General features: G+C 37.7%; 4 protein-coding genes across 4 annotated transcripts; all 4 read right to left on the bottom strand.

The window, feature by feature from the left end:
• Positions 1-21,670: 21,670 nt before the first annotated feature.
• LOC149206905 (KH domain-containing protein At4g18375-like) lies at positions 21,671-23,257 on the bottom strand. The gene has a single exon (XM_089397832.1). The coding sequence runs from the start codon at positions 23,255-23,257 to the stop codon at positions 21,671-21,673; it is 1,587 nt and encodes a 528-aa protein (XP_089253958.1).
• Positions 23,258-29,578: 6,321 nt separating this feature from the next.
• LOC149206904 (KH domain-containing protein At4g18375-like) lies at positions 29,579-31,165 on the bottom strand. Its single transcript, XM_089397831.1, has one exon. The coding sequence runs from the start codon at positions 31,163-31,165 to the stop codon at positions 29,579-29,581; it is 1,587 nt and encodes a 528-aa protein (XP_089253957.1).
• Positions 31,166-37,486: 6,321 nt separating this feature from the next.
• LOC149206903 (KH domain-containing protein At4g18375-like) lies at positions 37,487-39,073 on the bottom strand. The gene has a single exon (XM_089397830.1). The coding sequence runs from the start codon at positions 39,071-39,073 to the stop codon at positions 37,487-37,489; it is 1,587 nt and encodes a 528-aa protein (XP_089253956.1).
• Positions 39,074-45,394: 6,321 nt separating this feature from the next.
• On the bottom strand, positions 45,395-46,981 carry LOC149206902 (KH domain-containing protein At4g18375-like). The gene has a single exon (XM_089397829.1). It carries the CDS (start codon positions 46,979-46,981, stop codon positions 45,395-45,397), a length of 1,587 nt encoding a protein of 528 aa, XP_089253955.1.
• Between the last annotated feature and the right edge of the window lie 25,108 nt (positions 46,982-72,089).

Below are 72,089 nucleotides of genomic sequence, written 5' to 3'. Positions count from 1 at the left end.
CGATATCCTATGTTTGGAGGCTGGCAAGCCACTTGTACAATAGGCTAAGGCTTATCCCTACAGGATTTTCTCTTCCAAGCAGCTGATGGCAGGGGTTATCTTAATATTGCTTTTGCATCTTCATTCAGTGTTGTGGTCATTGATAAACTTATTGTGAAGGTTGCACTGCCAGAAGGATCTAAAGATCTTTATGCTTCTGTTCCCTTTTCTGCAGATTGACATTATAATATCTATGCACCTCGTTGTCTAGAGAACTCGAGTGCAGGAGCAAGACCTAAAGAATAACATTATTGGTTTTCTTACCAACTTATCGGTCTCTGGAGCAGCAGTGGCTGTTTGAACCAATAGAATGACATATGAATAAAGTTGCATCACCAAAGGTTAAACGGATCACTGTATAGGTCCTTCTATTGGTTCTGTTTGTTGCTTGTCGTTAGAATTCATGTTGGGTTTTCATTAGTGGCTGTTTGGAGGGCACTGACATGATTACAGTCATCAATGACAACTACAGGATACCAATCATATTCATAAGCAGAGCTATGATTTTATGATGTTCGATCTTCTTTAAAATGATGATGATGATGGATCAATGACTATGCGGCAGTACATGACATCATTACAACACCCATACTACAACTGCAATGAAATTAAGTGAAAGTTATGTTTTGCAGGAACCTGTACCAGCCCCAGTGTTATGCAGAATATAGTAATATTGTAAAGAGGAGGTTCAGTAATGAAGACTGTGAAGTGGAGCGAGCCCTGGTTTTGTAGGCCTGGGGAAGTAGATCAAGATAAGAAAATCAGAGTGTTACCTTCCTCAAGCCACATTCTAAGATGTATTTCAAGGTCCACGTTTTTCATAGTAGCATTGATATTGAACAAGTAACAAGAGAAACTACAGGTCAATTTGTTTTCTTTCTATTGAAAGTTGCAGCTTTAGAGGTGGTATGAAGGACTTCTGAAGCAAAATTTCCAGTAGTATGGAGGGGTATACAAGGACTTGGGTTGCTTAAATGCCCACCTTTTAGCTGGTTGCAGAACTGGACTCCATTTAGACTTCTTGCTAAGAGCACACAGGAATTCTCAAGATTTATTTGCTACGGAACAAATAGAGGTTATCTACAGCAGTTTCGTAGCGCGCTACGAAACTGCTGTAGAATGCTGTTTTGTGGAAAAACAATGAATTTTGATGATGAGGTCAGCGAATGTTAAAAAGAAGGTCTCAAACACAGGAGGGAGATCATACATGGATTTCATAGCAGCTCAAATAGTGACAGGTGTAAGTTTTGAAGGGAAAGTGAAATAGTTTGTTCTTCGATAAAGTTTTCTAAAAGGCACTTTATGACCGAGTTACTAGGGTTCTGGTAGGGTTACCGGGATTTCTAGTTGGTACACCTGTTTAATCCACGAGGCATCCAGATCATATGGCATATGGTGATTATGCATTGTTAATTGAAGGTTTAAAGAACTTGGAGTGTGGGTTTTAAATGATGAAGAGGAATGGAAGACAGGGGACCGTGGATATAGGGTGATCATTTTTATCAATTAATAAGCTGTCTATACAGCTAGCATCCGAGACCAGCTTGCTCGGTGAATGTTCCCTTAACATAACTTAGCCATAACAGAAATCATACAGCTGTCCAGCATCCAAGAAGAATCATATTACGAGGAGAAAGGAATTAGTGTTTTAGTTTGATTAGGACTTTATGTAATCATAGCTCAGCACTTTTGTAATTAATGAGTTGGTTTAGAAATAGATAAGGGTAATTAATGGTAGATCATCGAGTTCTCCCTTCATGCTTGTTGAGGAGACTCAAGATAGGGATAGTTTTGGGGTTTTCCTATATATGGTGAAAATTAGGATGTAATAGGGGTTGGACATTTTATACAAAAACAGAGTTATTTGGGCCAATGTAAGACTTGTTACAGTAATAGTAAAACAGTGGTTATTTCTTCTCAAGATTCTCAATGGATTGTTTTGTTCAAATATAATGATGGTGTTTTATCTTATTTGTTCTTTTACAGCCTTGTTATAGCACAATCACTCAGAATTCATATCTTATGCTCTGACTTCCTGTGTGTTTGGCAAGCTGTGGTTTTTGTGAAATATGTTTGGACATCTAATGCAAAGAGCCTTGACTTCCATGAAATGACTGTGCCTTTGTCTATTAAATGTGTAAGACTCCATAGCCCAATGAAGACCAATTTGATATGTGTTCAACCAGCTGTTGTTTTCATGAATGAGTGAAGAGTTAGCCATCTTTTGTTCTAATTGATTTCTATTATAAATCTGTGAGAGAGCCCTCTCTGATTAGGAAGGCTAATTCCTAGTCTAAAGTCTGGTTGAAAGAGTTACATAAAATCTCACTTGGTTGCAGCCCTCAGTAGTGATTTTGTGATAACACACTCTATATGGGTTTTACTTTGACATTTGCTTGATATTTCCTAAGGTTCTCCCTAAGGGATGGTAAGGTTTTCTGGCCCTTAGAACCCCCCACTTTGTTATTATAGTCTAGGCCTCTTCCTCCCTTGACTCTATACTTAGCCTAGTTTTGGCTGCCCCAGAGGTCGACTTCCACTCTCTCCTCCATCAGCTTAGTCTCACCCCTTTAGTCCTCATCTCACCTCCGGTGATGAAGGATTTCTAGTTCAATTTGTGTTCTTCCTTTTCCATCTATTCAATGTGGCACAAGGCTTCCCCAGGGTGACTGCCTGAATCGTTGATCATGTCTACTTAAACTGAGAGGAAAATGTTTTGCAACATGTAATGACTTTTTCCCGCTAAAGAATAACCAAGACATTCAACCGGAAATTAACTAGCATAGACCAATTTTAAATATGGATCTAAGATGAGCTAAGAGGGATTTAATTTCTTCACTTGGAATTGTTTTTATTTTTTATTTTTGGAGACATGCAAAATTTCAACTTTGATCACAGATAGAAATCCTTACATATCACAAAACATTGGGAGCTTATGGGAAGGAAATTGGACTAATTCTACATACATTTTTGGCTCATGGGATAGAAATTCCTTAGCTAAGATGTGAAAACTAACAACTGAAGCATGTCATGGACATTTTCAAATTTCACACCCTTCCTTCGAGGATGCATTCTCTGACCTTTAATGCATCTGTACAAGATTCTATTTTGTATCCTCAGCTAATGCAAGCAAAGGAAACCAACACCTAGGGATCAGAGACCTAGATTTGAAATTGTAATCACTTATTCTGATATTGTTTCTGAGATCAGTGAATTCAAGGTTTTTTAACTGTATAGTTCTACATCTACAATTTTGGTATGCTTTTGACAAAGGATAACCTAGACATTTGAGAACTGTACTTTTTATTTTGAAGAATACATGTAAGATATGGCTATACAATTCATCTTAGGCCCTTTAATAGTTAAAAAATAGCCCCTTTATGATAAACAAACAGATAAAAAGCAATTGTTTCAGTTAAAATATTTCAGAAGCAAAATCTTTCATGTCAGACACTTTGACAATCAAGATCATATTGTAAGAATAATATTTCATTTCTCAAATCCATAGCAGCCTTTTAATAGAAAGGAAAAAATCTTCAAAGAACATTTATAAACATGTTTCGAGTGTGAATTCAACAAAAGCCAAGAAACCAGCTAATCAAGAACTATTGCACAAAATATTACATTTGTTGAACCCCGAGCTTTACCAACTCACACCCAAACAATAAATGGATATGGTAAAAAGACCGAAATAACTAATTTGAGGATGTTCTAGTTTCAATTTTTCCTTCAAACAATTTCCCTGAAACTGTTGGAAAAACAACATATGTACACCGATCAAATTGTCCATATCCAAAAGACTGAAAGAATATGAAGATGAAGTATGGGTTTACTGAGAAAACTACCCTTTCCCACAAAACCACTCTTAACGACTGTAAAAAATCATTCTCAAGTAGCCCATGGACAAGCAAAAATTCAATGAATCCACATATGCACCAGTAAACCAAAAAAATAATACATAGAGAAAGGAATGGGAAAAAGGTTCTAAAAAAATATAAGAAAAAAACCAATTTAAAAAGAAATAAATCAACTAAAATAACCCCAAAAAGAAGTTTTCAAAGTGCATCAAAACTTACCCTCTCAAGCTCATCTTGGATTTGCTGTAGTTTTTCAATGGAGAGAACAAGATCATTGTTTATATGCTCGTCCTCTTCCCCTTTTGATCTCTTCGACTCATCCATCCTGCCCTGTCCTTATGCTCCAAAAGTCCTAAAAATCCAACAGAGTCGAAGGCACAGACGGAGTGGCAGAGAGGGAATTGTCCTAGCATTCATTATTACCTCCATAAATGTTACACGCTCCAACATGCCATCGCCAATGAAGAAAACTTCCAAATCTTAGAATTTAGATCGTAGCATTCATTATTACCCCCAGAAATTGTTGCACGCTCGATCCTGCCATCCTAAGTGAACAAAACATCAAATGGAGTATTATCATTAAAATACCAAACAAGTTGTTGATTGTTTCTTACTTCCACCTACAAAAGAGTGTTTTCCATTCCAGGAGATATGTTTTGAAACAATACCATTGGCAGCAGTCTGTGTACTAAGCTCCCAAGCTGTAATGGTGGCACCTAATTTACCAGGAATGAAACTTAGAAAAAGGACTCAAAATATATGTGCATCTACATCCTATTAAACTAGCAATATTTACAGTAAATAGAACTAATATCTCAACTATTTTCACATCTTATGAATTGCACCTAGAGAGGTCCAGCAGCTACAAGGCCAAAAGATTTATTCTTAAACTTCAAGCTGTAAAAAATTTGACCATCACGCCATATAAGTTTCCCAGTGATTCGAACGACGTCACGTACTGATGATGCATTTAAAACATGCAATTGAGGCCTACACAAAGCATTAACCAAATATCACAAGTTGCTTTAGCCAGGTTGACAGTTATCATGGTAAATACAATTCACATCTAACAACAATAAAGCCAATTTTTTCCATTTGTTCTTTACAAAATGAAATGGAATTGACTATCTAATACCCACCCAGAGCCTACTGCTCACTAATCTCTAGGGACAAGTGCATTTCCTAAACCTACCAAATAACCAAGAATATCTAGGATAGGACCTGGAGGTGGAGTTGCTGCTATGGGTACTGCTTTTGATTGAACATTGGGACCTTTGGCAGGTGAAACATTGGGTTTTGTCAAAGTGGCTGATAATTATTCATATGGAAGGTAACAGTTTACTTGCAAGTTTGGAGGTAACAAGGTACATTGCGAGGTAACAAGGTACAAGGTACATATGGAAAGACATATGGGAGGTAATGTGTACAAGCATAAAAAGTGCTTAGAAGAATATATGTGTGCTCTAACTTCTCAACAACATCAAGGAAAGACTTAATTTCAAAAATAAATTCTTTAAGCTCTATACATATTACTTACCACTTTAGAAGTGTTGAGTGTGACAACTACAAAAAAAACATATTATTATTAGACATATTGGAAGAAAACTCCTTGAACTAAGCATAAAATATAATACTTATACTAGAAAAACCTATAAAAATGCAAACATCTCAAACTATGACAGATGAACTGAAACCTTTTCATTAAAATAACTTACCACTTCTCTGTTATCCATTTTAGAACCCTGTAAAACATCAAATTCCAAGGAATATCATTTCCGGTCAATCCACCAAGGAATGGTGAGAAGAAATAGGCATAGCACCCAAACAGATCATCTAACTTCACCTTTGTTTAAAATGACTCATTAAAATTTATTATAGACAACTTAAATACTTATACCTGAAAAGAAATAAGCATTGCACCCCAACAGATCATCTAACTTCACCTCTATTTGGAGCACTTGTTGAATTTTTTAATAACAACTTAAATACTTATACCTCAAATCTATAGTTTCAAAAGTTTTTCACCTGTCACTTCTGACATTCAAAACTTTTTGTTTAAAAAGGGAAAACATTTTGTACAACATCAAATTCGAAGCTTTCCTTTAATCAGATGAACAAAATTTACTGAATCATCATACCACTGATACAATTATACAACTCCTTTTAATGTTGTAGTTTATCTGTTTTAGATTTTTGGAGATTATTCAATCATATTTTTTAATTTATTATACATTTAAAAATCGAACAACAAAACCAAAAAAATATTACTCCTAAAAAATTATTTGACCCAAATTCCAACCAAGCACTCCAAAGCACAATAGATAATTCCCTCAACCATTATTGAAGGTGGGATTTCAAATGGTTAAGTTGTACACTCTATATGGTTTTACTCCGATATTTCCTTGATATTTCCTAAGGTTCTCCCTAAGGGATGGTCAATTTTTTGGCACTTAGTGCCCCCCTCTTTGTTAGTGTAGTCTAGGCCTCTTCCTTCCTCGACTCTATACTTAGCCTAGTTTCGACTACCCTGTCTCAAATCCTTTCCTAGCCCCGGGGGTCGGCTTCCACTCTCTCCTCCATTAGCTCAGTCTCGCCCCTTTAGTCCTCATCTCACCTCCGGTGATGAAGGAATTATAGTTCAATTTGTGTTCTTCCTTTTCCATCGATTTAATGTGGCACGAGGCTTCCCCAGGGTGACTGCCTGAATCATTGATCATGTCCACTTGCACTGAGAGGAAAAAGTTTTTCTGCATGGAATGACTTTTTCCTACTAAAGAATAACCAAGACATTCCTTTGGAACCTAACTAGCCTAGATCAATTTTAAATATGGATCTAAGATGAGCTGAGAGGGATTTAGTTTCTTCACTTGCAATTGTTTTTAATTTTTATTTTTGGAGACATGCAAAATTTCAACTTTGATCATAGATAGAAATCCTTACACATCACACTAGGCTGTAGAATGGGCCTCTCAGCTTAATGATCAGGAAATTAGGTTAATTCTTAAAACACTGAAGCTTATGGAAGGAAATTGGACTAATTCTACGTACATTTTTGGCTCATGGGATAGAAATTCCTCAGCTAAGATGTGAAAAATAACAACTGAAGCACGTCATGGACATTTTCAAATTTCACACCCTTCCTTCGAGGATGCATTCTCTGGCCTTTAATGCATATATACAGGATTCTATTTTGTATCCTCAGCTAAGGCAAGCAAAGGAAACCAACACCCAAGGAACATAGACCTGGATTTTAAATTGTAATCAGTTATTCTGATATTGTTTTTTCGAGTTCAGTGAATTCAAGGTTTTTTAACTGTATAGTTCTACATCTACAATTTTTGTACACTTTTGACAAAGGATATCCTAGACATTTCACAACTGTACTTTTTATTCTGAAGAATACATGTAAGGTCTAGCTATCCAATTCATCTTAGGCCCTTTAATAATTAAAAGATAGCCCCTATATGATAAACAAACAAACAAAAAGCTATTGTTTCTGTTAAAAAATTTCAGAAGAAAAATCTTTCGTGTCAGACATTTTGTCAATCAAATCATCTTGTAAGAATAATATTTCATTTATCAAAGCCATAGCAGCCTTTTAATAGAAAGGAAAAAATCTTCAAAGAACATTTATAAACATGTTTCAAGTGTGAATTCAACAAAAGCCAAGAAACCAGCTGATCAAGAACTATTGCACAAAATATTACATTTGTTGAACCCTGAGCTTTACCAACTCACACCCAAACAATAAATGAATATGGAAAAAAGACCGAAATAACTAATTTGAGGACGTTCTAGTTTCAATTTTTCCTTCAAACAATTTCCGTGACACTGTTGGAAAAACAACATATGTAAATCAATAAAAATGTGCATATCCAAAAGATTGAAAGAATATGAAGATGAAGTGTGGGTTTACTAAAAAAACTACTCTTTCCCTCAAACCCACTCTTGGCGGTCGTAAAAAATCATTCTCAAGCAGCCCACGGACAACTAAAAATTCAATTTATCCACAGATACACCAATAAATAAAAAAAATAATACATAGGGAAAGGAATGGGAAAAAGGTTATCAAAAAATATGAGAAAAAACCAATTTAAAAATAAATAAATCAAATAAAATAATCCCAAAAAGCAGTTTTCAAAGTGCATCAGAACTTACCCTCTCAAGCTCATCCTAGATTTCCTGCAGTTTTTCAATGGAGAGAACAAGATCATCGTCTATGTGCTCTTCCTCTTCCCCTTTTCATCTCTTGGACCTGTCCATCCTGCCCAGCTATTATGCTCCAAAAGTCCTAAAAATCCAACAGAAACGAAGGCACAAACAGAGTGGTGGAGAGGGAATTGTCCTAGCATCCATTATTACCTCCATAAATGTTACACACTCCATCATGCCATCACCAATGAAGAAAACTTACAAAGCTTAAAATTTAGATCCTAGCATTCATTATTACCTCCAGAAATGTTGCACGCTCAATCCTGCCATCCTCAGTGAACAAAACTTCAAATGGAGTATTATCATTAAAATACCAAACAAATTGTTGATTATTTCTTACTTCCACCTGCAAAAGAGTGTTTTCCATTCTAGGAGATATGTTTTGAAACAATACCATTGGTAGCAGTGCATGTGCTGAGCTCCCAGGCTGTAATGGTGGCACCTAATTTACCAGGAATGAAACTTAGAGAAAGGACTCAAAATAGATGTGCATCTACATCCTATTAAACTAGCAATATTTAGAGTAAATAGAACTAATATCTCAACTATTTTCACATCTTATGAATTGCACATGTAGAGGTCTAGCAACTACAAGACCAAAAGATTTATTCTTAAACTTCAAGGTGTAAAAAAATTGGCCATCACCCCATATAAGTTTCCGATTGATCCAAAGGCCTTCACGTACTGATGATGCAAGTAAAACATGCAATTGAGGCCTACACAAAGCATTAACCAAATATCACAAGTTGCTTTAACCAGGTTGACGCTTATCATAGTAAATACAATTCACATCTAACAACAATAAAACCAATTTTTTCCATTTTTTCCTTACAAAATGAAATGGAATTGACTATCTAATACCCACCCAGAGCCTACTGCTCACTAATCTCTAGGGACAAGTGCATTTCGTAAACCTATCAAATAACCAAGAAGATCTAGGACTAGAGCTGGGGGTGGAGTTGCTCCTATGGGTACTGCTTTTGATTGAACATTGGGACCTTTGGGAGGTGAAACATTGATTTTTTTCTCAATGGATGATAATTATTCATATGGAAGGTAACAGTTTACTTGCAAGTTTGGAGGTAACAAGGTACAAGGTACATATGGAAAGACATGTGGGAGGTAACATGTACAAGCATAAAAAGTGCTTAGAAGAATATATGTGTGCTCTGACTTCTAAACAACATCAAGGAAAGACTTAATTTGAAAAATAAATCCTTTAAGCTCTATACATATTACTTACCACTTAAGAAGTGTCGAGTGTGACAACTACCAAAAAAACATATTATTATTAGACATATTGGAAGAAAACTCCTTGAACTAAGCATAAAATATAATACTTATACTAGAACAAAACCTATACAAAGCAAAAATCTCAAACAATGATAGATGAACTGAAGCCTTTTCATTAAAACAACCTATCACTCCTCTGTTATCCATTTTAGAATCCTGTAAAACATCAAATTCCAAGGAATCTCATTTCTAGTCAATCCACCAAGGAATGGCGACAAGAAATAGGCATTGCACCCAAACGGATCATCTAACTTCACCTTCGTTTAAAGGGACTCATTAAAATTTATTATAGACAACTTAAATACTTGTACCTGACAAGAAATAAGCATTGCGCCCTAACAGATCATCTAACTTCACCTATATTTGGAGCACTCGTTGAAATTTTTTAATAACAACTTAAATACTTATACCTCAAATCTATAGTTTCAAAAGTTTTTCACCGTCACTTATGACATTCAAAACTAGTCACTTTTAACATTTCAGAACTTTATGTGTAAAAAGGGAAAGCATTTTGTACAACATCAAATTCCAAGCTTTCCTTTAATCAGAGGACCAAAATTTACTGAATCATCATACCACCGATGCACTTATACAACTCATTTTAATGTTGTAGTTTATCTGTTTTAGATTTTTGGAGATTATTCAATCATATTTTTTAATTTATTATACATTTAAAAAAAATCGAACAACAAAACCAAAAAAATATTATCTCCTAAAAAATTACTTGACCCAAATTCCAACCAAGCACTCCGAAGCACAATAGATAATGTCCTCGACCATTATTAAAGGTGGGAATTCAAATGGTTAAGTTGTACACTATATATGGGTTTTACTGTGATATTTCCTAAGGTTCTCCCTAAGGGATGGTCAGGTTTTTTGGCCCTTAGGACGCCCCTCTTTGTTAGTCTAGTCTAGGCCTCTTCCTTCCTCGACTCTATATTTAGCCTAGTTTCGACTACCCCATCTCAATTCCTTTCCTAGCCCCAGAGGTCGACTTCCACTCTCTCCTCCATCAGCTCAATCTCGCCCCTTTCATCCTCATCTCACCTTTGGTGATGAAGGATTTATAGTTCAATTTTTGTTCTTGCTTTTCCATCTATTCAGTGTGGCACACGGCTTCCCCAAGGTGACTTCCCAAATCGCTGATCATGTCTACTTGCACTAAGAGGAAAAGGTTTTACAGCATGGAATGACTTTTTCCTGCTAAAGAATAACCAAGACATTCAACTGGAACTTAACTAGCATAGATCAATTTTAAATATTGATCTAAGATGAGCTGAGAGGGATTTAATTTCTTCACTTGCAATTGTTTTTAATTTTTATTTTTGGAGACATGCAAAATTTCAACTTTGATCACAGATAGAAATCCTCACGCCTGACACTAGGCTATAGAATGGGCCTCCCACCTTAGTTATGGGAAGGAAATTGGACTAATTATACATGCATTTTTGGCTCACGAGATAGAAATTCCTCAGCTAAGATGTGAAAACTAACAATTGTAGCATGTCATGGACATTTTCAAATTTCACACCCTTCCTTTGAGGATGCATTCTCTGGCCTTTAATGCATATGTATAGGGTTCTATTTTGTATCCTTAGCTAAAGCAAGCAAAGGAAACCAACACCCAGGGATCATAGACCTGGATTTGAAATTGTAATCACTTATTCTGATATTGTTTTTCCAAGTTCAGTGACTTCAAGGTTTTTTAACTGTATAGTTCTACATCTACAATTTTTGTATGCTTTTGACAAAGGATAACCTAGACATTTCAGAACTCTACTTTTTATTTCGAAGAATACATGTAAGATATCACTATCCAATTCATCTTAGGCCCTTTAATAATTAAAAAATAGCCTCTTTATGATAAAAAAACAAACAAAAAGCAATTGTTTCTGTTAAAATATTTCAGAAGAAAAATCTTTCATGTCAGACATTTTGTCAATCAAGATCATATTGTAAGAATAATATTTCATTTCTCAAAACCATAGCAGCCTTTTAATAGAAAGGAAAAAATCTTCAAAGAACATTTATAAACATGTTTCAAGTGTGAATTCAACAAAAGCAAAGAAACCAGCTGATCAAGAACTATTTCACAAAATATTACATTTGTTGAACCCCGAGCTTTACCAACTCACACCCAAACAATAAATGGATATGGCAAAAATACCGAAATAACTAATTTGAGGACGTTCTAGTTTCAATTTTTCCTTCAAACAATTTCCTCAACACTGTTGGAAAAACAACATATGTAAACCAGTCAAAATGTCCATATCCAAAAGACTGAAATAATATGAAGATGAAGTGTGGGTTTGCTGAAAAAACTACTCTTTCCGTCAAACCCACTCTTAAGGGTTGTAAAAAATCATTCTCAAGTAGCCCACGAGCAAGAAAAAATGCAATCAATCCTTAGATGCACCAATAAATCAAAAAAATAATACATAGAGAAAGGAATGGGAAAAAGGTTCTCAAAAAATATGAGAAGAAAACAAATTTAAAAATAAATAAATCAAATAAAATAACCCCAAAAAGCAGTTTTCAAAGTGCATTATAACTTACCTTCTCAAGCTCATCCTGGATTTCCTGCAGTTTTTCAATGGAGAAAACATGATCATCATCTATGTTCTCTTGCTCTTCCCCTTTTGATCTCTTGGACTTATCCATCCTGCCCAATCCTTATGCTCCAAAAGTCCTAAAAATCCAATAGAGTTGAAGGCACAGACAGAGTGGCGGAGAGGGAATTGTCCTAGCATTCATTATTATCTCCAGAAATGTTGCACGATCGATCCTGCCATCCTCAGTGAACAAAACTTCAAATGGAGTATTATCATTAAAATACCAAACAAGTTGGTGATTATTTCTTACTTCCACATACAAAAGAGTGTTCTCCATTCTAGGAGATATGTTTTGAAAAAATACCATTGGCAGTGGTGCGTGTGCTGAGCTCCCAGGCTGTAATGGTGGTACCTAATTTACTAGGAATGAAACTTAGAAAGGGACTCAAAATAGATGTGCATCTATATCGTATTAAACTAGCAATATTTACAGTAAATATAACTAATATCTCAACTATTTTCACATCTTATGCACTGCACCTATAGAGGTCCAGCAACTACAAGACCAAAAGATTTAGTCTTAAACTTCAAGCTCTAAAAAATTTTACCATCACACCATATATGTTTCCCATTGATCCGAAGGCCTTCACGTACTATTGATGCAAGTAAAACATGCAATTGAGGCCTACACAAAGCATTGACCAAATATCACAAGTTTCTTTAACTAGGTTGACGCTTATCATAGTAAATACAATTCACATCTAACAACAATAAAGAAATTGTTTTCCATTTTTTCTTTACAAAATGAAATGGAATTGACTACTAATACCCACCCAGAGCCTATTGCTCACTAATCTCCAAGGACAAGTGCATTTCCTAAACCTATCAAATAACCAAGAAGATCTAGGACTGGAGCTGGAGGTGGAGTTGCTGCTATGGGTATTGCTTTTTATTGAACATTGGGACCTTTGGCAGGTGAAACATTGATAGTTGTCTCAGTGGCTAATAATTATTCATCTGTAAGGTAACAATTAACTTGCAAGTTTGGAGGTAACAAGGTACATTGGCAGGTAACAAGGTACAAGGTACATATGGAAAGACATATGGGAGGTAACATGTACAAGCATAAAAAGTGCTTAGAAGAATATATGTGTGCTCTGACTTCTCAACAACATCAAGGAAAGACTTAATTTCAAAAATAAATTCTTTAAGCTCTATACATATTACATACCTCTTCAGTCTATTTTAGATTTTTGGAGATTATTAAATCATACTTTTTAATTTATTATACATTTAAAAAAAACAAACAACAAAACCAAAAAAATATTATCTCCTCAAAATCTATTTGACCCAAATTCCAACCAAGCACTCCGAAGCAAAATAGATAATTCCCTCGACCATTATTGAAGGTGGGATTTCAAATGGTTAAGTTGTACACTCTATATGGGTTTTACTTTGATATTTCCTTGATATTTCCTAAGTCTCTCCCTAAGGAATGCTCATGTTTTCTGGTCCTTAGGACCCCCCTCTTTGTTAGTCTAGTCTAGGCCTCTTCCTTCCTTCACGGTCTTTTGCACAAAACTTTCCCTCAAGGTAAAAGTGTGTATACATTGTTGTATGTAATTTTGATCTTCCATATTACCAATACAAGAAGACACAAATCCACCAGTTCAATATGCAATAACTGCGAAATAAGACAGCTCAAACAGTTCACATTTTGTGTTTTCATCGAAGATGGCTAATGTTTCATGTTCTTCATTAGAATTTTTCCAAATTTGTCAATATTGTTGTATTTTCTTTTTGTATAGTACAACCTTCCTCCACATCCCCTGAATGAGATTTCTCCTCATTCATTTCTTCAACCTTATCCTCATTATACATCATACTGGACAATCATCATTATAGTACATAACAACATGTGGATATTATTGGTGAATAATTATAGTTAATGGGTTCTCATGTAATGATTCCCAATACCAATGGAAAAACATATAATTTGAATCACTCAAGTAATGAATCTCAATTTAACAACATTATAATATAAATACATTCTACCATAAATACACATCAAGAATTCTCTTCCTTGTAGATTTCAGCACTCATGTGTTCGATAGATTTATGGGAATGAAGGGAAATTGGAAATTCAATGATCTCATTGTTGGGTCCCTATAATAATAGTGATTACCCCATTACTATGGTAGTTATACCCCTTATTTATAATGTTGTGCCCCCATTTCCCTCATATTGTTATTAATATGCCCATAGAATCCCTCTATTGTTATTTTTGTGGCTTTATATTATTATTGTTAGGTCGGCTGGATTATATTGTGACTCCTTAGACTCCTATATATAGAAAGGAGGTTTTGTCATTTGTATCATCGAAGAATTGTTCATTTTTGTAACGTAAAGGAGGTTTCCCCCTCGAAGAGGATGAATTCTAAGGCGTTGATCTATCCTTTCTTGAGCTGGTTTCATAACATTTGGTATCAGAGCTTTGCATTCTAGGGTTTCGCTGCTCCAAATAAATCGTGGAATTTTCGCTATAACTTCTTTTCTGTGACATTTCAGAAGTCACAAGAGAAACCCCTTTTGAGAAGAAAGAGCGTTGAACTTTGGGTCCGAATTTCAGAGCTTTTCGCACGATATTTTCGGAGATATGATCTGAGGAAGTTGGTCTTTTTGCAGACTCCTAGATTACACTCAAAACAGGTGACCTGGGGAAGATCGTCATAACTTTCTTTCTGAGCATCAGATTGAAATTTCGTAAGAAGGTACAGAAAGAGGACGGGATTTTGTTTTCTTTTATATATTTTTCAGAGTCAAAGGTTGAAATAGTGACACGTTGCACTTCATACAAGTTCGCTCTACTGAACTACTCTATAATCAGGTCACTGCGGGAGATTGTGCATAACTCTTTCTTGGAGAATCCAATTTGGATCAAACTAGTGGCATTGGAAAGAGGACATAGAAGGATACTATAGGTCACAATTTTAGAACTGGATGATTTGAAATTACAGAGATACATCAGATTCAATATCAGGCTTCTACAAAGTAAAAAAAGGTGTGGAGTTTTTTTTTTAATTTTTGCATAAGCTTGGTTTGAAGGAATTCAAAGGGAATAGTAAAGCATTATTATCGGTAACTGATGCCCCGAGGAAAGAAAATGCAAACACCTAGTAAGGAACCTGAAAGCTCTAGCATGACTCATGAAGAAGAGGAAGAAATGCTACATGATATATCAAAATTACAAGAACAAGTGCAACAAATGTAACGCTCACAAAAGCTAACTGATGCTAAGATAAATGGCGAGGAATATAAGATAAAGGGCATGGAAGCTAAGATGGATAATCTGAAGACAGATTTGACAAATTTTCTACAAGAAATACTTACTATTGGTGAAAAGGTTGTAAAGCAAACTCATGATGTGAACAAAAGAAATTTTAATCATGATTCCATAGACTCTAATGTTGGATCGAAGACCCACCATATTCCAAAAATCGATATGAGGAAGTTTGATGGCAAGGATCCTGCCACATGGATATTACAGATGGAGCAGTTCCTCGATCTCAATAATGTGCAAAACATACAAAAGGTACGTATGGCAACTTTATATTGGCAACTTTATATTTGGAACCAAATGAGTTTGTATGGTATCAATGGCTTTGCTCTCGTAAACAATTTATCACTTGGGCAATTTTTATGGAAGAATTTATAGCACATTATGAGGATACAAAAAGCAACACTATTTTTAGCCAATTGATAAGTCTCAAACAAAAGGGTTCAATAATTGAGCACATTGAGGAGTTCCAAAAATTGAACATAAGGGTAAAAGATATTCCAGGGCAGCATAGGATTGATGTGTTCATAGGGTCTTTAAAAGATAATATCCAACATGATGTTCGACTTTGGGAACCTGATTCATTAGAGAAGGCATTCAGGTTAGCAAGAAAAATGGAAAGAAAAATTATGGCAACCAGGAAGCATACCACTCACAACTATAAAGACGGAAGTGCAGTTGCCCCTAGTCTTCCACAACCTATAAGGTTGACACCACAAAAATTGGAAGAAAAAAGAGCAAAAGGGCTTTGTTATAGTTATGATAGCAAATACACTAAAGGTCATAAGTGTGCTAAGAAGAAATTATTCTACATAGATTGTGAAGAGGAAGAAGAAAAGGAGCAAGAAAGGTCAAAAGAATAGGATATGCTCCAGGAACAAAGCCTAGATGAAGAATATCCTCGTTTACATCTCTGTTTCAAGTGTTAGATTCTCCACAATTGACAATAAGTGTTGCACAAAAATTGGGTTGTACCATTTATTCTAGGTTACCCTCCACGAAATCAAACAATATCAAGCCTACTTAATAACTAAAATATGAATAAGAGATTCCATAGAGTCTATAATCCAATGTATATTAGGAAGTTTATGCTAGAATGTTTAGGATATCATCACCGAGTAAGTAGATGAAACACCCCTATATATTAATGACAAGAACCTTTGGCTCTTACTTACATTCATTCTCTCCGATATGTACGAAAATCATTTGCATGTTATCTACATTAGTTTTAGCATGAAGATCTTACTACTACCTAAATGGGGTTCAAACACATTAGATGTGTAGTAATGAATACCAAAATTTATATTTTGTTTTACATATTCTCTCAAAGAGGTTGCTATGAACTTTAAATAGACTTTTATATAAATTCAAAATGTATACAAAGGTTCATTTAAAATTGAAGTTTCTAACATAAGGTGTGAAGTTCCACTATATCTGATTAGATAACTAAAACACAAAAATATATTTATATATATATTCTATCCAATTAGCACATCAAAAATTTGTGGATGTGTAAAAATCGAAAATCCTATGAAAACCAAATGCAATACTTGCCACAGCATGGATATCAATGCTTATTTTGTCTCAAGAAATCTTGTCACTCTTATTCTTGAATAATGGCATTAATATGGGGATTGCATGTGATAAGCTAAATGCCTATGATTGAGTTCCAGAGAACATGTCTTTTCATTATATGTCTGAAACTGTAAATTTTGGCAGCTTCTGTTAACTATAGAGCTCACTAATTATGGCATACTCTTTATGTGTATAGAGAATACATATGTTAAAATGTTATAAAATTCCCTGCAATGGAATTTGTAGAAATTTTGAATAATAAACACATATTCAATAGAGATTATCCTGATCATGCATTATTGCGGAATACATTCATAATACATAAGCTCCTCTACGCTGATCATCAATTTAGCAGCATAAAAATATTGAAACATCAATCGCATGCACATATTAACATAGTATGTAACCCGGGGAAAGCATACAGTTGAAAACTCCACACTATCTGTATATTAATGACTAAGAACATGTAACAAACATAGTACAATGCTCCTCACAAGTGCTCAGTACTATCTCCACCTATTACACACAATACAACTCAGATTTGATCTCCAAATCTCCCCCGCTGCTTTGCATGCCTCCACTGCACAATCCTGCAACAGAATGAATGAATCCAAACTCGTTCCAAGTTCTATTTACCTTGGAAAATCACTCACACTGGAAATCACGGGAGCACAGGCTATATCACTGGGCATATGCAATTCTCATGGGCATACTCAATCCTTTGATTGTGCAAGATCTCATGCACAACTATAGTCACAACTAATAACAATCTCAACGTCTAACACCTGTCTCCGCTGGACTGTAGATGCACTGAGTTAACTGATGTATTCCTCAGTTGCATTATGAGATAATAATTAGTGAATTAATTAATAACTAATTCACACAACTCATCACTTAGTCTATTGGCCAGTTAGACTAAATACAACTAGTTCAACTAAGTTAAACTGAACACAACTCCATTAACTGCTCATCCAACTCCACAGAACTCAATCACATGAGTTCTAACTAAAGTCCTGCATGCAAGAGCTCAACTAACCCAAAAAGAAAGCGTTTTTCCTTCTAACAGCTGCATGTGCCACATCTGCATCTCAAACTGAAGTGCTGTAAGAGGATAAGATAAAGTTTATAGTCTAAATATTATTATGAGACAATAATATTTGACTTTTCTATTTTTAACTAACAGTCTAAAAATAGACTCTGATCACTCCTGCTGCGATCCAAAAATAGAAGTCCATGTATTTTTCCCAACATGACCAATCATCCATAACCAGCATCCTGCAACTCATAGACCATGATCCATATGTCTAAAAATAGACTTTGCGCCAGAATTTACCTACGGGCCCACTTAGTGAAGGCGACTCCTTTCCACTATGCTCCATCATCTTGTTGCATTTTCAACACTCCCTCTCAACAAGATTATGGATTATCTGCAACCCTTATCCTATAACTCTGGAATGTTCTGCATGCAACATGATTCTCCACTCCACTTGCTCCAACAACACTTGGAACAAAAACACTCCCAACTGACCACTCTATTGGGCTAGGAACATACTCTGATGCTGAAGCTCTACCTGCTGCTGACAAGTGCTCCCCCTCTGACATATGCGCCACTGCAACATCTTCATGCATCTTGCACCATTGCACACCTCTCTGTGCCACCTAGCACTGCGCAAAACACTTTAGCCTCTAGCATTGCTGCAACCTGCATGCTATGCGTTGTCTTGGCATTACCTGCACTGTCACTTTTTCTGCCGCTCCATCCGCATCTGTCTCTACCCAATCAGTCAGTTCCTGCTACTACACATTGGGGTCCCGTAGCAAGGTCTCATCCAAGAGGTTGGTTACCTCAAGAATCCTGCCCCTCCTCCTTGGCACGATCAATCCACATCACCCCACCTCCTACCTGGAGGTATGGCTGCATGTGATCCCTCAGCCCACCTGGATCAAAGTTTCCCCCTACTGGAGGTCTCTGCATGAGTACATGTCTCTACTCGATCTCCTCTCAGCTTCCCTTGTTTTGGCTGATCCACAACCTCCTGAAGCTGCTGCATCAATCATGGCTCCTCCACAATTTTCTAAGACTTCTTCTAGCTCTACATGTTGAGAGGTAATATACGCTCCCTCTCAACCACCAAGGCTCTATCAGTTGCCTCGCTGCTCAAGGCTTTGCATGCATCTTGAATCAATCTGCTTCACCTGTCTACTGATGATGTGTCTAAGGAAAACCTTTCCCTTACTGAAGACTACATCATAGCCTTTGTCTTCCAGCAACGCAATCGACACCAAGTTTCTCTTCAGTCTTGGTACATACTTGACATCGGTTAAGGTAAGCTGAGCTCCATGCTCCCTCTGAAAGATAACCGTGCCTACACCTGAGACACTATACTTCTCATCATTACCCATTCCTATGAGTATCTGGAGATATTTCTCCTCCAAAGTACTGAACAAACTTTAGTCACCGGTCATGTGGAAAGAAGCCCCACTGTCAAGAAACCAACCACTTTCCATCATGGATGCAACCATGCATGCTAAGAGTGTGAAATCCAACTCAAATTGTGAAGCGAGTGCCTCACCTTCAGATCCTTCCCCGGATCCCTTCTTGGACTTCTTCTTTGGGCAATAAGTATCATAATGGCCCAACTCATGACAACGAAAGCATCGCACGTTCGACTTCTCAACCTTCTTCCCATCATTGGAACAACTGGATTTGGAAAGAGAAACCTTCCCCTTCCCCTTCTTCACCTTACTCGCTAAGGCACAGTTCTCCTCATCATGCATAGATGAACAACTGTCTCTGGTGCGCCGTCTGATCTCCTCTTGCACAAGATTCGACCAAAGTCTCTCCCATCCTGGCAATTTCTCCCTTCCATTCACCGAGTCATGTTAGCTATGCCAACTCTTAGGAAGGCCAAGGAGTGCTAGAATCACCATATCCTCATCCTCAACAGTTACCCCCACACTTCCCAGCTCATCCCGGCATTGGGTGAACTTCGTGAGATACTGGGGCATACTGTCTCCATTCTCACACCTAATGTTTCTGACTTTATTCTTGAACGCCATTACACCAGCGCAAAACTCAACCACTTCTGATCTAAAATTCGTGAAAACAAAGTATTTCTCGTAGAGAGATTGACTGTATGGGAATTCATTGGATATCTCACCTTCCAAAAGAAGGATGAATCCAGAGGCTACCTGGCCCGATCACAGACTCTGCCTGAAGAAATAAAATGTAAACACTTTCTGAATCATAGATCTGATGATCAATACAACACTGATATCATGTAGAACTTCTTCTACAAAACAACTGGCTCCAATACCATGTAGCAATTTTGAAAAATAAACACATACCCAACAAAGATTATCCTAATCATGCACTATTGCGGACTACATGCACAATACATAAGCTCCTCTATGTTGATCATCAATTTAGCAGCATCAAAAATAATGAAACATCAATCGCATGCACACATTAACAGAGTATGTAACCCGGGGAAAGCATACAGCTGAAAACCCCACACTATCTATATATTAATGATTGAGAACATGTAACAAACATAGTACAATGCTCCTCACAAGTGCTCAGTACAATTTCCACCTGTTATACACAATACAGCTCAGATCTGATCTCCAAATCTCCCTCGCTGCTTTGCCTGCCTCCACTGCACAATCCTACAAGAGAATGAATGAATCCAAACTCATTCCAAGTTCTATTTACCTTGGAAAATCACTCACACTAGAAATCACTTGAGCACAGGCTATATCACTGGGCATATGCAATTCTCATGGGCATACTCAATCCATTGTGCAAGATCTCATGCACAACTATAGTCACAACTGATAGCAATCTCAACCTCTAACACCTGTCTCCACTGAACTGTACATGCACTGAGTTAACTGATGTATTCTTCAGTTGCATTATGAGTTAATAATTAGTGAATTAAATAATAACTAATTCACACAACTCATCACTTAGTCTATTGGCTAGTTAGACTAAATACAACTAGTTCAACTAAGTCAAACTGAACACAACTCCATTAACTTCTCATCCAACTCCATAGAACTCAACCACATGAGTTCTAACTGAAGTCCTACATGAAATAGCTCAATTGACCCACAAAGAAAGTGTATTTCCTTTTGACAACTGCATGTGCCACATCTGTAGCTCAAACTGAAGTGCTCCAAGAGGATAAGATAAATTTTATAGTCTAAATATTATTATGAGACAATAATATTTGACCTTTCTATTTTTGACTAATAGTCTAGAAATAGACTCTGATCACTCCTGCTGTGATCCAAAAATAGGAGTTCATCTATTTTCCACGGACATACTTGCCACGAGCATCTATATATATGCACCGACATGATATACAGGGACATACTTGCCACGAGCATCTATATATATGCACCGACATGATATATATCTAAATCAAATGTTAAAAAAAAAACATTTTTCTTTAAATTATAATCATAACTAAGATACAAAATAAATAGCCAATCCGTATATACAATAACATTGTTGAAAAGGAAAGAAATTTCATCTATGGGAAATTGTAATTAGTTTTTCAATCTCTAATTTTTAAAAATTATTTATAAAATATAATTTTATATAACATTTTATAAATAAAATAGGAAACAAATTATTCTAAATTTTTTTGATTACACATATAAAAATATATCGTAAATTTCATCAGTTTATTTCATTAACCTAATAAATTTATATGCTTATCGAGTATATAATATAATATGTATCTAGAAAATGAATTAAAAAAAAATAATAAACCATATTTTACAATGGAGCACCTAATTTACCGTGAAAATCCTAGATCGTATTGCCTACTACCATAATTTGAAAGAGGAATCGCACTGCGCACAGATCGACTAGAAGACAAAGGAAGCAGAGTGTGAGTGTTGGTAGTACCATACATATCTTTGAAAACATTTTCCCTCAGCCTTTTTGTAATTTGGATGAGTGCATCTCTAGCAACACTGGGGTCTCCAGTAACCTGAACGAGCTCCTCATTTTGGGAGGCATATTTTGGTCGCTCCTCTTTGCGAAATATGCGAATATTTGCTCCACTGTGCTTCCGCATCTCACTGATGATGTTGCCACCTTTACCAAGAAGGCAACCAATGTGCTTTGACGGAACAAGAAGCCTTGTACAAATGCCACCACCATCATTGTCATTGTCACTACAAGTCTTTCCTTGCAATTGAAGAACAGCCTCAAGGGTAGGTGAAACACCATCATTAGCCAACTCCGTGGAAGAAACTACGATTACACGTTCATCTGATTCTGATTGTGGGTCTTCAACCTTAATACTTGCCCCTGTGTCTTTCCTCATGCTTTTGATACTATTGCCGCCCTTACCAATCACACCTCCAATTTTATCATTTGGGCATACTATTCGAATACAAAACTCCTCCCCACTTTTCTCAACAGCAGAATTCCCATATTTTGGAGCAATGGGATGACCAGGGTTGTAAGTAAGAGGCCATATTGAACTTCGAGCTTCACTTCCATATCCTCCCAGTGCAGGTAAATGGCCCGAGGCATAAATAGCATTTACTCTTGGAGCACCTGAACTGTGATGAGCAAACAGCGAATCTCGTTGTGGAACATAATTTGGCGGAGTAAATAATGCGGGCACAGCAGAAGGAAGGAGTGAGGTTGGGTTCGTTGCAGATAAAATATCAGTCCAAGGAATTTGCTCCTTAGCTGGGTGTTTATACAGAAAAGCTGAAACTGCATAAAGTGCTTTCTTGACAGCGGTTGCATCTCCAGATATGGCAACGACTTCACCAAAACTAAAAGCACAGCCTGGCAACTCATCTTTTGGCCGTATCTGAATTTGTGCCCCGGATTCGCTCCTCAACTTCTGAATGTTATTTCCACCTTTTCCAATCAAAACTCCAATCTGGCTGTTAGCAGCCAGCAACCGAGCATTGTGTTGTCTCTTTTTGTCGGCGTCATCATTATCTCTGCCAGAAGATTGTTGAACAATAACAGAATGCACTCTAAGAAGAGCATCCTGAGCAGGACACACAGGTTCAACTTCAACTTCATTCTCATTGCAATCCTTCTCCTTGTCGTTGCCTGACGGTGAGCTGAAGATTACTATCACGCGATCATCAACGCCTGGAACAGCATCTATAACTTTGATCTTCGAACGCGTCTCTCGACTCATAGATTTTATAACTTTACCCGCCTTTCCTATAACACTTCCTACAACATTAACAGGGCATAGTATGCGATATACCGTACTGTCAGCGCCAGGCAGAGTTCGCTCTCTACCAGTGCCACAGTTCCGCCTCTTATTTCCAGAGTCATTGTTCTCTGGATCCTCATTTTCCCTGCGTGCTCGCTTTCCAATGGCAGAGTAAAACGCGGCCATTGCAGCCAATCCTTTTACAGATTAGACGTCTCTCTCTTTTAAGGAAAAACAGTGAGCCACGAGAAGAAGTTCGTGTCCTTGAATCCTCTCTGTTTCTTGAGTCTCCTACACCCTCCCGTCGAGACTACTGATTTGCCCCTTTTATATGACATGACATGGGTTAGGGCTTATGAAGGCCGACAACTTGTTCACACGGTACCCTCGGGTTAAGACCGACGTGTGTGGGTTAAGTTTTCACTTCAATAATAGTATTATGTTTTCATATTCTTATATCAATATTAATATAAATGAAAGAAGAGGAACGATAAAACATTCTCCATATGACCGTTATTATTATTTTAAAATTTTGTACATAATTTTTCCACTTAAGTAAATAATTTAAATTTAAATTTTTTATTTTTTTATAATATGGTTATGGTGTGTTCACTAGTTTTAGAATTTGAATTTAATAGTTAATAATAATTATGTTGTAAAGTGTTTTTTAGAACAACTCTCTATGTTGTTACTTTGTACTATTGTTTATGGTCAAATTTATTGTTAAACGATTTCTCATCGGATTTTAAAAAACAGTTAAGAAACATTAAAACATTATAAAAAAAACATAAAACAATGATTAATTAATAAATAATCAAAAAACAGTTATTACACTGTAATATTAAGGCAAAGCCCCTCCTTCGTGCGAATAACCATGTTCGCAGCACGAGGCGCAACTAGAATGACTCCTCCTCTTCACCAACGAGTGCCCTTGCAAGTGCTGAATGGCTCCTCTTTCACCAACGATTGTTCCTGCATCCGAACAAGTTGATTATAATGAAGAAGCCAAGTTGTGGATGGATAAAGTGGGGCGCGTTGAATATTTGGGCTTGGGCACGGGGCTTATCCTACGTTTATCAGGATTTGATTTAAACCAGTGCTTTTGTTTTTTTCTTCCATGTATTTGGCGATGGGTTCTTGTTTCTATTTTCTATGAAAATTGGTCGTTATGTTGTTTGACAATTCATGATTTCAGGCCAACCTGTTTCTTCATGCAAATTTCTTGGTCTTTGTTGTGTGAGGTAAGCTTTATTTTCCCAGTGATACCTTGTTGTGGACATGCTCTCCTCTAATGATTTTATGCAAAAAAAAGTATACAAATTATGTATATCGAATTGTAGGTAATATTACATGTATGATTTCTACCTCTTGTCTATGATGGCAAAGAAATAAAGTTTTCCACTTGTTCGAGGGTGTGATGCCTCTCTTTAAATATTGATTCTCGTATACATTGTTTGAATTGCTAATTTAGATTTATCTCAATCCTCAAAAATATATTGAGCAAAACCCTAATTATGAGAATCTGGAACACTTGAATCCATGGGCAGGCGTCAACAACTTGACAAGAGCTAACTAGTATATTGTTCCTTTGACTCATTGTAATTGCATTTTCTCTATTTTCTTATGAACTCGTATCTAAAAATTATATTATGTTACAAAACAATAACTAAAACTACCCCTTTAAAATGTTGGTATCCTAGCTTATTTTGTCTCAAGAAATCTTGTCACTCTTATTCTTGAATAATGGCATTAATATGGGGATTGCATGTGATAAGCTAAATGCTTATGATTGAGTTCCAGAGAACATGTCTTTTCATTATATGTCTGAAACTGTAAATTTTGGCAGCTTCTGTTAACTATAGAGCTCACTAATTATGGCATACTCTTTATGTGTATAGAGAATACATATGTTAAAATGTTATAAAATTCCCTGCAATGGAATTTGTAGAAATTTTGAATAATAAACACATATTCAACAGAGATTATCCTGATCATGCATTATTGCGGAATACATTCATAATACATAAGCTCCTCTACGCTGATCATCAATTTAGCAGCATAAAAATATTGAAACATCAATCGCATGCACATATTAACATAGTATGTAACCCGGGGAAAGCATACAGTTGAAAACTCCACACTATCTGTATATTAATGACTAAGAACATGTAACAAACATAGTACAATGCTCCTCACAAGTGCTCAGTACTATCTCCACCTATTACACACAATACAACTCAGATTTGATCTCCAAATCTCCCCCGCTGCTTTGCATGCCTCCACTGCACAATCCTGCAACAGAATGAATGAATCCAAACTCGTTCCAAGTTCTATTTACCTTGGAAAATCACTCACACTGGAAATCACGGGAGCACAGGCTATATCACTGGGCATATGCAATTCTCATGGGCATACTCAATCCTTTGATTGTGCAAGATCTCATGCACAACTATAGTCACAACTAATAACAATCTCAACGTCTAACACCTGTCTCCGCTGGACTGTAGATGCACTGAGTTAACTGATGTATTCCTCAGTTGCATTATGAGATAATAATTAGTGAATTAATTAATAACTAATTCACACAACTCATCACTTAGTCTATTGGCCAGTTAGACTAAATACAACTAGTTCAACTAAGTTAAACTGAACACAACTCCATTAACTGCTCATCCAACTCCACAGAACTCAATCACATGAGTTCTAACTGAAGTCCTGCATGCAAGAGCTCAACTAACCCAAAAAGAAAGCGTTTTTCCTTCTAACAGCTGCATGTGCCACATCTGCATCTCAAACTGAAGTGCTGTAAGAGGATAAGATAAAGTTTATAGTCTAAATATTATTATGAGACAATAATATTTGACTTTTCTATTTTTAACTAACAGTCTAAAAATAGACTCTGATCACTCCTGCTGCGATCCAAAAATAGAAGTCCATGTATTTTTCCCAACATGACCAATCATCCATAACCAGCATCCTGCAACTCATAGACCATGATCCATATGTCTAAAAATAGACTTTGCGCCAGAATTTACCTACGGGCCCACTTAGTGAAGGCGACTCCTTTCCACTATGCTCCATCATCTTGTTGCATTTTCAACACTCCCTCTCAACAAGATTATGGATTATCTGCAACCCTTATCCTATAACTCTGGAATGTTCTGCATGCAACATGATTCTCCACTCCACTTGCTCCAACAACACTTGGAACAAAAACACTCCCAACTGACCACTCTATTGGGCTAGGAACATACTCTGATGCTGAAGCTCTACCTGCTGCTGACAAGTGCTCCCCCTCTGACATATGCGCCACTGCAACATCTTCATGCATCTTGCACCATTGCACACCTCTCTGTGCCACCTAGCACTGTGCAAAACACTTTAGCCTCTAGCATTGCTGCAACCTGCATGCTATGCGTTGTCTTGGCATTACCTGCACTGTCACTTTTTCTGCCGCTCCATCCGCATCTGTCTCTACCCAATCAGTCAGTTCCTGCTACTACACATTGGGGTCCCGTAGCAAGGTCTCATCCAAGAGGTTGGTTACCTCAAGAATCCTGCCCCTCCTCCTTGGCACGATCAATCCACATCACCCCACCTCCTACCTGGAGGTATGGCTGCATGTGATCCCTCAGCCCACCTGGATCAAAGTTTCCCCCTACTGGAGGTCTCTGCATGAGTACATGTCTCTACTCGATCTCCTCTCAGCTTCCCTTGTTTTGGCTGATCCACAACCTCCTGAAGCTGCTGCATCAATCATGGCTCCTCCACAATTTTCTAAGACTTCTTCTAGCTCTACATGTTGAGAGGTAATATACGCTCCCTCTCAACCACCAAGGCTCTATCAGTTGCCTCGCTGCTCAAGGCTTTGCATGCATCTTGAATCAATCTGCTTCACCTGTCTACTGATGATGTGTCTAAGGAAAACCTTTCCCTTACTGAAGACTACATCATAGCCTTTGTCTTCCAGCAACGCAATCGACACCAAGTTTCTCTTCAGTCTTGGTACATACTTGACATCGGTTAAGGTAAGCTGAGCTCCATGCTCCCTCTGAAAGATAACCGTGCCTACACCTGAGACACTATACTTCTCATCATTACCCATTCCTATGAGTATCTGGAGATATTTCTCCTCCAAAGTACTGAACAAACTTTAGTCACCGGTCATGTGGAAAGAAGCCCCACTGTCAAGAAACCAACCACTTTCCATCATGGATGCAACCATGCATGCTAAGAGTGTGAAATCCAACTCAAATTGTGAAGCGAGTGCCTCACCTTCAGATCCTTCCCCGGATCCCTTCTTGGACTTCTTCTTTGGGCAATAAGTATCATAATGGCCCAACTCATGACAACGAAAGCATCGCACGTTCGACTTCTCAACCTTCTTCCCATCATTGGAACAACTGGATTTGGAAAGAGAAACCTTCCCCTTCCCCTTCTTCACCTTACTCGCTAAGGCACAGTTCTCCTCATCATGCATAGATGAACAACTGTCTCTGGTGCGCCGTCTGATCTCCTCTTGCACAAGATTCGACCAAAGTCTCTCCCATCCTGGCAATTTCTCCCTTCCATTCACCGAGTCATGTTAGCTATGCCAACTCTTAGGAAGGCCAAGGAGTGCTAGAATCACCATATCCTCATCCTCAACAGTTACCCCCACACTTCCCAGCTCATCCCGGCATTGGGTGAACTTCGTGAGATACTGGGGCATACTGTCTCCATTCTCACACCTAATGTTTCTGACTTTATTCTTGAACGCCATTACACCAGCGCAAAACTCAACCACTTCTGATCTAAAATTCGTGAAAACAAAGTATTTCTCGTAGAGAGATTGACTGTATGGGAATTCATTGGATATCTCACCTTCCAAAAGAAGGATGAATCCAGAGGCTACCTGGCCCGATCACAGACTCTGCCTGAAGAAATAAAATGTAAACACTTTCTGAATCATAGATCTGATGATCAATACAACACTGATATCATGTAGAACTTCTTCTACAAAACAACTGGCTCCAATACCATGTAGCAATTTTGAAAAATAAACACATACCCAACAAAGATTATCCTAATCATGCACTATTGCGGACTACATGCACAATACATAAGCTCCTCTATGTTGATCATCAATTTAGCAGCATCAAAAATAATGAAACATCAATCGCATGCACACATTAACAGAGTATGTAACCCGGGGAAAGCATACAGCTGAAAACCCCACACTATCTATATATTAATGATTGAGAACATGTAACAAACATAGTACAATGCTCCTCACAAGTGCTCAGTACAATTTCCACCTGTTATACACAATACAGCTCAGATCTGATCTCCAAATCTCCCTCGCTGCTTTGCCTGCCTCCACTGCACAATCCTACAAGAGAATGAATGAATCCAAACTCATTCCAAGTTCTATTTACCTTGGAAAATCACTCACACTAGAAATCACTTGAGCACAGGCTATATCACTGGGCATATGCAATTCTCATGGGCATACTCAATCCATTGTGCAAGATCTCATGCACAACTATAGTCACAACTGATAGCAATCTCAACCTCTAACACCTGTCTCCACTGAACTGTACATGCACTGAGTTAACTGATGTATTCTTCAGTTGCATTATGAGTTAATAATTAGTGAATTAAATAATAACTAATTCACACAACTCATCACTTAGTCTATTGGCTAGTTAGACTAAATACAACTAGTTCAACTAAGTCAAACTGAACACAACTCCATTAACTTCTCATCCAACTCCATAGAACTCAACCACATGAGTTCTAACTGAAGTCCTACATGAAATAGCTCAATTGACCCACAAAGAAAGTGTATTTCCTTTTGACAACTGCATGTGCCACATCTGTAGCTCAAACTGAAGTGCTCCAAGAGGATAAGATAAATTTTATAGTCTAAATATTATTATGAGACAATAATATTTGACCTTTCTATTTTTGACTAATAGTCTAGAAATAGACTCTGATCACTCCTGCTGTGATCCAAAAATAGGAGTTCATCTATTTTCCACGGACATACTTGCCACGAGCATCTATATATATGCACCGACATGATATACAGGGACATACTTGCCACGAGCATCTATATATATGCACCGACATGATATATATCTAAATCAAATGTTAAAAAAAAAACATTTTTCTTTAAATTATAATCATAACTAAGATACAAAATAAATAGCCAATCCGTATATACAATAACATTGTTGAAAAGGAAAGAAATTTCATCTATGGGAAATTGTAATTAGTTTTTCAATCTCTAATTTTTAAAAATTATTTATAAAATATAATTTTATATAACATTTTATAAATAAAATAGGAAACAAATTATTCTAAATTTTTTTGATTACACATATAAAAATATATCGTAAATTTCATCAGTTTATTTCATTAACCTAATAAATTTATATGCTTATCGAGTATATAATATAATATGTATCTAGAAAATGAATTAAAAAAAAATAATAAACCATATTTTACAATGGAGCACCTAATTTACCGTGAAAATCCTAGATCGTATTGCCTACTACCATAATTTGAAAGAGGAATCGCACTGCGCACAGATCGACTAGAAGACAAAGGAAGCAGAGTGTGAGTGTTGGTAGTACCATACATATCTTTGAAAACATTTTCCCTCAGCCTTTTTGTAATTTGGATGAGTGCATCTCTAGCAACACTGGGGTCTCCAGTAACCTGAACGAGCTCCTCATTTTGGGAGGCATATTTTGGTCGCTCCTCTTTGCGAAATATGCGAATATTTGCTCCACTGTGCTTCCGCATCTCACTGATGATGTTGCCACCTTTACCAAGAAGGCAACCAATGTGCTTTGACGGAACAAGAAGCCTTGTACAAATGCCACCACCATCATTGTCATTGTCACTACAAGTCTTTCCTTGCAATTGAAGAACAGCCTCAAGGGTAGGTGAAACACCATCATTAGCCAACTCCGTGGAAGAAACTACGATTACACGTTCATCTGATTCTGATTGTGGGTCTTCAACCTTAATACTTGCCCCTGTGTCTTTCCTCATGCTTTTGATACTATTGCCGCCCTTACCAATCACACCTCCAATTTTATCATTTGGGCATACTATTCGAATACAAAACTCCTCCCCACTTTTCTCAACAGCAGAATTCCCATATTTTGGAGCAATGGGATGACCAGGGTTGTAAGTAAGAGGCCATATTGAACTTCGAGCTTCACTTCCATATCCTCCCAGTGCAGGTAAATGGCCCGAGGCATAAATAGCATTTACTCTTGGAGCACCTGAACTGTGATGAGCAAACAGCGAATCTCGTTGTGGAACATAATTTGGCGGAGTAAATAATGCGGGCACAGCAGAAGGAAGGAGTGAGGTTGGGTTCGTTGCAGATAAAATATCAGTCCAAGGAATTTGCTCCTTAGCTGGGTGTTTATACAGAAAAGCTGAAACTGCATAAAGTGCTTTCTTGACAGCGGTTGCATCTCCAGATATGGCAACGACTTCACCAAAACTAAAAGCACAGCCTGGCAACTCATCTTTTGGCCGTATCTGAATTTGTGCCCCGGATTCGCTCCTCAACTTCTGAATGTTATTTCCACCTTTTCCAATCAAAACTCCAATCTGGCTGTTAGCAGCCAGCAACCGAGCATTGTGTTGTCTCTTTTTGTCGGCGTCATCATTATCTCTGCCAGAAGATTGTTGAACAATAACAGAATGCACTCTAAGAAGAGCATCCTGAGCAGGACACACAGGTTCAACTTCAACTTCATTCTCATTGCAATCCTTCTCCTTGTCGTTGCCTGACGGTGAGCTGAAGATTACTATCACGCGATCATCAACGCCTGGAACAGCATCTATAACTTTGATCTTCGAACGCGTCTCTCGACTCATAGATTTTATAACTTTACCCGCCTTTCCTATAACACTTCCTACAACATTAACAGGGCATAGTATGCGATATACCGTACTGTCAGCGCCAGGCAGAGTTCGCTCTCTACCAGTGCCACAGTTCCGCCTCTTATTTCCAGAGTCATTGTTCTCTGGATCCTCATTTTCCCTGCGTGCTCGCTTTCCAATGGCAGAGTAAAACGCGGCCATTGCAGCCAATCCTTTTACAGATTAGACGTCTCTCTCTTTTAAGGAAAAACAGTGAGCCACGAGAAGAAGTTCGTGTCCTTGAATCCTCTCTGTTTCTTGAGTCTCCTACACCCTCCCGTCGAGACTACTGATTTGCCCCTTTTATATGACATGACATGGGTTAGGGCTTATGAAGGCCGACAACTTGTTCACACGGTACCCTCGGGTTAAGACCGACGTGTGTGGGTTAAGTTTTCACTTCAATAATAGTATTATGTTTTCATATTCTTATATCAATATTAATATAAATGAAAGAAGAGGAACGATAAAACATTCTCCATATGACCGTTATTATTATTTTAAAATTTTGTACATAATTTTTCCACTTAAGTAAATAATTTAAATTTAAATTTTTTATTTTTTTATAATATGGTTATGGTGTGTTCACTAGTTTTAGAATTTGAATTTAATAGTTAATAATAATTATGTTGTAAAGTGTTTTTTAGAACAACTCTCTATGTTGTTACTTTGTACTATTGTTTATGGTCAAATTTATTGTTAAACGATTTCTCATCGGATTTTAAAAAACAGTTAAGAAACATTAAAACATTATAAAAAAAACATAAAACAATGATTAATTAATAAATAATCAAAAAACAGTTATTACACTGTAATATTAAGGCAAAGCCCCTCCTTCGTGCGAATAACCATGTTCGCAGCACGAGGCGCAACTAGAATGACTCCTCCTCTTCACCAACGAGTGCCCTTGCAAGTGCTGAATGGCTCCTCTTTCACCAACGATTGTTCCTGCATCCGAACAAGTTGATTATAATGAAGAAGCCAAGTTGTGGATGGATAAAGTGGGGCGCGTTGAATATTTGGGCTTGGGCACGGGGCTTATCCTACGTTTATCAGGATTTGATTTAAACCAGTGCTTTTGTTTTTTTCTTCCATGTATTTGGCGATGGGTTCTTGTTTCTATTTTCTATGAAAATTGGTCGTTATGTTGTTTGACAATTCATGATTTCAGGCCAACCTGTTTCTTCATGCAAATTTCTTGGTCTTTGTTGTGTGAGGTAAGCTTTATTTTCCCAGTGATACCTTGTTGTGGACATGCTCTCCTCTAATGATTTTATGCAAAAAAAAGTATACAAATTATGTATATCGAATTGTAGGTAATATTACATGTATGATTTCTACCTCTTGTCTATGATGGCAAAGAAATAAAGTTTTCCACTTGTTCGAGGGTGTGATGCCTCTCTTTAAATATTGATTCTCGTATACATTGTTTGAATTGCTAATTTAGATTTATCTCAATCCTCAAAAATATATTGAGCAAAACCCTAATTATGAGAATCTGGAACACTTGAATCCATGGGCAGGCGTCAACAACTTGACAAGAGCTAACTAGTATATTGTTCCTTTGACTCATTGTAATTGCATTTTCTCTATTTTCTTATGAACTCGTATCTAAAAATTATATTATGTTACAAAACAATAACTAAAACTACCCCTTTAAAATGTTGGTATCCTAGCTTATTTTGTCTCAAGAAATCTTGTCACTCTTATTCTTGAATAATGGCATTAATATGGGGATTGCATGTGATAAGCTAAATGCTTATGATTGAGTTCCAGAGAACATGTCTTTTCATTATATGTCTGAAACTGTAAATTTTGGCAGCTTCTGTTAACTATAGAGCTCACTAATTATGGCATACTCTTTATGTGTATAGAGAATACATATGTTAAAATGTTATAAAATTCCCTGCAATGGAATTTGTAGAAATTTTGAATAATAAACACATATTCAACAGAGATTATCCTGATCATGCATTATTGCGGAATACATTCATAATACATAAGCTCCTCTACGCTGATCATCAATTTAGCAGCATAAAAATATTGAAACATCAATCGCATGCACATATTAACATAGTATGTAACCCGGGGAAAGCATACAGTTGAAAACTCCACACTATCTGTATATTAATGACTAAGAACATGTAACAAACATAGTACAATGCTCCTCACAAGTGCTCAGTACTATCTCCACCTATTACACACAATACAACTCAGATTTGATCTCCAAATCTCCCCCGCTGCTTTGCATGCCTCCACTGCACAATCCTGCAACAGAATGAATGAATCCAAACTCGTTCCAAGTTCTATTTACCTTGGAAAATCACTCACACTGGAAATCACGGGAGCACAGGCTATATCACTGGGCATATGCAATTCTCATGGGCATACTCAATCCTTTGATTGTGCAAGATCTCATGCACAACTATAGTCACAACTAATAACAATCTCAACGTCTAACACCTGTCTCCGCTGGACTGTAGATGCACTGAGTTAACTGATGTATTCCTCAGTTGCATTATGAGATAATAATTAGTGAATTAATTAATAACTAATTCACACAACTCATCACTTAGTCTATTGGCCAGTTAGACTAAATACAACTAGTTCAACTAAGTTAAACTGAACACAACTCCATTAACTGCTCATCCAACTCCACAGAACTCAATCACATGAGTTCTAACTGAAGTCCTGCATGCAAGAGCTCAACTAACCCAAAAAGAAAGCGTTTTTCCTTCTAACAGCTGCATGTGCCACATCTGCATCTCAAACTGAAGTGCTGTAAGAGGATAAGATAAAGTTTATAGTCTAAATATTATTATGAGACAATAATATTTGACTTTTCTATTTTTAACTAACAGTCTAAAAATAGACTCTGATCACTCCTGCTGCGATCCAAAAATAGAAGTCCATGTATTTTTCCCAACATGACCAATCATCCATAACCAGCATCCTGCAACTCATAGACCATGATCCATATGTCTAAAAATAGACTTTGCGCCAGAATTTACCTACGGGCCCACTTAGTGAAGGCGACTCCTTTCCACTATGCTCCATCATCTTGTTGCATTTTCAACACTCCCTCTCAACAAGATTATGGATTATCTGCAACCCTTATCCTATAACTCTGGAATGTTCTGCATGCAACATGATTCTCCACTCCACTTGCTCCAACAACACTTGGAACAAAAACACTCCCAACTGACCACTCTATTGGGCTAGGAACATACTCTGATGCTGAAGCTCTACCTGCTGCTGACAAGTGCTCCCCCTCTGACATATGCGCCACTGCAACATCTTCATGCATCTTGCACCATTGCACACCTCTCTGTGCCACCTAGCACTGTGCAAAACACTTTAGCCTCTAGCATTGCTGCAACCTGCATGCTATGCGTTGTCTTGGCATTACCTGCACTGTCACTTTTTCTGCCGCTCCATCCGCATCTGTCTCTACCCAATCAGTCAGTTCCTGCTACTACACATTGGGGTCCCGTAGCAAGGTCTCATCCAAGAGGTTGGTTACCTCAAGAATCCTGCCCCTCCTCCTTGGCACGATCAATCCACATCACCCCACCTCCTACCTGGAGGTATGGCTGCATGTGATCCCTCAGCCCACCTGGATCAAAGTTTCCCCCTACTGGAGGTCTCTGCATGAGTACATGTCTCTACTCGATCTCCTCTCAGCTTCCCTTGTTTTGGCTGATCCACAACCTCCTGAAGCTGCTGCATCAATCATGGCTCCTCCACAATTTTCTAAGACTTCTTCTAGCTCTACATGTTGAGAGGTAATATACGCTCCCTCTCAACCACCAAGGCTCTATCAGTTGCCTCGCTGCTCAAGGCTTTGCATGCATCTTGAATCAATCTGCTTCACCTGTCTACTGATGATGTGTCTAAGGAAAACCTTTCCCTTACTGAAGACTACATCATAGCCTTTGTCTTCCAGCAACGCAATCGACACCAAGTTTCTCTTCAGTCTTGGTACATACTTGACATCGGTTAAGGTAAGCTGAGCTCCATGCTCCCTCTGAAAGATAACCGTGCCTACACCTGAGACACTATACTTCTCATCATTACCCATTCCTATGAGTATCTGGAGATATTTCTCCTCCAAAGTACTGAACAAACTTTAGTCACCGGTCATGTGGAAAGAAGCCCCACTGTCAAGAAACCAACCACTTTCCATCATGGATGCAACCATGCATGCTAAGAGTGTGAAATCCAACTCAAATTGTGAAGCGAGTGCCTCACCTTCAGATCCTTCCCCGGATCCCTTCTTGGACTTCTTCTTTGGGCAATAAGTATCATAATGGCCCAACTCATGACAACGAAAGCATCGCACGTTCGACTTCTCAACCTTCTTCCCATCATTGGAACAACTGGATTTGGAAAGAGAAACCTTCCCCTTCCCCTTCTTCACCTTACTCGCTAAGGCACAGTTCTCCTCATCATGCATAGATGAACAACTGTCTCTGGTGCGCCGTCTGATCTCCTCTTGCACAAGATTCGACCAAAGTCTCTCCCATCCTGGCAATTTCTCCCTTCCATTCACCGAGTCATGTTAGCTATGCCAACTCTTAGGAAGGCCAAGGAGTGCTAGAATCACCATATCCTCATCCTCAACAGTTACCCCCACACTTCCCAGCTCATCCCGGCATTGGGTGAACTTCGTGAGATACTGGGGCATACTGTCTCCATTCTCACACCTAATGTTTCTGACTTTATTCTTGAACGCCATTACACCAGCGCAAAACTCAACCACTTCTGATCTAAAATTCGTGAAAACAAAGTATTTCTCGTAGAGAGATTGACTGTATGGGAATTCATTGGATATCTCACCTTCCAAAAGAAGGATGAATCCAGAGGCTACCTGGCCCGATCACAGACTCTGCCTGAAGAAATAAAATGTAAACACTTTCTGAATCATAGATCTGATGATCAATACAACACTGATATCATGTAGAACTTCTTCTACAAAACAACTGGCTCCAATACCATGTAGCAATTTTGAAAAATAAACACATACCCAACAAAGATTATCCTAATCATGCACTATTGCGGACTACATGCACAATACATAAGCTCCTCTATGTTGATCATCAATTTAGCAGCATCAAAAATAATGAAACATCAATCGCATGCACACATTAACAGAGTATGTAACCCGGGGAAAGCATACAGCTGAAAACCCCACACTATCTATATATTAATGATTGAGAACATGTAACAAACATAGTACAATGCTCCTCACAAGTGCTCAGTACAATTTCCACCTGTTATACACAATACAGCTCAGATCTGATCTCCAAATCTCCCTCGCTGCTTTGCCTGCCTCCACTGCACAATCCTACAAGAGAATGAATGAATCCAAACTCATTCCAAGTTCTATTTACCTTGGAAAATCACTCACACTAGAAATCACTTGAGCACAGGCTATATCACTGGGCATATGCAATTCTCATGGGCATACTCAATCCATTGTGCAAGATCTCATGCACAACTATAGTCACAACTGATAGCAATCTCAACCTCTAACACCTGTCTCCACTGAACTGTACATGCACTGAGTTAACTGATGTATTCTTCAGTTGCATTATGAGTTAATAATTAGTGAATTAAATAATAACTAATTCACACAACTCATCACTTAGTCTATTGGCTAGTTAGACTAAATACAACTAGTTCAACTAAGTCAAACTGAACACAACTCCATTAACTTCTCATCCAACTCCATAGAACTCAACCACATGAGTTCTAACTGAAGTCCTACATGAAATAGCTCAATTGACCCACAAAGAAAGTGTATTTCCTTTTGACAACTGCATGTGCCACATCTGTAGCTCAAACTGAAGTGCTCCAAGAGGATAAGATAAATTTTATAGTCTAAATATTATTATGAGACAATAATATTTGACCTTTCTATTTTTGACTAATAGTCTAGAAATAGACTCTGATCACTCCTGCTGTGATCCAAAAATAGGAGTTCATCTATTTTCCACGGACATACTTGCCACGAGCATCTATATATATGCACCGACATGATATACAGGGACATACTTGCCACGAGCATCTATATATATGCACCGACATGATATATATCTAAATCAAATGTTAAAAAAAAAACATTTTTCTTTAAATTATAATCATAACTAAGATACAAAATAAATAGCCAATCCGTATATACAATAACATTGTTGAAAAGGAAAGAAATTTCATCTATGGGAAATTGTAATTAGTTTTTCAATCTCTAATTTTTAAAAATTATTTATAAAATATAATTTTATATAACATTTTATAAATAAAATAGGAAACAAATTATTCTAAATTTTTTTGATTACACATATAAAAATATATCGTAAATTTCATCAGTTTATTTCATTAACCTAATAAATTTATATGCTTATCGAGTATATAATATAATATGTATCTAGAAAATGAATTAAAAAAAAATAATAAACCATATTTTACAATGGAGCACCTAATTTACCGTGAAAATCCTAGATCGTATTGCCTACTACCATAATTTGAAAGAGGAATCGCACTGCGCACAGATCGACTAGAAGACAAAGGAAGCAGAGTGTGAGTGTTGGTAGTACCATACATATCTTTGAAAACATTTTCCCTCAGCCTTTTTGTAATTTGGATGAGTGCATCTCTAGCAACACTGGGGTCTCCAGTAACCTGAACGAGCTCCTCATTTTGGGAGGCATATTTTGGTCGCTCCTCTTTGCGAAATATGCGAATATTTGCTCCACTGTGCTTCCGCATCTCACTGATGATGTTGCCACCTTTACCAAGAAGGCAACCAATGTGCTTTGACGGAACAAGAAGCCTTGTACAAATGCCACCACCATCATTGTCATTGTCACTACAAGTCTTTCCTTGCAATTGAAGAACAGCCTCAAGGGTAGGTGAAACACCATCATTAGCCAACTCCGTGGAAGAAACTACGATTACACGTTCATCTGATTCTGATTGTGGGTCTTCAACCTTAATACTTGCCCCTGTGTCTTTCCTCATGCTTTTGATACTATTGCCGCCCTTACCAATCACACCTCCAATTTTATCATTTGGGCATACTATTCGAATACAAAACTCCTCCCCACTTTTCTCAACAGCAGAATTCCCATATTTTGGAGCAATGGGATGACCAGGGTTGTAAGTAAGAGGCCATATTGAACTTCGAGCTTCACTTCCATATCCTCCCAGTGCAGGTAAATGGCCCGAGGCATAAATAGCATTTACTCTTGGAGCACCTGAACTGTGATGAGCAAACAGCGAATCTCGTTGTGGAACATAATTTGGCGGAGTAAATAATGCGGGCACAGCAGAAGGAAGGAGTGAGGTTGGGTTCGTTGCAGATAAAATATCAGTCCAAGGAATTTGCTCCTTAGCTGGGTGTTTATACAGAAAAGCTGAAACTGCATAAAGTGCTTTCTTGACAGCGGTTGCATCTCCAGATATGGCAACGACTTCACCAAAACTAAAAGCACAGCCTGGCAACTCATCTTTTGGCCGTATCTGAATTTGTGCCCCGGATTCGCTCCTCAACTTCTGAATGTTATTTCCACCTTTTCCAATCAAAACTCCAATCTGGCTGTTAGCAGCCAGCAACCGAGCATTGTGTTGTCTCTTTTTGTCGGCGTCATCATTATCTCTGCCAGAAGATTGTTGAACAATAACAGAATGCACTCTAAGAAGAGCATCCTGAGCAGGACACACAGGTTCAACTTCAACTTCATTCTCATTGCAATCCTTCTCCTTGTCGTTGCCTGACGGTGAGCTGAAGATTACTATCACGCGATCATCAACGCCTGGAACAGCATCTATAACTTTGATCTTCGAACGCGTCTCTCGACTCATAGATTTTATAACTTTACCCGCCTTTCCTATAACACTTCCTACAACATTAACAGGGCATAGTATGCGATATACCGTACTGTCAGCGCCAGGCAGAGTTCGCTCTCTACCAGTGCCACAGTTCCGCCTCTTATTTCCAGAGTCATTGTTCTCTGGATCCTCATTTTCCCTGCGTGCTCGCTTTCCAATGGCAGAGTAAAACGCGGCCATTGCAGCCAATCCTTTTACAGATTAGACGTCTCTCTCTTTTAAGGAAAAACAGTGAGCCACGAGAAGAAGTTCGTGTCCTTGAATCCTCTCTGTTTCTTGAGTCTCCTACACCCTCCCGTCGAGACTACTGATTTGCCCCTTTTATATGACATGACATGGGTTAGGGCTTATGAAGGCCGACAACTTGTTCACACGGTACCCTCGGGTTAAGACCGACGTGTGTGGGTTAAGTTTTCACTTCAATAATAGTATTATGTTTTCATATTCTTATATCAATATTAATATAAATGAAAGAAGAGGAACGATAAAACATTCTCCATATGACCGTTATTATTATTTTAAAATTTTGTACATAATTTTTCCACTTAAGTAAATAATTTAAATTTAAATTTTTTATTTTTTTATAATATGGTTATGGTGTGTTCACTAGTTTTAGAATTTGAATTTAATAGTTAATAATAATTATGTTGTAAAGTGTTTTTTAGAACAACTCTCTATGTTGTTACTTTGTACTATTGTTTATGGTCAAATTTATTGTTAAACGATTTCTCATCGGATTTTAAAAAACAGTTAAGAAACATTAAAACATTATAAAAAAAACATAAAACAATGATTAATTAATAAATAATCAAAAAACAGTTATTACACTGTAATATTAAGGCAAAGCCCCTCCTTCGTGCGAATAACCATGTTCGCAGCACGAGGCGCAACTAGAATGACTCCTCCTCTTCACCAACGAGTGCCCTTGCAAGTGCTGAATGGCTCCTCTTTCACCAACGATTGTTCCTGCATCCGAACAAGTTGATTATAATGAAGAAGCCAAGTTGTGGATGGATAAAGTGGGGCGCGTTGAATATTTGGGCTTGGGCACGGGGCTTATCCTACGTTTATCAGGATTTGATTTAAACCAGTGCTTTTGTTTTTTTCTTCCATGTATTTGGCGATGGGTTCTTGTTTCTATTTTCTATGAAAATTGGTCGTTATGTTGTTTGACAATTCATGATTTCAGGCCAACCTGTTTCTTCATGCAAATTTCTTGGTCTTTGTTGTGTGAGGTAAGCTTTATTTTCCCAGTGATACCTTGTTGTGGACATGCTCTCCTCTAATGATTTTATGCAAAAAAAAGTATACAAATTATGTATATCGAATTGTAGGTAATATTACATGTATGATTTCTACCTCTTGTCTATGATGGCAAAGAAATAAAGTTTTCCACTTGTTCGAGGGTGTGATGCCTCTCTTTAAATATTGATTCTCGTATACATTGTTTGAATTGCTAATTTAGATTTATCTCAATCCTCAAAAATATATTGAGCAAAACCCTAATTATGAGAATCTGGAACACTTGAATCCATGGGCAGGCGTCAACAACTTGACAAGAGCTAACTAGTATATTGTTCCTTTGACTCATTGTAATTGCATTTTCTCTATTTTCTTATGAACTCGTATCTAAAAATTATATTATGTTACAAAACAATAACTAAAACTACCCCTTTAAAATGTTGGTATCCTAGCTTATTTTGTCTCAAGAAATCTTGTCACTCTTATTCTTGAATAATGGCATTAATATGGGGATTGCATGTGATAAGCTAAATGCTTATGATTGAGTTCCAGAGAACATGTCTTTTCATTATATGTCTGAAACTGTAAATTTTGGCAGCTTCTGTTAACTATAGAGCTCACTAATTATGGCATACTCTTTATGTGTATAGAGAATACATATGTTAAAATGTTATAAAATTCCCTGCAATGGAATTTGTAGAAATTTTGAATAATAAACACATATTCAACAGAGATTATCCTGATCATGCATTATTGCGGAATACATTCATAATACATAAGCTCCTCTACGCTGATCATCAATTTAGCAGCATAAAAATATTGAAACATCAATCGCATGCACATATTAACATAGTATGTAACCCGGGGAAAGCATACAGTTGAAAACTCCACACTATCTGTATATTAATGACTAAGAACATGTAACAAACATAGTACAATGCTCCTCACAAGTGCTCAGTACTATCTCCACCTATTACACACAATACAACTCAGATTTGATCTCCAAATCTCCCCCGCTGCTTTGCATGCCTCCACTGCACAATCCTGCAACAGAATGAATGAATCCAAACTCGTTCCAAGTTCTATTTACCTTGGAAAATCACTCACACTGGAAATCACGGGAGCACAGGCTATATCACTGGGCATATGCAATTCTCATGGGCATACTCAATCCTTTGATTGTGCAAGATCTCATGCACAACTATAGTCACAACTAATAACAATCTCAACGTCTAACACCTGTCTCCGCTGGACTGTAGATGCACTGAGTTAACTGATGTATTCCTCAGTTGCATTATGAGATAATAATTAGTGAATTAATTAATAACTAATTCACACAACTCATCACTTAGTCTATTGGCCAGTTAGACTAAATACAACTAGTTCAACTAAGTTAAACTGAACACAACTCCATTAACTGCTCATCCAACTCCACAGAACTCAATCACATGAGTTCTAACTGAAGTCCTGCATGCAAGAGCTCAACTAACCCAAAAAGAAAGCGTTTTTCCTTCTAACAGCTGCATGTGCCACATCTGCATCTCAAACTGAAGTGCTGTAAGAGGATAAGATAAAGTTTATAGTCTAAATATTATTATGAGACAATAATATTTGACTTTTCTATTTTTAACTAACAGTCTAAAAATAGACTCTGATCACTCCTGCTGCGATCCAAAAATAGAAGTCCATGTATTTTTCCCAACATGACCAATCATCCATAACCAGCATCCTGCAACTCATAGACCATGATCCATATGTCTAAAAATAGACTTTGCGCCAGAATTTACCTACGGGCCCACTTAGTGAAGGCGACTCCTTTCCACTATGCTCCATCATCTTGTTGCATTTTCAACACTCCCTCTCAACAAGATTATGGATTATCTGCAACCCTTATCCTATAACTCTGGAATGTTCTGCATGCAACATGATTCTCCACTCCACTTGCTCCAACAACACTTGGAACAAAAACACTCCCAACTGACCACTCTATTGGGCTAGGAACATACTCTGATGCTGAAGCTCTACCTGCTGCTGACAAGTGCTCCCCCTCTGACATATGCGCCACTGCAACATCTTCATGCATCTTGCACCATTGCACACCTCTCTGTGCCACCTAGCACTGTGCAAAACACTTTAGCCTCTAGCATTGCTGCAACCTGCATGCTATGCGTTGTCTTGGCATTACCTGCACTGTCACTTTTTCTGCCGCTCCATCCGCATCTGTCTCTACCCAATCAGTCAGTTCCTGCTACTACACATTGGGGTCCCGTAGCAAGGTCTCATCCAAGAGGTTGGTTACCTCAAGAATCCTGCCCCTCCTCCTTGGCACGATCAATCCACATCACCCCACCTCCTACCTGGAGGTATGGCTGCATGTGATCCCTCAGCCCACCTGGATCAAAGTTTCCCCTACTGGAGGTCTCTGCATGAGTACATGTCTCTACTCGATCTCCTCTCAGCTTCCCTTGTTTTGGCTGATCCACAACCTCCTGAAGCTGCTGCATCAATCATGGCTCCTCCACAATTTTCTAAGACTTCTTCTAGCTCTACATGTTGAGAGGTAATATACGCTCCCTCTCAACCACCAAGGCTCTATCAGTTGCCTCGCTGCTCAAGGCTTTGCATGCATCTTGAATCAATCTGCTTCACCTGTCTACTGATGATGTGTCTAAGGAAAACCTTTCCCTTACTGAAGACTACATCATAGCCTTTGTCTTCCAGCAACGCAATCGACACCAAGTTTCTCTTCAGTCTTGGTACATACTTGACATCGGTTAAGGTAAGCTGAGCTCCATGCTCCCTCTGAAAGATAACCGTGCCTACACCTGAGACACTATACTTCTCATCATTACCCATTCCTATGAGTATCTGGAGATATTTCTCCTCCAAAGTACTGAACAAACTTTAGTCACCGGTCATGTGGAAAGAAGCCCCACTGTCAAGAAACCAACCACTTTCCATCATGGATGCAACCATGCATGCTAAGAGTGTGAAATCCAACTCAAATTGTGAAGCGAGTGCCTCACCTTCAGATCCTTCCCCGGATCCCTTCTTGGACTTCTTCTTTGGGCAATAAGTATCATAATGGCCCAACTCATGACAACGAAAGCATCGCACGTTCGACTTCTCAACCTTCTTCCCATCATTGGAACAACTGGATTTGGAAAGAGAAACCTTCCCCTTCCCCTTCTTCACCTTACTCGCTAAGGCACAGTTCTCCTCATCATGCATAGATGAACAACTGTCTCTGGTGCGCCGTCTGATCTCCTCTTGCACAAGATTCGACCAAAGTCTCTCCCATCCTGGCAATTTCTCCCTTCCATTCACCGAGTCATGTTAGCTATGCCAACTCTTAGGAAGGCCAAGGAGTGCTAGAATCACCATATCCTCATCCTCAACAGTTACCCCCACACTTCCCAGCTCATCCCGGCATTGGGTGAACTTCGTGAGATACTGGGGCATACTGTCTCCATTCTCACACCTAATGTTTCTGACTTTATTCTTGAACGCCATTACACCAGCGCAAAACTCAACCACTTCTGATCTAAAATTTGTGAAAACAAAGTATTTCTCGTAGAGAGATTGACTGTATGGGAATTCATTGGATATCTCACCTTCCAAAAGAAGGATGAATCCAGAGGCTACCTGGCCCGATCACAGACTCTGCCTGAAGAAATAAAATGTAAACACTTTCTGAATCATAGATCTGATGATCAATACAACACTGATATCATGTAGAACTTCTTCTACAAAACAACTGGCTCCAATACCATGTAGCAATTTTGAAAAATAAACACATACCCAACAAAGATTATCCTAATCATGCACTATTGCGGACTACATGCACAATACATAAGCTCCTCTATGTTGATCATCAATTTAGCAGCATCAAAAATAATGAAACATCAATCGCATGCACACATTAACAGAGTATGTAACCCGGGGAAAGCATACAGCTGAAAACCCCACACTATCTATATATTAATGATTGAGAACATGTAACAAACATAGTACAATGCTCCTCACAAGTGCTCAGTACAATTTCCACCTGTTATACACAATACAGCTCAGATCTGATCTCCAAATCTCCCTCGCTGCTTTGCCTGCCTCCACTGCACAATCCTACAAGAGAATGAATGAATCCAAACTCATTCCAAGTTCTATTTACCTTGGAAAATCACTCACACTAGAAATCACTTGAGCACAGGCTATATCACTGGGCATATGCAATTCTCATGGGCATACTCAATCCATTGTGCAAGATCTCATGCACAACTATAGTCACAACTGATAGCAATCTCAACCTCTAACACCTGTCTCCACTGAACTGTACATGCACTGAGTTAACTGATGTATTCTTCAGTTGCATTATGAGTTAATAATTAGTGAATTAAATAATAACTAATTCACACAACTCATCACTTAGTCTATTGGCTAGTTAGACTAAATACAACTAGTTCAACTAAGTCAAACTGAACACAACTCCATTAACTTCTCATCCAACTCCATAGAACTCAACCACATGAGTTCTAACTGAAGTCCTACATGAAATAGCTCAATTGACCCACAAAGAAAGTGTATTTCCTTTTGACAACTGCATGTGCCACATCTGTAGCTCAAACTGAAGTGCTCCAAGAGGATAAGATAAATTTTATAGTCTAAATATTATTATGAGACAATAATATTTGACCTTTCTATTTTTGACTAATAGTCTAGAAATAGACTCTGATCACTCCTGCTGTGATCCAAAAATAGAAGTTCATCTATTTTCCACGGACATACTTGCCACGAGCATCTATATATATGCACCGACATGATATACAGGGACATACTTGCCACGAGCATCTATATATATGCACCGACATGATATATATCTAAATCAAATGTTAAAAAAAAAAACATTTTTCTTTAAATTATAATCATAACTAAGATACAAAATAAATAGCCAATCCGTATATACAATAACATTGTTGAAAAGGAAAGAAATTTCATCTATGGGAAATTGTAATTAGTTTTTCAATCTCTAATTTTTAAAAATTATTTATAAAATATAATTTTATATAACATTTTATAAATAAAATAGGAAACAAATTATTCTAAATTTTTTTGATTACACATATAAAAATATATCGTAAATTTCATCAGTTTATTTCATTAACCTAATAAATTTATATGTTTATCGAGTATATAATATAATATGTATCTAGAAAATGAATTAAAAAAAAATAATAAACTATATTTTACAATGGAGCACCTAATTTACCGTGAAAATCCTAGATCGTATTGCCTACTACCATAATTTGAAAGAGGAATCGCACTGCGCACAGATCGACTAGAAGACAAAGGAAGCAGAGTGTGAGTGTTGGTAGTACCATACATATCTTTGAAAACATTTTCCCTCAGCCTTTTTGTAATTTGGATGAGTGCATCTCTAGCAACACTGGGGTCTCCAGTAACCTGAACGAGCTCCTCATTTTGGGAGGCATATTTTGGTCGCTCCTCTTTGCGAAATATGCGAATATTTGCTCCACTGTGCTTCCGCATCTCACTGATGATGTTGCCACCTTTACCAAGAAGGCAACCAATGTGCTTTGACGGAACAAGAAGCCTTGTACAAATGCCACCACCATCATTGTCATTGTCACTACAAGTCTTTCCTTGCAATTGAAGAACAGCCTCAAGGGTAGGTGAAACACCATCATTAGCCAACTCCGTGGAAGAAACTACGATTACACGTTCATCTGATTCTGATTGTGGGTCTTCAACCTTAATACTTGCCCCTGTGTCTTTCCTCATGCTTTTGATACTATTGCCGCCCTTACCAATCACACCTCCAATTTTATCATTTGGGCATACTATTCGAATACAAAACTCCTCCCCACTTTTCTCAACAGCAGAATTCCCATATTTTGGAGCAATGGGATGACCAGGGTTGTAAGTAAGAGGCCATATTGAACTTCGAGCTTCACTTCCATATCCTCCCAGTGCAGGTAAATGGCCCGAGGCATAAATAGCATTTACTCTTGGAGCACCTGAACTGTGATGAGCAAACAGCGAATCTCGTTGTGGAACATAATTTGGCGGAGTAAATAATGCGGGCACAGCAGAAGGAAGGAGTGAGGTTGGGTTCGTTGCAGATAAAATATCAGTCCAAGGAATTTGCTCCTTAGCTGGGTGTTTATACAGAAAAGCTGAAACTGCATAAAGTGCTTTCTTGACAGCGGTTGCATCTCCAGATATGGCAACGACTTCACCAAAACTAAAAGCACAGCCTGGCAACTCATCTTTTGGCCGTATCTGAATTTGTGCCCCGGATTCGCTCCTCAACTTCTGAATGTTATTTCCACCTTTTCCAATCAAAACTCCAATCTGGCTGTTAGCAGCCAGCAACCGAGCATTGTGTTGTCTCTTTTTGTCGGCGTCATCATTATCTCTGCCAGAAGATTGTTGAACAATAACAGAATGCACTCTAAGAAGAGCATCCTGAGCAGGACACACAGGTTCAACTTCAACTTCATTCTCATTGCAATCCTTCTCCTTGTCGTTGCCTGACGGTGAGCTGAAGATTACTATCACGCGATCATCAACGCCTGGAACAGCATCTATAACTTTGATCTTCGAACGCGTCTCTCGACTCATAGATTTTATAACTTTACCCGCCTTTCCTATAACACTTCCTACAACATTAACAGGGCATAGTATGCGATATACCGTACTGTCAGCGCCAGGCAGAGTTCGCTCTCTACCAGTGCCACAGTTCCGCCTCTTATTTCCAGAGTCATTGTTCTCTGGATCCTCATTTTCCCTGCGTGCTCGCTTTCCAATGGCAGAGTAAAACGCGGCCATTGCAGCCAATCCTTTTACAGATTAGACGTCTCTCTCTTTTAAGGAAAAACAGTGAGCCACGAGAAGAAGTTCGTGTCCTTGAATCCTCTCTGTTTCTTGAGTCTCCTACACCCTCCCGTCGAGACTACTGATTTGCCCCTTTTATATGACATGACATGGGTTAGGGCTTATGAAGGCCGACAACTTGTTCACACGGTACCCTCGGGTTAAGACCGACGTGTGTGGGTTAAGTTTTCACTTCAATAATAGTATTATGTTTTCATATTCTTATATCAATATTAATATAAATGAAAGAAGAGGAACGATAAAACATTCTCCATATGACCGTTATTATTATTTTAAAATTTTGTACATAATTTTTCCACTTAAGTAAATAATTTAAATTTAAATTTTTTATTTTTTTATAATATGGTTATGGTGTGTTCACTAGTTTTAGAATTTGAATTTAATAGTTAATAATAATTATGTTGTAAAGTGTTTTTTAGAACAACTCTCTATGTTGTTACTTTGTACTATTGTTTATGGTCAAATTTATTGTTAAACGATTTCTCATCGGATTTTAAAAAACAGTTAAGAAACATTAAAACATTATAAAAAAAACATAAAACAATGATTAATTAATAAATAATCAAAAAACAGTTATTACACTGTAATATTAAGGCAAAGCCCCTCCTTCGTGCGAATAACCATGTTCGCAGCACGAGGCGCAACTAGAATGACTCCTCCTCTTCACCAACGAGTGCCCTTGCAAGTGCTGAATGGCTCCTCTTTCACCAACGATTGTTCCTGCATCCGAACAAGTTGATTATAATGAAGAAGCCAAGTTGTGGATGGATAAAGTGGGGCGCGTTGAATATTTGGGCTTGGGCACGGGGCTTATCCTACGTTTATCAGGATTTGATTTAAACCAGTGCTTTTGTTTTTTTCTTCCATGTATTTGGCGATGGGTTCTTGTTTCTATTTTCTATGAAAATTGGTCGTTATGTTGTTTGACAATTCATGATTTCAGGCCAACCTGTTTCTTCATGCAAATTTCTTGGTCTTTGTTGTGTGAGGTAAGCTTTATTTTCCCAGTGATACCTTGTTGTGGACATGCTCTCCTCTAATGATTTTATGCAAAAAAAAGTATACAAATTATGTATATCGAATTGTAGGTAATATTACATGTATGATTTCTACCTCTTGTCTATGATGGCAAAGAAATAAAGTTTTCCACTTGTTCGAGGGTGTGATGCCTCTCTTTAAATATTGATTCTCGTATACATTGTTTGAATTGCTAATTTAGATTTATCTCAATCCTCAAAAATATATTGAGCAAAACCCTAATTATGAGAATCTGGAACACTTGAATCCATGGGCAGGCGTCAACAACTTGACAAGAGCTAACTAGTATATTGTTCCTTTGACTCATTGTAATTGCATTTTCTCTATTTTCTTATGAACTCGTATCTAAAAATTATATTATGTTACAAAACAATAACTAAAACTACCCCTTTAAAATGTTGGTATCCTAGCTTATTTTGTCTCAAGAAATCTTGTCACTCTTATTCTTGAATAATGGCATTAATATGGGGATTGCATGTGATAAGCTAAATGCTTATGATTGAGTTCCAGAGAACATGTCTTTTCATTATATGTCTGAAACTGTAAATTTTGGCAGCTTCTGTTAACTATAGAGCTCACTAATTATGGCATACTCTTTATGTGTATAGAGAATACATATGTTAAAATGTTATAAAATTCCCTGCAATGGAATTTGTAGAAATTTTGAATAATAAACACATATTCAACAGAGATTATCCTGATCATGCATTATTGCGGAATACATTCATAATACATAAGCTCCTCTACGCTGATCATCAATTTAGCAGCATAAAAATATTGAAACATCAATCGCATGCACATATTAACATAGTATGTAACCCGGGGAAAGCATACAGTTGAAAACTCCACACTATCTGTATATTAATGACTAAGAACATGTAACAAACATAGTACAATGCTCCTCACAAGTGCTCAGTACTATCTCCACCTATTACACACAATACAACTCAGATTTGATCTCCAAATCTCCCCCGCTGCTTTGCATGCCTCCACTGCACAATCCTGCAACAGAATGAATGAATCCAAACTCGTTCCAAGTTCTATTTACCTTGGAAAATCACTCACACTGGAAATCACGGGAGCACAGGCTATATCACTGGGCATATGCAATTCTCATGGGCATACTCAATCCTTTGATTGTGCAAGATCTCATGCACAACTATAGTCACAACTAATAACAATCTCAACGTCTAACACCTGTCTCCGCTGGACTGTAGATGCACTGAGTTAACTGATGTATTCCTCAGTTGCATTATGAGATAATAATTAGTGAATTAATTAATAACTAATTCACACAACTCATCACTTAGTCTATTGGCCAGTTAGACTAAATACAACTAGTTCAACTAAGTTAAACTGAACACAACTCCATTAACTGCTCATCCAACTCCACAGAACTCAATCACATGAGTTCTAACTGAAGTCCTGCATGCAAGAGCTCAACTAACCCAAAAAGAAAGCGTTTTTCCTTCTAACAGCTGCATGTGCCACATCTGCATCTCAAACTGAAGTGCTGTAAGAGGATAAGATAAAGTTTATAGTCTAAATATTATTATGAGACAATAATATTTGACTTTTCTATTTTTAACTAACAGTCTAAAAATAGACTCTGATCACTCCTGCTGCGATCCAAAAATAGAAGTCCATGTATTTTTCCCAACATGACCAATCATCCATAACCAGCATCCTGCAACTCATAGACCATGATCCATATGTCTAAAAATAGACTTTGCGCCAGAATTTACCTACGGGCCCACTTAGTGAAGGCGACTCCTTTCCACTATGCTCCATCATCTTGTTGCATTTTCAACACTCCCTCTCAACAAGATTATGGATTATCTGCAACCCTTATCCTATAACTCTGGAATGTTCTGCATGCAACATGATTCTCCACTCCACTTGCTCCAACAACACTTGGAACAAAAACACTCCCAACTGACCACTCTATTGGGCTAGGAACATACTCTGATGCTGAAGCTCTACCTGCTGCTGACAAGTGCTCCCCCTCTGACATATGCGCCACTGCAACATCTTCATGCATCTTGCACCATTGCACACCTCTCTGTGCCACCTAGCACTGTGCAAAACACTTTAGCCTCTAGCATTGCTGCAACCTGCATGCTATGCGTTGTCTTGGCATTACCTGCACTGTCACTTTTTCTGCCGCTCCATCCGCATCTGTCTCTACCCAATCAGTCAGTTCCTGCTACTACACATTGGGGTCCCGTAGCAAGGTCTCATCCAAGAGGTTGGTTACCTCAAGAATCCTGCCCCTCCTCCTTGGCACGATCAATCCACATCACCCCACCTCCTACCTGGAGGTATGGCTGCATGTGATCCCTCAGCCCACCTGGATCAAAGTTTCCCCCTACTGGAGGTCTCTGCATGAGTACATGTCTCTACTCGATCTCCTCTCAGCTTCCCTTGTTTTGGCTGATCCACAACCTCCTGAAGCTGCTGCATCAATCATGGCTCCTCCACAATTTTCTAAGACTTCTTCTAGCTCTACATGTTGAGAGGTAATATACGCTCCCTCTCAACCACCAAGGCTCTATCAGTTGCCTCGCTGCTCAAGGCTTTGCATGCATCTTGAATCAATCTGCTTCACCTGTCTACTGATGATGTGTCTAAGGAAAACCTTTCCCTTACTGAAGACTACATCATAGCCTTTGTCTTCCAGCAACGCAATCGACACCAAGTTTCTCTTCAGTCTTGGTACATACTTGACATCGGTTAAGGTAAGCTGAGCTCCATGCTCCCTCTGAAAGATAACCGTGCCTACACCTGAGACACTATACTTCTCATCATTACCCATTCCTATGAGTATCTGGAGATATTTCTCCTCCAAAGTACTGAACAAACTTTAGTCACCGGTCATGTGGAAAGAAGCCCCACTGTCAAGAAACCAACCACTTTCCATCATGGATGCAACCATGCATGCTAAGAGTGTGAAATCCAACTCAAATTGTGAAGCGAGTGCCTCACCTTCAGATCCTTCCCCGGATCCCTTCTTGGACTTCTTCTTTGGGCAATAAGTATCATAATGGCCCAACTCATGACAACGAAAGCATCGCACGTTCGACTTCTCAACCTTCTTCCCATCATTGGAACAACTGGATTTGGAAAGAGAAACCTTCCCCTTCCCCTTCTTCACCTTACTCGCTAAGGCACAGTTCTCCTCATCATGCATAGATGAACAACTGTCTCTGGTGCGCCGTCTGATCTCCTCTTGCACAAGATTCGACCAAAGTCTCTCCCATCCTGGCAATTTCTCCCTTCCATTCACCGAGTCATGTTAGCTATGCCAACTCTTAGGAAGGCCAAGGAGTGCTAGAATCACCATATCCTCATCCTCAACAGTTACCCCCACACTTCCCAGCTCATCCCGGCATTGGGTGAACTTCGTGAGATACTGGGGCATACTGTCTCCATTCTCACACCTAATGTTTCTGACTTTATTCTTGAACGCCATTACACCAGCGCAAAACTCAACCACTTCTGATCTAAAATTCGTGAAAACAAAGTATTTCTCGTAGAGAGATTGACTGTATGGGAATTCATTGGATATCTCACCTTCCAAAAGAAGGATGAATCCAGAGGCTACCTGGCCCGATCACAGACTCTGCCTGAAGAAATAAAATGTAAACACTTTCTGAATCATAGATCTGATGATCAATACAACACTGATATCATGTAGAACTTCTTCTACAAAACAACTGGCTCCAATACCATGTAGCAATTTTGAAAAATAAACACATACCCAACAAAGATTATCCTAATCATGCACTATTGCGGACTACATGCACAATACATAAGCTCCTCTATGTTGATCATCAATTTAGCAGCATCAAAAATAATGAAACATCAATCGCATGCACACATTAACAGAGTATGTAACCCGGGGAAAGCATACAGCTGAAAACCCCACACTATCTATATATTAATGATTGAGAACATGTAACAAACATAGTACAATGCTCCTCACAAGTGCTCAGTACAATTTCCACCTGTTATACACAATACAGCTCAGATCTGATCTCCAAATCTCCCTCGCTGCTTTGCCTGCCTCCACTGCACAATCCTACAAGAGAATGAATGAATCCAAACTCATTCCAAGTTCTATTTACCTTGGAAAATCACTCACACTAGAAATCACTTGAGCACAGGCTATATCACTGGGCATATGCAATTCTCATGGGCATACTCAATCCATTGTGCAAGATCTCATGCACAACTATAGTCACAACTGATAGCAATCTCAACCTCTAACACCTGTCTCCACTGAACTGTACATGCACTGAGTTAACTGATGTATTCTTCAGTTGCATTATGAGTTAATAATTAGTGAATTAAATAATAACTAATTCACACAACTCATCACTTAGTCTATTGGCTAGTTAGACTAAATACAACTAGTTCAACTAAGTCAAACTGAACACAACTCCATTAACTTCTCATCCAACTCCATAGAACTCAACCACATGAGTTCTAACTGAAGTCCTACATGAAATAGCTCAATTGACCCACAAAGAAAGTGTATTTCCTTTTGACAACTGCATGTGCCACATCTGTAGCTCAAACTGAAGTGCTCCAAGAGGATAAGATAAATTTTATAGTCTAAATATTATTATGAGACAATAATATTTGACCTTTCTATTTTTGACTAATAGTCTAGAAATAGACTCTGATCACTCCTGCTGTGATCCAAAAATAGAAGTTCATCTATTTTCCACGGACATACTTGCACGAATCATACATATATACAACATCTTGCAACATCTATAGACCATGATCCATATGTCTAAAAATATACATAGTCTAAAAATAGAGTTTGCGCCATAATTTGCCTGCGGGCCCACTTAGTGAAGGCGACTCCTTTCCACTAAGCTCCATCATCTTGTTGCATTTTCAACACTCCCTCTCAACAAGATTATGGATTATCTGCAACCCCTATACTGTAACTCTGGAATGTTCTGCATGCAACATGATTCCCCGCTCCACTTTCTCCAACAACACTTGGAACAAAAACACTCCCAACTGACCACTCTATTGGGCTAGGAACATACTTTGATGCTGAAGCTCTACCTGCTACTGACAAGTGCTTCCTCTCTGACATCTACGCTGCTGCAACATCTTCATGCATCTTGCACCATTTCACACCTCTTTGTTCCACCTAGCACTGTGCAAGACACTTGTGCCTCTTGCATTGTTGCAACTTGCATGTTATGTGATGTCCTGCGATTCCCTGCATTGTTGCTCTCTCTGCCGCTCCATCCGCATCTGTCTCTCGCCAATCATTCAGTTCCTGCTACTACACATTGGGGCTCCCGTAGCAAGGTCTCATCTAAGAGGTTGGGTACCTCAAGAATCCTGCCCCTCGTCCTTTGGATGATCAATCCACATCACCCCACCTCCCACCTGGAGGTATGGCTGCAGGTGATCTCTCAGCCCACCTGGCTCAAAGTTTCCCCCTATTTGAGGTCTCTACATGAGTAGATGTCTCTAGTCGACTCTCCTCTCAGCTTCCTTTGTTATGGCTGTTCCACAACCTCCTAAAGTTGCTGCATCAATTGTGGCTCCTGCACAATTGTCTGAGACTTCTTCTGGATCTGCATGTCGAGAGGTAATATACGCTCCCTCTCAACCACCAAATCTCCATTAGTTGCCTTGCTGCTCAAGGCTTTGCATGCATCTTGAACCAATCTGCTTCACCTGTCTAGTGATGATGTGTCTAAGGAAAACCTTTCCCTTATTGAAGACTACAACATAGCCTTTGTCTTCCAGCAACGCGATCAACACCAAGTTTCTCTTTAGTCATGGTACATACTTGACATCGGTCAAGGTAAGGCGAGCTCCATGCTCCCTATGAAAAATAATCGTTCCTACACCTAAGACACTATACTTCTCATCATTACCCATCCCTATGAGTATCTGGAGATCTTTCTCCTCCAAAGTATTGAACAAAATTTTGTCACCGGTCATGTGGAAAGAAGCTCCACTTTTAAGAAACCAACCACTTCCCATCATGGATGAAACCATGCATGCGAAGAGTGTGAAATCCAACTCAAATTGTGAAGAAAGTGCCTCACCTTCAGATCCTTCCCCCGATCCCTTCTTGGACTTCTTCTTTAGGAAATTAGTATCATAATGGCCCAACTCACGACAATGAAAGCTTCGCACCTTCGACTTGTCAACCTTCTTCCCTTCATTGGAAGAACTGGATTTGGAAGGAGAAAAACTTCCCCTTCCCCTTCTTCACCTTACTCGCTAAGGCACAATTCTCCTCATCATGTATATATGAAGAAATGTCTCTGGGGCACCGTCTAATCTCCTCTTTCACAAGATCTGACCAAAGTCTCTCCCATCCTGGCAATTTCTCCCTTCCATTCGCCGAGTCCTGGTAGCTATTCCAACTCTTAGGAAGGCTAAGGAGTGCTAGACTCACCATATCCTCATCCTCAACAGTTACCCCCACACTTCCCAGCTCATCACGACATTGGGTGAACTTCGTGAGATACTGGGCATACTGTCTCCATTCTCACAACTAATGTTTCTGAGTTTATCCTTGAGCGCCATTCTACCAGCTCAAAACTCAACCACTTCTGATCTAAAATTCGTGAGAACAAAGTATTTCTCGTATAGAGATCGACTGTATGGGCATTCACTGGATATCTCACCTTCCAAAAGAAGGATGAATCTAGAGGTTACCTGGCCTGATCACAGACTCTGCCTGAAGAAATAAAATGTAAACACTTTCTAAATAATAGATCTGATGATCAATACATCACAGATATCATGTAGAACTTCTTCTACAAATCAGTTGGCTCCAATACCATGTAGAAATTTTGAATAATAAACACATATTCAACAGAGATTATCCTGATCATGCACTATTTCAGAATACATGCATAATACATAAGCTCCTCTATGTTGATCATCAATTTAGCAACATCAAAAATAATGAAACATCAATCGCATGCACACATTAACACAGTATGTAACCCGGAGAAAGCATACAGCTGAAAACTCCACACTATCTCTATGTTAATGATTGAGAACATGTAACAAACATAGTAAAATGCTCCTCACAAGTACTGAATACTATCTTCACTTGTTACACACAATACAGCTCAAATCTGATCTCCAAATCTCCCTTGTTGCTTTGCCTGCCTCCACTGCACAATCCTGCAAGAGAATGAATGAATCGAAACTTGTTCCAAGTTCTATTTACCTTGGAAAATCACTCACACTGGAAATCACGTGAGCACAGGCTATATCACTGGGCATATGCAATTCTTTGATTTTGCAAGATCTCTTGCACAACTATAGTCACAACTGATAGCAATCTCAACCTCTAACACCTGTCTCCACTGAACTGTACATGCACTGAGTTAACTAATGTATTATTCAGTTGCATTATGAGTTAATAATTAGTGAATTAATTAATAACTAATTCACACAACTCATCACTTAGTCTATTGGCCAGTTAGACTAAATACAACTAGCTCAACTAAGTCAAACTGAACACAACTCCATTCATTGCTCATCCAACTCCACAGAACTCAACCACATGAGTTCTAACTGAAGTCCCGCATGCAATAGCTGAACTGACCCACAAAGAAAGCATATTTCCTTCTGACAGCTGCATGTGCCACATCTGTAGCTCAAACTGAAGTGCTCTCAAGAGGATAAGATAAAGTTTATAGTCTAAATATTATTATGAGACAATAATATTTGACTTTCCTATTTTTGACTAGCAGTCTAAAAAGTAGACTCTGATCACTCCTGCTGTGATCCAAAAATAGAAGTCCATCTATTTTTCCGAACATGACCAATCATCCATAAACAACATCCTGCAACTCATAGACCATGATCCATATGTCTAAAAATATACATAGTCTAAAAATAGACTTTGCGTCATAATTTGCCTCTGGGCCCACTTAGTGAAGGCGACTCCTTTCCACTAAGCTCCATCATCTTGTTGCATTTTTAATAGAATTGATGGAAACCATCCAAGAATACGATACCTTTAAAAATTCCCTGCAATGAAATTTCATTACTTCCCATGATTTTGTATGTATTTTCTCCTTTCTCACATTTCTTATGTTCCTTGAGGATTGTTAATGTTAACTAGTATCTCAAACATCAAATGCTTGGCTATCAAAAATTTATAATTAATTATTTATCCATTTTATTTTTTTATCTCTTGTTCTGTTTACTGGAGCCTCAAGTTTAGGTTTAGAATGATATTATTGAATCATTCTTCACGTATATATGTGAAGCCATCTAGCAAAGCCCTCTTTCAGATCTTCTTGCACTTCTTTTAGTGCCAAAATTTTAATTGTATTTTTATGTTTAAAACTTTCCAAGATGGGACTTACTTGTGCTTTGTCTGGTTATGTCAACTATTTAAACTAGATAATAAGTAAGAAACTATTATGTTAATGTAATAAGGGTTCTAACTTGCCATTTCGTACATCTAGGAAAAGTGCCCTCACCGTGGGTTATGTTTAGAGTAGAATGCCATGGTGAACGAGCCTAAAGATTGAACCTCTTCATCCCTCAAAGCAGTTGGGGTGGTAACTAGAATGCTAAATCTCACCAATAAGTGAGCAGAGTCAGAATCAATTCTTGAAGAAGACATACGTCATATCTTAGGTGTTGGATGGTGTTATGTAATAACGGATCTTCTTGCTTTTCTAGGTTTCTACTCACATTGCAGGATATCAAGCAGATTTTCATGAGAAAAGCTACCAAGTCATTGAGGATTGGAAATATATTACTGGTTCAGAAGCCCTACTCATCCTTGTTTAGGCTTACATTAGAATCAATTATGGTTGATATTGTTGTGACACCTTAGATCTCCAGAGCTCTTTTTGTTGTTTTTATTACAATTGTTCTAAATTGTGCTTGGGTATTTTCTCATTTGGATAGACCTCAGACTTTTCTAATGACTCTACGTTTTGTTTCTAGAGTTTTCTCTATTCTAGAATTATTTGCTCTTTATTTTCCATCCTTTGGTATTACAACCATCTGTAGTAGTTGAACTATCATCTTTGTTCTAAATCACTGACAGAGAGTTCAGATGCAACATTAGTTGAGAGGCTTTCATCCACTTCTTTGAGAGCATAAACCTTTGATGTAAGAGTCAAGTGTTTAAGGTGAAAATGTGCATTTTTCATATATTTTTCATTATAATTCATAAATTAATGAGAGATCATTGGTATAATTTAACTTGTGTCGTTGTAACCAACCTCTTCCAGCATAACTAAACTCACATAGTGGGTGGTATTGGATGCAATCATTAGTTTATCTCCAAAATAGTAAATCCTATTGGGCCAATAATTTAGATAAGCCTTGTCTTCTCACTTTCCTAAAATATTCTTTATATATTTGGACAACATCTACCCAAACATTATGCTAGAATTGTGCATTCCCTTTTAGATGGTACATGAGCAGCAAACTTATATCCTTTGTAAAGAGTCAGATGTTTTTCATCAACCAAGGGTGTTGCAGCGGAAATGAAGACATCCTGAAGGGTGCTAAGCGTAAGAATTAATATATGTGTAGTAGATGCATTTTTTACTGCTCGATCTTCCACACTTTTGAATCTCCCATTTATCACTACCTGATAAATTATTAGCATTAATAATAACATTGTCAAATTTTCAGGAGGAAAAAAATATTGGATCTGCTCTTGCTCCCTTTAAATACCTGCAGTTTATCTCCCATATTAACAATGAAAGATTTGGGTATGGGTGCTACAACAACCCACTTTCCATTCCTGAGTACTTGCATACCACTGACCCTGCCTTGCATTAAAACAGTGATGCCACCTGCATCTTAATGGTGTGGTGTGCCAAGAGTAATATTCGGGTTTCGGCATGGAGGATAGTACATTATATCCATTATTTAATGTTTTTTTTAAGATTTTATCCAAGTAACTGAAATTGAGCCCTAGAGCTTCAAAAATAGTAGCCAACAACCTTAAAATCAGAGCTCTCACCTCCATAGCATAGTTGTTGTGATCTCTCTGTAACAAAAGCATAGGAAAGATAAGTACTTTTTGTTGTTGCAATATCGTTTCGCTAGAATTTGGAATTATTTTAATTATCCTCCATTGAATATGGTAATTTAATCTTTGCTGAATTTTCTAAATTTTACCATTAAATCCACTTAAAATTGCAGATTATGATGGTACTAATAAATTCAACAATCTCAAAATCACCTACTATATCATAAAAATTATCATGTTTAAGTCACACTTTGGGGTATGAGATATATTGTGTTGTTTTTGGGTATGAAATCTTCCTTTTGTGGGAGAAGAGACAACTAGATCGAACCATTTAATTTAAACATACCAGTATGTACTCTTTTTCACTAATTTTAAGCATTCTCTACCTCTTTTGGTCACTTGCTTTATTTCAGTCATAAAATATGGATTGTAGTACCAGTATGTACTCTTTTTCTCTAATTTTAAACATTCTTTGCCTCTTTTGGTAACTTTCTTTATTTCAGTCAAATAAAAATATGGATTGTACTCATGTCTCCCAAACATTTCTACTATTGGAAGATAGCCTTAACCTCTAAGGAAATTCAACAGTAGCTCAATGAACGGGAAATCCATTCTAACCATGGTTTCCATCAGCACATGAAATAACGTATAATAGAATCTCTTAGTATAATAGATTTAAAACTTAAAAAGTCGAGTGAAGTTAATAAATTTTATATTGGAAAAATTTAATGACAACATTGCAAATCCAAAAAATTGTCAAATGTACTACTCTTCTTGACTAGAGACTTCCTCTATTGTTCACCATAATTTTTAATACAAAGGAAAACATATGACTCTACATAATTTTTTTGTTCCTTTAATTTTTAGAAACATAGCTTCTTTCTATGATATACCTATACCTTGTCAAACATCCTTGGAAGCAAGCAATCAACCATAAAAGCATCCCTTTTATCATTGTAGGCCTTAGTAACAAACCTCCTAAGGCTCCTACATGTTGTTCAATGAATTTCCCAAATTCCTTTACTTATTACCTCTATTAAATAGCGAGGTTTCTCAATGAATTTTTGCAGTCATGTATCAGTCTCAGGCCGTGACCTTTAGATTGTAGTGGAAGATTATGTTGCTCCCTTCCATTTTTTTCTATTTATCATAAATTCAATGGTAGTCCATAAGATGAATATTATCTGATTTTCTTTACATCGCTCCCCAATGACAACAATAATTTTGTGAATGTAGTAGAGGTTTTATAATTGTTTCCCAAATGGCTTGTAATGTAACAAATTTTATATGAAAGCATTATGCATTCAAACTTTTCCTATGTTATTATCTCTTACATATTTGAACAGTTTGTCCTATTTAAATGTATTTAGATTGCAAATAGAACCTCAATATAACACAAGAAAATTCATTTTTTTTATTTACGAGTCTAGATAACCATTGAATTAGAATCAATATGAACATGCTTGATGCCCACCACCAGCTGAAGAAAATCTTCAAGAAAGAGCTAAGTCAGGCAGCACAGTCTTACATGGGCTCTAGCCTAGCGCATAGTTGGGCAACAAGAAGAACATGGGAGGTAAAGAAAGGGAGCCATTAAAGTGTTGGGGTTGTGGCGAACCCCACTTGCTACGGGATTGTCTTCACAACCACAAATCAATTCAGAATGTACAAGTAGCACATGAAGCTTCTACAGTAAATGATGTGGGCCAGAGTATCCCAAGAATCAAGGCAGACTTGGAATACCGACAAGAGAAACATCAATCTACCATGATTGAAATAGAAGGTATTATCCAAACCCATCCTTTGTTTGTTTTAATAGAACCTGGGGCTAGCCCAAGCTATATAACCCCTTAGATTGTGGAAAAGTGTGGTTTAAAATCAGAAAACTTTACCATCTATGGTTGGTACAGCTAGCCATTGGTACTAAAACGACAGTGACCTACGTCATAAATCAAGGTGTAGTAAATCAAAATGGATACCTCACTGAAATCAATTTAAACATCCTCCCATTAGGATTATATGATCTCTTGGTGGTAATGGAATGGTTAGTACAAAAGTTGTTATAAATTGTTTGGAAAAGACAGTGAGTTGTGTGGATTACGAATGGAATTTGTTTCTGGTGAAAGGAAAACCAAAACCAATTTCATTAATGAAAATAACAGCCTTACAGATGAAAATAATAGCAAGAAATGCATTTCAGATGTATGTAGCACATGTGGAAAAGTAGGAACAATAGACTGAAGCGAGAGGATTAGACCAGCTACCAATGGTGAGATAATTCCATGCTGTGTTTCCTGAAGAAATTCCCAAGATAGCCCTGTAGAGAAGCCTTGATTTCTCATTTGAATTAGTGTCGGGTACTACACCTGTGTCTAGAGTCCCATACAGAATGAGTACCTGAAAATTGATAGAGTTAAAATTGCAACTACAAGAGTTTCTTGATAAAGGATATATCAAACCAAGCGTGTCCTCGTGAGGAGCTTCGGTACTGTTCATTAAGAAGAAATACGGTACACTTAGAATGTGTATTGACTATAGACAATTGAATAAGCTAACCATAAAAAATAGATATCCTCTCCCTCGAACTGATGATATATTTGACCAAGTAAGAGGGGCACTCATTTTCTCAAAGATTGATTTGTGAAGTGGGTATCACCAGCTGCACATAGAGGACGAGGATATACATAAGACAAATTTTAGAATGAGGTATGGACATTATTAGTTCACGATATTACCATTTGGACTCACTAATGCCCCTGCTACCTTCATGTGTCTCATGAATAGTGTATTGCACAAGTTTTTGGATCAATTTGTGTTTGTTTTTATTGATGACATTTTAATATACTCAAAGAATGAGGAGGAACATCAAGAGAATTTGAAATTGGTATTATATAGAGAGCATCATCTTTATGCAAAGGGAAGTAGGTGTGAGTTTTTAAAACCCAGATCCAATTTTTGGGACATATCATCTCCAAAGAAGGATTGGTGGTGGATCTTGAAAAAATTAATCCATTATGAACTAGCCAATACCGAAAGATGTATCAGCAATTCGTTCCTTTATGGGAATTTTTGGGTACTACCGTAGGTTTATATAAGGGTTCTCCAAATTGGTTTTCCCCATTACCTCTCTACAGAAGAAGGGGGTTAATTTTGAATAGAGAGAAAAGTGTCAAAAAAGTTTTGATCAATTGAAGGATATGTTGAAAATAACCCCTATTCTAAAGATAACATACCCAAATAAGCAGTTTATTGTATGTACAGATGCATGTTTGGAATGATTGAGAGGGTTGCTTATACAAGGTAATGGAATCATAGCCTATGAGTCGAGAAAGCTGAAAAAACTTGAACAAAATTATGTTGTTTATGACCTGGAGTTAGCTGCAATAATCCATGCCTTAAAAATGTGGAGGCATTATCTATTGGAAAACAATTTTGTGCTGGTAACTTATCATATGAGTTTGAAGTATTTCATTAGCCAACTATATTTAAATGTTAGGCAAGAAATATGGTTAGCTTTCCTAAATGACTTTGACACAGAAATTAAACACATTAAGGGAAAGGAAAACAAAATCGTCGATGCATTAAGTAGATATCCTCTTTCATTTTTGGGTAATGCAGAAAGCAATGTAAAAATAGATTTGGAGGAACAGATACAAGTAAAGGGAAGCAGGAACCAATGTATAAAGAAATGAAATTGAAGGTACAAGAAGGAAAAGTCGTGGGATATGTTGTAAATCCAAAGAGATTAATTACCTACAAAAATAGGTTGTATATTCTAGAGGTGACAAAATCAAAGAAAATGATGCTAGATGAGTTCCATAAGAGACAGTATGTCGGTCATTGAAGGTACCAAAGATGATCACCACATTAAGAAAATATTTTTTTTGGCTACGAATGAAGAAGGAGGTGGCAGAGTACTTATCCAAATGACTGCAATGCCAACAGATGAAGGTGGAACATCAACATCTGGCAGGATTGTTGAATCCACTACCCATGTCTAAGTGGAAGTAAGAGGTGATATCCATGGATTTTATAATTGTTTTTCCTCGGACGAGACAACAACATGACTCTATCATGGTGGTAGTAGACATAACGACTAAGGAAGCACATTTTATCCCAATACAATATACCTTTGGTACTACCCATATTGCTAATGTATTCATGTGGGGTATTTTCAGACTGCATGGAATCCCAAAAATGATAATATCGGAAAAAGATCCAATGTGTACCTCCAATTTCTAGAAGGAATGTTGGGGAGTTTAGGTACTAAGTTGAAATTCAATACTGCATATCACCCACAAACGAGTGGGAAAACTGAATGAATAAACCAAATTCTGGAGGATATGCTTCAAATGTATGTAATGGATAGACCCACCAAGTGGGAATATTTTCTACATCTAGTCTAGTTTGCCTATAATAATATCTATCAAGCTACTATCAAGATGAACCCTTTTGAATACTTGTATGGAAGAAGATGTCATACTCAATTCAGTTGGAGTCAACCTGAGGATATATTGAATCTCGGACTAGAAACTCTATAGGAAATGGAACAAATTGTGTGGAAAATTCAACAGAATATCAAAATTTCCCATGACTGCCAAAAATGTTATGCAGACTGGAAGATGGCCCATAACGAATTCTAGGTGGGGGGGGCATGTGTGTTTGATAGTTAAACCTTGAAAAGGTACTCTTAAAACTAGAGAGTGTGCAAAATTAGCACCTTGGTTTGGTGGACCATTTGAAATTATGTATCGCGTGGGTCGAGTGGCATACCGGTTGGCTCTGCCTACTCACTTTAAAGTTCATAATGTATTTCATGTGACATTACTGAAAAAATATGTTCATGGTCCTTCTCATATATTTGACTGGAATGTGTTATAGGTGGATCCCAAAGGATAATTTCTACCAGAACCTCTGTGTATTTTGGAGTGGAAAGAGACTGTGCTCTGTAATCTGGTCGTGGGTGAGGTTAAAGTGCAGTGGATGAACTTTACTCCTGAAGAGGCCACTTGGGAACTAGAAGACAATATGAAACCAAATTATCGTGATTGGACTACATAGAGATGTCCAAGAAATACACACCGAGGATGGTGTACTTTTATTTTAGGGGGGACGGGAGATGTAATATCCCTCTTTTTTGTTCTTTGTAAAGTCATAGTGGCTAAGACAACATAATTAGTAGTAAAAATATTGGTAATAATGGCAGGTTGGCCAATTTTTTTATCAAAAAATAACTGTGATAATGTAATTAATTATGTTTAAATAATAAATTATTATGTTGAAAGGAATTAGCTGGAAAGAAAAAATGATTGAGATCACTATCCTAATCCATAGTTTTGTATCAATGGATTGGATTCAGGAAAGGAGGAAAAATATTGAACCTTCCCAAATCACTCCAAAGAAAAATCCCCTTTGGAGTAGAACCATGTGGTTTTCTGGATAAGTAGAGAAAGGAATCTGGAAAAATTACCCAACAACACTGGAAGGGGTGGAAAAGTGCCGTAGTAGAAAAAGATTCCAAAAAAATTAGGACGTTGTTTTAGAAATTCTGCTAGCCAAAGAGAAATATAAATAAATCATATTCTAGACCAGCAGATGTTTTTGGTTCTAAGAGATGTATTGATCTCAGAACGTGGGGAACCAAGAGATAAGGTTCACGGTTGGGTGGAAAATTGTTCAGTCCATTTAATTCGATTGCAGAAAATTAGATTCTGGTAACAGTGTGTGCAATATTTTGAGCATATTTACATATTTCGACTACAATAGTTTCTCTAAAGTCTTATGTAAATGGTTGGTACTAAGTTATGTAAAATCGTTTCCAATATTTATTCCTATTAAACTTAGTATGTAGAAACAAGTTAGTTGCAACCTTTTTACAATATTTATTCCTATTAAGCTTAGCATGCTGAAACAAGTTAGGTGCAATCATTTACAATTTATATTCATATTAAGTTTAGCATTCAGAAATAAGTTATGTATATTCATTTTTTAATATTTATTGACCTTATGCTTAGCATGCAGAAGTAGCTAAGAATGTTGACCTTAGTTCGGTGGTGATATCGATATAGTATGTTACTAAATAAGTCTAAGGGGAACCCAGAAAGAGTGTTAAACATTATAGAAAGGGATTATTTGTGACTGCGTTGTTGTGTACATGAATCAATGAGGGGTATTCAGTAAGTTGTGGGGTTTGGGTTGCAGGTTACCTGAACCAAACCTCGAGACATCCTCTTGCAAGGCTATGAGTGGACTAATTGGTATCCAAGATAGAAATAGTGAAGGAAGATGATGGGTATTAATAGTACCACTGCAAATATAGGATATACTTTGCCAAGAAGGGAAGTCCAAATCCAGGATTTTCCTAATTAGAAAGAGAATCTATTAGGAGAAACAAATTTCCACTCGGGGTAGCAAAGGATTCTATGACAATATAATCTAGAATCTGCTACTCGACTCACCTCTGTGGCTGCTAAGTGAAGATAGATCGGAAAAGAGGAAACTAAATGACTCCTTCCAGAATCAAAATCGTTGCCACTTTAATAACAGGTCATTATTGTATCGTGTGCTATAAGGTAGCATAGTGGATTTAATTACCACATTACCTATAAATGACTCTTACCATTAGGATGGAAAAGGCCAGATAGATCTTATCTTACATATATAAAGACAAAGAATAAACCAAAAAGAGAATAAATGAACAACAATCAGGGAGTATATTAAATTCAATGCATGTTGGGTGAAAGAGTTCCTTCTGTGTTATAGAGTACTTACAGTAAAATCATTTAGAAGGTAAATTCATAAAGAAGTCACAGTCAAACCAATTAAGAAGTGAATTACGGAATAGCTATAGTAAAACAATGAGGAGCAAATTTAGCTCTACAGATGGCTCATAGTAATAATAAATTTTAGCTAACCAACTAAACATCAAATAAGAAAACTCATGTACCAGATTGAAATCATCGAACAATTATGTTGGAAATAATACTGAGAGGGGGGTGAATCAGTATTATCTAATCAATACAACTTCTTCATTTTCATACTCAGATTCATATACGCTACTTCAGTTAAGTATAGTTGCGTATATACGCGACTGTGTCTTTTGCAACTAGCGTATAACCATTAAACTCATGATTCAGTTATGTGATCTTCAATGGGTTCATCAGAACATTATTAGACATATTAACAGTCAACAGTAGTAGTAAAACAGATAGATCAACACACATAAGCAACACACATGAACACCATGATATAAGGTGGAAACCCAATGTGGGTGAAAACCACCTGCAGCAATTCGTTTCTATCTTCCTTTATTAAGAAACTTATTTTACAATGTACTGGTGCAGTCCTTTACCAACACGCAGGCTAGAACCTGCAGAAGGTACAACCTTCTCTCGTTCTCCAGACTCTCATGGAAGGGAGCTCCAACCCCCTTTGCTCTTGTACTAGCTAAGATACTAGTACGTAGGCGCCGGCCTACAATCTTCTCTCCTCCAAGTACCACGTTTCATAAATTTTCAGACTAGATACTCTTGAAGCACAACACATAATCTAAAGGCCACATTTCAGCAAATTTTCATACTGGACCCATAAATCTCATTGAAGCACAAAACAATCAATACTAGCATCATCAATTTCCGAATCACTGAAACACTGAAACCCTGTCAATAACACAGTCACCAGAACACAGAGCAGACAACAGAACTTTTCCATAACCATCAGATCCATCTGCAACTTCAAATATTATCCTTCATAACGTATACGCTACTACAATGAATCAAACCCGCGTATATACATGCTTATTCAAAGGCCAACCCGCGTACAGATCTAAAAATTTATTTTCTTATAACTTTGTAGCTGTACCAGACATCAGTGATACTCACAACATTTATAGAACATTACTTGCGTTAGTATGCAGATCTAGAATAAGCATAATCAACCATATAAAGATAGTTCATTTCAAACCATTTGATCCCGATCTATCCTTAGATCTTGTTCTCCATCAACCGGTGAGATCCCTCCTTAGCTCAGATCAAGAAATGCATCATCAACCCATAACCGGTATACCGGATCTCATCCTTCCTCAGATATTGAAGACTTTTCAGATGCCCTTGCCTAATGATCTTCTTCTCCTTTTATAGTCTTAGGCCTTGCTCAATACCACGGTCCCAAACCATAATAAATCAATACCAAGAGCCCAATACTTGGGATCAACACACTTGTCGAGATACCATGGTCCAAAACCATAGGTTCAAATACCGAGGACTAACTACCACAGACCAAAAGTAAGCTTTCCGACATGTACATGCTTTTCGTGCATGAAACTGCGTGTATACCCTACTTGGTATATAGTGAACTTGCGTATATGCGACTTGGTATATAGTGAACTTGCATGTATACCCTACTTGGTATATAGCAAACCTGCGTATACGCGACTTGGTATATAGTGAACCTGCGTGTATACCCTACTTGGTATATAGTGAACCTGCGTATATATATTTTCTCTTCATACTTGTAGTCTGATCATCAATTCCTTGCTGCTATCCTTCTGCACTATGATTTGTCATCAGTGTGATTTGTCATCAAGGACAACACTTGTCTCATAATGCCAATAATCTCCCCCTTTGGACTTGATGGCAAAGCTAACTTGTCACACTTAGAACTTGATCTTCTTATTCCATTGAGCTGTCCTGCATCCCATGCATTTAGTCACATCTGTAGATTGATCTAGTTATATGTAAGTGAGAGGTTCTTCTATGATAGGGTTGCCATCAAGTACAACACATGCATCATAATGCCAACAAATTAATCGTTCTGGAGCCATTACAAGTCCAAAAATAAAAATAAATTGCAATAAACAATCAACCATTGGAAACCTTATCAGGAAACCCTCTCTCGCATTTTTATGCTTGCAAAGGGAGCAATATCTAGGTCTGAGTTGGAACTGAGCCGAGGCCACCTCCAGAAGACTGAGGAAGATAAAGCGTAGTTCTTTCAAGTATCAGACATAGTAGCAATCACAAAAGAAATAGCTAGATATAATGGAATAGAGCTAATTCTTTTAACTAATGACAACATTCACAACCTAAACCATTTTCATAGCAAGGAGCATTATATATTAACACAGATATAGTGAAAGTAACAATACCAGCTACAATTTAGAGTGTGAAATTACAAGTGTCTATATAGTTACACATTACCAGAATATCAAAATTATAATGGTAATATGAAAACCTCAATAACCAAGTGTGATGAGGAATGTTAAGGCTAGAGACAGAGCTCAAGGATATGTTCGAATTCATTACATTATACCAAGATTGTTAAGTGAATCCGAGAATTTTTTACAGATGTAAAAAGAACTAGCAGGAGTAAAAAGACCCTAATGGCGAATTGCCCAATGATTGAATTAACACCACGACTACAACCAAGAGAGCTTTGAACAACACCCACTTCTAAATGAATATCGACCAAGCCAGAGGAGCATTCTGCTTATAAGGTATAAACCATATAAGACCCTTTAGAAATATGTGGGAATATGGAACCGACTTGGTAAGCGGTACACAACTCGAGGTTAGCTAGGCGTATTCGTGGAAAAACCTTCCAAAGTCGCTAACTAGGATTGAAGTTACATGTCTGCAACAAAAATCATTAAGAGACAAGTGAGCATAGACGTAAGAGAAGAAGGAATGTTAATCTTCTTCTGTAAAAATAAAAACAAAAAAACATAGTAGCCCAAAATTATACCTTCGAAGGGTGAGGAACACTGCTTTCTGAAGCGAGAACCTACAATGCACGCTAAGTAGTGTGAGCATTAGAATAGTGAGTGATCACATAGAAAAATAGACCAAGTGGTCAGTTACATATTATCTTACCTAAAGCCACCAAAATTTGAAGGGGGCACACCATCCATGAAGCAGCGTCAAGCCTCTCCATACTTTACACTCAAAACCGTGCAACAAATGGGAAAAGCGTTCAAATTCACACGATAAACACCAACGATGGAAAAATAGTGAAGTCCATAGTAAACACAAATAAGGCGCATACCTTAAATTCTAGCGTTAGTCAAACCATGAGGGTTCCATAGGTGCAAGAAATAGAGTCACTAGAGGGAAGCGAAGGAACCCCAGTGTAACAAGGTATTCACCATGGGAAACTTTCAAGAACCATTCATTGATCCCTTCCGATCACATTCGTCACTGACGAGACAGTCTTCATCCTCAGAGAGGAACCTTAGGCGCAGAACAAGAGAACAAGGGAAATAGAGTGAAAATGCAGAGCCAAACCAAATGACGATAGGAGTGAAGGAAGGCTTAAGGTCTTAGTCGATTAGGGTTTGAGGGTTTCATTATGAGCCGTCCATCCATCCCTTGATCAGCACCCTTCACAAATAGAGTTATACAACCGAGGAAACCCTGGTACGCGGAGGAGGATGAGGCCACATGGCCCAAGGGATGTGTCGCACTTCTACACAACTGGGGTATCACTGGGCATGAGAAGATAGGCTCGCATTGAGGGCGTGTACAATAGGTTGTGGGAAAGTGCACTAAGTAAATGACGAGAGTAACCATGAATGTACGAGGGGAGACGTTATTACCAAGTATCACCAAGTGGGACATTATATTAAAGTTTGGTTAGGGGATAGAATCACCCCCTAGGTATTCAAGGGTTTATAGCTATGAATGTGTTTATAAACTGAATATATGTTATGAAACCAGCTCAAGAAAAGATAGAAAAGATAGATCAACGCCTTACAATTCAACCTCTTCGAGGGGGGAAACCTTTTTTACATTACATAAATGAGCAATTCTTCGATGATTCAAATGAAAAAACCTCCTTTCTATATATAGGAGTCTAAGTAGTCACAATATAACCCAGCCAACCTAACAATAATAATATAAAGCCACAAAAATAAAAATAGAGTGATTCTATGGGGCACAGTAATAACAATATGGCGATAATAGGGGCACAACAATATTAATAAGGGATGCAACTACAACAGTAATGGGGTAATCACTAGTATTATAGGGACCCAACATGCCCTTTCCTTCAAAATGTGTTGTCCTCAATGCTTGAGTAGTTCTGGATGCTTCTGTATAAAATTCGCATCCTCCCATGTGGAATCTTCAGCAGATAAGTTCTTCCACTTGATAAGATACTCCGAAGTTGATTGATTTTGTAACTGTCGAGTTCTTGTTTCTGTGACTGCTTCCGGTTCCAATATAAATTTTCCTTCCTCATCAAGTTCTGGCAATATTGTTTGAACTAGAAGCTTGTGGCCTATAACCTTCTTTAAACATGAAACATGGAAAACTGGGTGCAATCGAGAAGCTGCAGGAAGCTCCAATTTTTATGCCATAGTACCAATCTTCTGCAACACCTTATATAGACCATAATACTTTGGTGATAATTTATTAACCTTCTTATCTTGCTTGAGGGACATTTGCTTATATTTTTGTAGCCGTAGGAATACCCAATCACCTACATCAAAACTTCTTTCGCTGCGATGTTGATCTGCCTGTTGTTTCATTCTATTACGTGCCAACATGAGGTTATCCTTTAAGAGTTGGAGGACTTGTTGTTGATGTTCGATGTGATGTTCCACTACTTGAACCTTAGAATTTTCTCTTAAATATGATGTTATGGATGCTGGATGATATCCATAAAGTGCCATAAATGGGGTCATTTTTGTTGTTGTATCGAAGACAGTGTTATACCACCATTCAGCCAGAGGAAAACATTTGACCCATTGTGTCTGTTTATTAGATACAAAGCAACGAATATATCCTTCCAAACATTTTTTTACTATCTCAGTTTTCCCATCAGATTGAGGATGATAAATGAGCTATGAGCTAACTGAGTACCAAGGCAAGAAAATAATTCTATCCAAAAATTTCCAGTGAAAATAGGATCTCTGTCACTTACAATAATCTTTGGGTTTCCATGTAGCTTTTGAATTGTTTCCATAGATGCAGTAGAAACTGTACTGGCTTTAAATGGATGTGATAATTCACAAAAGTGTGCATACTTGGTAAGTCTTTCAACTACCACCATGATGACACTCTTTCCCTCAGACTTGGGTAAACCTATGATAAAATCCATTGAAATCTCCTCCCAACGTTGGCTTGGAATGGATAAAGGTTGTTATAGACCCAGTGTCTTAATTGTTTCAACTTTATTTTGTTGGAAAACCAAACATTCCGCCACAAAATTTTGAATATCTGATTTAAGCCCATCCCAAAAAAATTCCTTCTTAACGCTGTGGTAAGTTTTTAAAAATCCTGAGTGCCCTCCTAAGGGAGAAGTGTGCAATTCCATAAGAATCTTTTGTCTTAGTTGGGAATTATTACAGAGGTATAAGCGATGTTTGTACCATAAAGAATCATTTTTCTAGCTAAATGTATTAGACGTACTAGAATCTTGTTGTAACTTTCAAATAAGTGCCCACACTTCTTCATCATTCTTCCATTCCTCCCTTGCTTCATTTATCCAATTTGGTTGGATAATAGAAATGGCGCACAACAATGCTTCCACATCCTCATCCTTTCTTGAGAGTGCATCTGCCACCACATTTTGCTTCCCTTTATTGTAGATGATTTCAAAGTCATAACCCAACATCTTTGTGACCCACTTTTGTTGCTCTTCAGAGGATAATCTTTGTTCTAAAAATTATTTAAAGCTATCATGATCTATTTTTTCCTTGAAGTTTCTGTCACCATTTATTAAGTGCATGGAGTATTGCCAACATTCCTTCTCATAAATAGCTTTGTGTAAAAACTTTCCCTTGATTGGATGACTTTCAAAAGCAATGGGTCTTTCATCTTGCATTAAAATAGCACCAATTCAATTTCCTGAAGCATCAAATTCCACAATAAGGGTTTTTTTGAAGTCCGGTGTAGCTAAGACCGGTGCTTGGCACATTGCCTCTCTAAGATATTAGAAGGCCTTTGTTGCTTCTGGAGTCCATGAAAATGAATCTTTCTTCAATAATTTTGTTAGAGGTGCTGCTATTCTCCCATAATTCTTAACAAACTTGCAATTATACCCTTCAAACCGAGAAATCCTCGCAGATGCTTTATGGATGTGTGGATTTTCCATTCCTTAATGGCTTTAATTTTGCTAGGGTCTACCTTAACTCCTTCATGAGATACAATATGACCCAGATATTCCACCTCTTGTACTCCAAAGAAACATTTGGATCTTTTTGTTTATAATTGTTTCTCCTCCAATACTTGTAGCACCCTGTCAACATGTTCAACATGATCCTTCCAAGACTTGCTGTAGATTAGTATATCATCAAAAAATACTAATACAAATTTTCTAAGGAATGGTTTGAAAATGGAATTACTCAAACCTTGAAATGTTGAAGGTGCATTTGTAAGGCCAAAAGGCATCACCAAAAATTCATAATGACCCTCATGAGTTCTAAATGTTGTTTTCGGAATGTCTTCAGTCTTCATTCTAATCTGATGATATCCTGAAAAAAGGTCCAACTTGGTGAAGTAGATTGATCCGTGCAACTCATCCAATAATTCATCAATGATGGGAATGGGAAACTTATCTTTAATAGTGAGCTTGTTGAGCTCACTATAATCTGAACACATGCGCCATGATCCATCCTTCTTGTGCACTAATACTACTGGAGCAGAGAAGGAACTTTGACTCAGTTGAATTATACCAACCTCTAGCATTTCTGCAACCATACGTTCAATTTCACTCTTTTGGGCATAGGGATATCTATACGGCCTGATGTTTGGAGGACACTTCCTGGAATCAGATAAATAGCAAGATCATGATCACGAATAGGTGGGAGACCTTTAGGAGTCTCAAATACCTTGGAATTATTGTCCAAGACTTTTTGGAGATCTGGAGAAATAGATGATTACAATGTGGAAACATCTAGTGAACATAATTGTGCAATTACACCCCTTTGTTCCTTTCTTAGAAGCTTTGTCATACTGTTAGAGCTGATTATCTTTTCGGGTTTCCCTACGA

The sequence above is a fragment of the Pinus tabuliformis genome, chromosome 1_2 (assembly GCF_031772625.1).
Source record: "Pinus tabuliformis cultivar Carrire ecotype Pingquan chromosome 1_2, CPIR1, whole genome shotgun sequence".
NCBI classification, from domain to species: domain Eukaryota; kingdom Viridiplantae; phylum Streptophyta; class Pinopsida; order Pinales; family Pinaceae; genus Pinus; species Pinus tabuliformis.
Note: the sequence above shows the minus strand (reverse complement) of the source record. Positions and strands in the feature narration are given on the sequence as shown.

Bases quoted from the DNA above. Each gene is read 5' to 3' on its own strand.
- LOC149206905 (XM_089397832.1), bottom strand. From the start codon at position 23,257: ATGGCCGCGTTTTACTCTGCCATTGGAAAGCGAGCACGCAGGGAAAAT.
- LOC149206902 (XM_089397829.1), bottom strand. From the start codon at position 46,981: ATGGCCGCGTTTTACTCTGCCATTGGAAAGCGAGCACGCAGGGAAAAT.
- LOC149206903 (XM_089397830.1), bottom strand. From the start codon at position 39,073: ATGGCCGCGTTTTACTCTGCCATTGGAAAGCGAGCACGCAGGGAAAAT.
- LOC149206904 (XM_089397831.1), bottom strand. From the start codon at position 31,165: ATGGCCGCGTTTTACTCTGCCATTGGAAAGCGAGCACGCAGGGAAAAT.